Source organism: Balaenoptera ricei, chromosome 6, assembly GCF_028023285.1.
Source record: "Balaenoptera ricei isolate mBalRic1 chromosome 6, mBalRic1.hap2, whole genome shotgun sequence".
NCBI classification, from domain to species: domain Eukaryota; kingdom Metazoa; phylum Chordata; class Mammalia; order Artiodactyla; family Balaenopteridae; genus Balaenoptera; species Balaenoptera ricei.
Window position 1 is genome coordinate 106,997,521 of NC_082644.1, and position 72,089 is coordinate 107,069,609.

A 72,089-nucleotide genomic window follows, 5' to 3' on the forward strand; every position below is an offset into this window, starting at 1 on the left:
TAGAGTGGGAAAAACATACAATAGAATCAATAAGAAAATTGGGTAAGGTGAGAGATAAAATATTCAAGAGTCAATATACTTTCTCTGAGCTAACAATAAGCACCACTTAGAAAGGAGAAAATCTCCATCAACATCAGATACAAAAAAAAACATAATTTAAAAATAATTTTAACCATGAGAATCACAGTATCTACATAAAACTGTAAAATCAAAATATTAATAATTTAATTAAAATTTAATTTTAAGTAGTATTTTAACTAATTATATTTTAATTTATATTTTTTTTAAAGTATGCAATTCCACTTGGAAACCCAACAGGGATTTTAAAATAAAATTACAGAATTTTAAAGGTTATCAAGTAAAAGAGATGGCAAAAGAGAGCCACAAGTTTGTGTATAAGAGTTCCAGAGAAGGGGAAATTGTTTAACAGATCTCAGAACATACTGTAAAACCAATGTAATCAAATAGATCTGGTGTTGTGTATAGAACAAGAAAGATGGAATGTGACCTCTGGAAGAGAGATGGAATGTGAGCTCCAGGAGAGCAGGGGTCATTTTATTATTTTTGATTCACTTGTATAGTCTAAGCACATAGAAAAGTACCAAAGAAATATTGGCTGAATTAATTTATGAAATACATCAGAGAATTTATATAAAGAACCTAGCAATGGATACCAATATATGTGATTTATGAGAATTAAAAGGCATTTTATTCAAATATAAATACAAATCCTAAGTGTACAACTTGAGGAATTTTCATAAATAAAATCACTCTTGTTAGCACTCTATTTCTGTGAGTGCATGTTTAGTATGTATATCTACATCTATATAGAAGTCCCACTTGTGTACTTTACCAAGATCTAACCCCCCCTTCTCCAAAAATAATCTCTCTTGACTCTAAAACTATAGGTTTTCTCATAGGAAGTCTTAAGATGATATTAATTTTTGGTTGAAATTATTATTATTACTGTTGTTGCTGTTGTTTTTTTTTCGCTACTTGGCTCAAAGCATCCTTGGGATATAGGCCAAATAATCACAATCTTCACAAGAATAGCAAGTAGATGTTGGATATTTACTATGAGTTAAGCGCTTTATATTCCTTTTCTTATTTGAGTTACACAAAACCATATTGAATAAATACTATTATTTTGTTTAAAAAATGTATCATTTGAGGCTTAGAGAGATGACGTAGTTGCCCAAAGACATCCAGCCAGAAGGCAGTACAGCCAGGACTCCAACCCATTTTGGTGTGATCATTCCATAGCCTAATATGTCTACACTACAAGTTGCTGCTAGGATTAAATCAGATAATGCTCATAAAGTGTTTAACACATAACCTGTTCTGAAATATGGCTTAATAAATATGTAATAATAATAGTAATGACAAAGTCACTCAGTCTTCACAGTGATGTTACCAGGTAGGTGTATTAACCCCAGGTTTGCAGACAGGAAAAAAAATGAGGCTCAAGGAGGTTAAGTCTCCTGCTCAGTTCACACAACTTCATGGGAAAGGCAGAGTCAATCCCAGCAGACCTGGGTTCACTATAATGACGGTGTGGCCTTGGGCAATCCGTCTAACCTCTCTGTGCCTTGGCTGAATAATCAGTACTTTTGAGAGCTATAGTCTGCTCTCAGTAGACGGGGGGAATGTGAAAGAAAGGTGAAGGAACTTTGAAATAAGAACATCTGTGTCACTGTGTGACACACACAGGTGACTGTGTGTCACACTGTGTGTGACAGTCACTGTGTTACTGTATGTAAATTACACTGTGTGTAATATTGGTTTTCCTGTACTTATATTTCCTTCTTTGTAAAATAGGGGTAATACTGGTATTCCTTAGTTCAACATTTATTGAAACTCCATTGTGTATCTTCCTAGGGATACTGTATGGATTAAATACAGAAGTTCACAGAAAGCACTTCGCTTAGTTCCTGGCCCATGACATGTATCCTACAAGTGATCATCACTGTTGATTACTATTATTATTATTATTATTATTATCATCATCATCATCATCTAATCCATTACCAAAAATAAATTCCTAAAAGTCAGAGAGCTAGAGAGGGTTTCCTTAGAAGGTATTAAGTTCTCTGTCAGTGCCCAAATCCTGACAGAGACCATATGGGAATGGGGGGTGGTAGTCAGTAGCATAGGTTCAAGGATTAGGAGATCAGTTACACTACAGATTTTGAAGACTCCTTCTGATTGAAAGGTGCCATTGTACTGTGATGTTTAGACTCTTCTTAATATTGACCATGGTCGAAGTGAGTCACCTCTTTTTTTCTTATTATTGGTAAGTATGGAGTAGAACCATCAGGTGTCACCAAAGCAAACTGATAGGAAAATCACACATCCCCACATATGCCCTTAATTTCCTTCCTTCCTGGTTTTCTTTATCTTATATCCAACTCTCACAAGAAAAAATATATATATATATTGTGCATGCTTAAGCTTGAATGCCGTCTTTTCTCCACAAAATTCCGTTATGAGATGAAGTCATGTTCCCTCATGAACGTATTCATTTATTTACCCCATTGTCACCAAGCCTCTACTCTCTGCCAGGTGCTGTGTGGGATACTGAGAATACAGAGATGAAGACCGCCTACCCTAATACAACTGTGGAGATTTGGCTCCAATGGGACAGGCAAATAGACAAACAAAATTCATAAACAACCAACTTTGCCTGCATGGAATACCATGCAGCAGTAAAAATGAACTAAAATTATACCAACATTGCTACGTCTCAAAGACTGAGTGAACAAAGGAAGTATGATGTTAGTACACTATATGATCTTACTATGGAGTTTGTAAGTACAGGCACAGAATACTAGAAACCAAGTTTAGACTGTGCTTACCTTAGGGTGAGAATGAGAATGACAGGATTGGAATCTAGCAGAAGGATATGACGGCTCCAACATTTTTCAGGAAATTTTATTTCTTACATTGGAAGGTGAGTAAATGAAATATATGTAATTCTTAAAATATTCCTACAAAAAGTTATTACAGGTTGCAAAGTGCTTTAAAGGGTACTGGGATATTAAATCAAAATCAGAAGTGCTTGATTTGGATGGGTGCATTCAACAGGAATGTCTTCCTGGTGACTCTGTGGAAATACCTTTCACTAGGAATTAACCAGGTAAAGCGTGGGAGTGAGGGGTAGAAAGGAAAAGAGCTCCACGAAATTTATCTATATTTTTTAATGTCTTTATTGTAGTATAATTGCTTTGCATTGCTGTGTTACTTGCTGCTGTATAACAAAGTGAATCAGCTATATGTATACATATATCCCCATATCCCCACCCTCTTGCATCTCTCTCCCACCCTCCATATCCCACCCCTCTAGATGGTCACAGAGCACCGAGCTGATCTCCCTGTGCTATGCGGCTGCTTCCCACTAGCTATCTATTTTATATTTTGTAGTGTATATATGTCAGTGCCACTCTCTCACTTCATCTCAGCTTACTATTCCCACTCCCCGTGTCCTCAAGTCCATTCTCTACATCTCCGTCTTTATTCCTGTCCTGCCCCTAGGTTCATCAGAACCATTTTTTGTTTTAGATTCCATATATATGTGTTAGCATATGGTATTTGTTCTTCTGACTTACTTCACTCTGTATGACAGAGTCTAGGTCCATCCACCTCACTACAAATAACTCAATTTCGTTTCTTTTTATGGCTGAGTAATATTCCATTGTATATGTGTGTCATATCTTCTTCATCCATTCATCTGTCAATGGACACTTAGGTTGCTTCCATGTTCTGGCTATTGTAAATAGAGCTGCAGTGAATATTGTGGTACATGACTGTTTTTGAATTATGGTTTTCTCAGGGTATATGCCCAGTAGTGGGATTGCTGGTTCATATAGTAGTTCTATTTGTAGTTTTTTAAGGAACCTCCATACTGTTCTCCATAGTGGCTGTATCAATTTACATTCCCACCAACAGTGCAGGAGGGTTCCCTTTACTCCACACCCTCTCCAGCATTTATTGTTTGCAGATTTTTTGATGATGGCCATTCTTACAGGTGTGAGGTGATTCTCACTGTAGTTTTGATTTGCATTTCTCTAATGATTAGTGATGTTGAGCATCCTTTAATGTGTTTGTTGGCAGTCTGTATATCTTCGCTGGAGAAATGTCTATTTAGGTCTTCTGCCCAATTTTGGATTGGGTTGTTTGTTGTTTTGATATTGAGCTGCATGAGCTGCTTGTATATTTTGGAGATTAATCCTTTGTCAGCTGCTTCATCTGCAAATATTTTCTCCCATTCTGAGGATTGTCTTTTCATCTTGTTTATGGTTTCCTTTGCTGTGCAAAAGCCTTTATGTTTCATTAGGTCCCATTTGTTTATTTTTGTTTTTATTTCCATTTCTCTAGGAGGTGGGTCAAAAAGTATCTTGCTGTGATTTTTGTCATGGAGTGGAGTGTTCTGCCTATGTTTTCCTCTAAGAGTTTGATGGTGTCTGGCCTTACATTTAGGTCTTTAAACCATTTTGAGTTTATTTTTGTGTATGGTGTTAGGGAGTGTTCTAATTTCATTCTTCTGCATGTAGCAGTCCAGTTTTCCCAGCAACACTTATTGAAGAGGCTGTCTTTTCTCCATTGTATATTCTCCATTGTATATTCTTGGCTCCTTTATCAAAGATAAGGTGACCATATGTGAGTTTATCTCTGGGCTTTCTATCCTGTTCCCTTGATCTATATTTCTATTTTTGTGCCAGTACCATACTGTCTTGATTCCTGTAGCCTTACAGTGTAGTCTGAAGTCCAGAAGCCTGATTCCTCCAGCTCCATTTATCTTTCTCAATATTGCTTTGGCTATTCGGGGTCTTTTGTGTTTCCATACAAATTGTGAAATGTTTTGTTCTTGTTCTGTGAAAAATGCCAGTGGTAGTTTGATAGGGATTGCATTGAATCTGTAGATTGCTTTGGGTAGTATAGTCATTTTCACAATGTTGATTCTTGCAATCGAAGAACATGGTATAGCTCACCATCTGTTTGTATCATCTTTAATTTCTTTCATCAGTGTCTTATAGTTTTCTGCATACAGGTCTTTTGTCTCTTTAGGTAGGTTTATTCCTAGGTATTTTATTCTTTTTGTTGCAGTGGTGAATGGGAGTGTTTCCTTAATTTCTCTTTCAGATTTTTCATCATTAGTTTATAGGAATGCAAGAGTTTTCTGTGCATTAATTTTGGATCCTGCTACTTTACCAAATTCATTGATTAGCTCTACTACTTTTCTGGTAGAATCTTTAGGATTCTCTATGTATAGTATCATGTCATCTGCAAACAGTGACAGTTTTACATCTTCTTTTCCAATTAGAATTCTTTTATTTCTTTTTCTTCTCTGATTGCTGTGGCTAAAACTTCCAAAACTATGTTGAATAATAGTGGTGAGAGTGGACAGCCTTGTCTTGTTCCTGATCTTAGTGGAAATGGTTTCAGTTTTTCACCATTGAGAATGATGTTGGATCTGAGTTTGTCATATATGGCCATTATTATGTAGAATTAGGTTCCCTCTATGCCTACATTCTGGAGAGTTTTTTTTATCATAAATGGGTGTTGAATTTTGTCAAAAGCTTTTTTTGCATCTGTTGAGATTATCATATGGTTTTTATCCTTCAGTGTGTTAATATGTTGTATCACATAGATTGATTTCTGTATATTGAAGAATCCTTGCATTCCTGGGATAAACCCCACTTGATCATGGTGTATGATCCTTTTAATGTGCTGCTGGATTCTGTTTGCTAGTATTTTGTTGAGGATTTTTGCATCTATATTCATCAGTGATATTGGCCTGTAATTTTCTTGTTGTGTGTGTGACATCTTTGTCTGGTTTTGGTATCAGGGTGATAGTGGCCTCACAGAATGAGTTTGGGCATGCTTCTCCCTCTTCTGTATTTTGGAAGAGTTTGAGAAGGGTAGATGTTAGCTCTTCTCTAAATGTTTGATAGAATTCGCCTGTGAAGCCATCTGGTCCTGGGCTTTTGTTTGTTGGAAGATGTTTAATCACAGTTTCAATTTCAGTGCTTGTAATTGGTCTGTTTATATTTTCTATTTCTTCCTGGCTCAGTCTTGGAAGGTTGTAGTTTTCTAAGAATTTGTCCATTTCTTCCAGGTTGTCCATTTTATTGGCATATAGTTGCTTGTAGTAATCTCTCATGATCCTTTGTATTTCTGCATTGTCAGTTGTTCCTTCTCCTTTTTCATTGCAAATTCTGTTGATTTCAGTCTTCTCTCTTTTTTTCTTGATGAGTCTGGCTAATGGTTAATCAATTTTGTTTATCTTCTCAAAGAACCAGCTTTTAGATTTATTGATCTTTAGTATTGTTTCCTTCATTTCTTTCTGATCTCATCTTTATGATTTCTTTTCTTTGGCCAACTTTGGGGTGTTTTTTGTCCTTCTTTCTCTAATTGCTCTAAGTGTAAGGTTAGGTTGTTTATTTGAGATGTTTCTTGTTTCTTGAGGTAGGATTGTATTGCTATAAACTTCCCTCTTAGAACTGCTTTTGCTGCATCCCATAGGTTTTGGGTCCTCATGTTTTCACTGTCATTTGTTTCTAGGTATTTTTTGATTTCCTCTTTGATTTCTTCAGTGATCTCATGGTTATTTACTAGCATATTGTTTAGCCTCCATGTATTTGTACTTTTTACAGTTTTTTTTCCTGTAATTGACATCTAGTCTCATAGCGTTGTGGTCAGAAAAGATAATTGATACGATTACAATTTTCTTAAATTTACCAAGGCTTGGTTTGTGACCCAAGATATGATCTATCCTGGAGAATGTTCCATGAGCACTTGAGAAGAAAGTGTATTCTGTTGTCTTGGGATGGAATGTCCTGTAAATATCAATTAAGTCCATCTTGTTTAATGTATCATTTAAAGCTTGTGTTTCCTTATTTATTTTCATTTTGGTTGATCTTCCATTGGTGAAAATGTGGTGTTAAAGTCTGTTAATATTATTGTGTTACTGTCGATTTCCCCTTTTATGGCTATTAACATTTGCCTTATGTATTGAGGTGCTCCTATGTTGGGTGCATAAATATTTACAATTGTTATATCTTCTTCTTTGATTGATCTCTTGATCATTATGTAGTGTCCTTCTTTGTCTCTTATAATAGTCTTTATTTTAAAGTCTATTTTGTCTGATATGAGAATTGTTACTCCAGCTTTCTTTTGATTTCCATTTGCATGGAATATCTTTATCCATCTCCTCACTTTCAGTCTGTATGTGTACCTAGGTCTGAAGTTGGTCTCTTTTAGACAGCATATATATGGGTCTTGTTTTTGTATCCGTTCAGCCAGTCTGTGTCTTTTGATGGGAGCATTTAATCCATTTACATTTAAGGTAATTATCAATATGTATGTTCCTATTACTATTTTCCTAATTGGGTTTGTTATTGTAGGTGTTTTCCTTCTCCGTGTTTCCTGCCTAGAGAAGTTCCTGTAGCATTTGTTGTAAAGCTGGTTTGGTGGTGCTGAATTCTCTTAGCTTTTGCCTGTCTGTAAATGTTTTAATTTCTCCGTCAAATCTGAATGAGATCCTTTCTGGGTTGAGTCATCTTGGTTGTAGGTTTTTCCCCTTTGTCACTTTAAATATGTCCTGTCACTCCCTTCTGGCTTGCAGAGTTTTTGCTGAAAGATCAGCTGTTAACATTATGGGGATTCCTTTGTATGGTATTTGTTGTTTTTCCCTTGCTGCTTTTAATATTTTTTCTTTGTATTTAATTTTTGATAGTTTGATTAATATGTGTCTTGGTGTGTTTCTGCTTGGATTTATCTTGTATGGGACTCTGTGTGCTTCCTGCACTTGACTGACTATTTCCTTTCCCATATTAGGAAGTTTTCAACTATAATCTCTTCAAATATTTTCTCAGTCCCTTTCTTTTTCTCTTCTTCTTCTGGGACCCCTATAAATTGAATGTTGGTGCATTTAATGTTGTCCCAGAGGTCTCTAAGACTGTCCTCAATTCTTTTCATTCTTTTTTCTTTATTCTGCTCTGAGGTAGTTATTTCCACTATTTTATCTTCCAGGTCACTTTTCCGTTCTTCTGCTTCAGTTATTCTGCTATTGATTCCTTCTAGAGAATTTTTAATTTCACTTTGTGTTGTTCATCATTGTTTGTTTGCTCTTTAGTTCTTCTAGGTCCTTGTTAAATGTTTCTTGTATTTTCTCCATTCTATTTCCAAGATTTTGGAGCATCTTTACTATCATTACTCTGAATTCTTTTTTAGGTTGACTGCCTATTTCCCCTTCATTTGTTTGGTCTGGTGGATTTTTACCTTGCTCCTTCATCTGCTGCATATTTCTGTCTTCTCATTTTGCTTTACTACTGTGTTTGGGGTCTCCTTTTCGCAGGCTGCAGGTTTGTAGTTTCTGTTGTTTTTGTTGTCTGCCCCCAGTGGGTAAGGTTGGTTCAGTGGGTTGTGTAGGCTTCCTGGTGGAGGGTTCTCGTGCCTGTGTTCTGGTGGATGAGGCTGGTTCTTGTCTTTCTGGTGGTCAGGACCGTGTCTGGTGGTGTGTTTTGGGGTGTCTGTGAACTTATTATGATTTTAGGCAGCCTCTCTGCTAATGGGTGGGGTTTGTTCCTGTCTTGCTAGTTGTTTGGCATAGGTTGTCCAGCACTGGAGCTTGCTGGTCGTTGAGTGGAGCTGAGTCTTAGCGTTGAGATGGAGATCTCTGTGAGAATTCTCGCCGATTGATATTACATGGGGCCAGGAGGTCTCTGGTGGTCCAAGAAAGAAGAGTCCTTCGCTCGGCTCTCCCACCTCACAGGCTCAGGCCTGACATCCAGCCGGAGCACCAAGACCCTGTCAGTCACACGGCTGCAGCATCAGTCTGCCATAACTGTTGCTTGCTTTCTCTCTCAACAACTGAGCACAATAACATACACCCTCTTTCTCCTGGCTTCTGAATCCAAAGTCACACTGTTCCTGTTCAGTTTCTACCTATTTTTTATTAACCTCCTTGTTTGCATTTTGATATAAATTTCTAGCCTGAAACCTGATTCATCTCTTTAATTAAACAGGAAGCCCATTAGGTGATTGAGTCTTATTTGCCTTTGTATTCATGAAAACACTGAGTAAAATCTTCCTTGAGTTGAATACCAATAAAAGCAGAGATCTAGGACCTTATGTTATATGAGGGTTACAGTTATGCTAAACATCGAATACATGTTTATTTTTTATTTACATTTCATTGGCAACTATTCCAAGCTTATAAGTTTTTCAAAAGGATTCTTGCTTTGCAATTCTCCACCCTATCTGTGTCACCTCATATTTGATCTGGAGTTCCAGCAAAGTAATGAAATATGTCTTTGGTTCGTGCTCTTTCCTCTGTGTGAAATATACCTTCTTCCTCATCCTTCACCTATCAAATTCACTCTATTCTTTAAGATCCTGCTCATATGCTTCTGCTTCTGTGAAATCTTTACTGATCAGTTCAATACAAAGATGGAGTTCTCTCTTATAAACTCTTTGCAACTCTTGCCCTTGGCTTCCTGGATACAAATTGGTTAGCATAGTTCCTGGACCATTATAGAGAACTGATACATTATAACCATTATCATTATTAAAGGATGTTCCCTGCCCTCAAATATGTATACCCCATCAGGAGAAATAGCAATGACACAGGTGCAGGACAATATAGTTTCATCCAGTTCTCTATGTCCCACAGTCTAACACATCAGTTTTGGGTACTCAGCAGCTGCTCAGATATGAAAGAATGAAATGAATAAAGCAATCTGTGAAATCACCAACATATGAATTGTATTCGTCTAGCCCATTGGGGATCTCAGCCTTGTGAGCATCCACCTTATACTCCAAGGGGTGGAGTTATTTATTGTTTGCATAGGATAGCTCTTTGACAAACGAACAAAAGTCTGAGCTGGCTTCATTAAGAAGGATGGATATAAAGCAGCAACACGTCTGTGCTGAACCATTGAAAGTGAAATGGGATAATTGCTGTGGTTACAATGAGACTGATCAAGCTGAGAGAAACAAGTTTCAAATTGTTCCAATCAGTCCTAATCTACCAGAGTTATTAACAGTGCTCTACCCTGGTGTGACTGCATCTGCTAACTTGAGATAATGATTTATATCACAGTTTATGAAAGTTCCAATTTGTCCTAATTCAATAAGTGAAATCCAGCAAGGGAGGCAGGAGACATACATTGCACTATGACAAGAATCCCCATTTCCTCTCCTCTCCCCACCACCGTCAGACCACGCTGGCTAAAGGTACAGCTGTTTGCCTAACACTTTCCTTTGTGGACCTAAGCCGAGGCAGGCAGAGTGGCAGGTTAGAGTTGAAGTTCTCAATCACACCCTGTGGCTGAAAAGAATGATTTGAACAAAATCCTCAAGGTAGAATTATACAGTTACAAGTGTCTCAGAGACCCCTGAGTCTAGGAGTTCTTAATCTGGAAAACATAGGCCCTTAGGTTAGAAAGGAGTGATCTCATGAATGCTGCAGAAATGTGTATTTTTGTGTGTATATGTGTATTACATGTGTGCAATTTTTTTCTCCTGGGGAGAAAGTCCACAGCTTTCATTAGATCTTAAGTTGTTCTTGTGACCTAACAAAGTTATGAGCCATCGTCTGGTATAGTCTACTAGAAAAATGAGAAAGCCTAAAGTGGGATGTTAAGATAATTTCACTAAATCACTACTAGTGAGAATGAATTAGGAATAGATTACAGGAATCCCCAAGCCACCCGGACAGTAATGTGCACATTTGACCCCAGAACAAAATGGACTTCAATTTCTTGGACACCATTTTTCCCTCACCCAGTTCTCCCTGTCTATGGCTATGCTGTCCCCATTCAGGCAGCCATGTGTCTCTTTCACATTCAAATGTACCCTCTGGGAAAGGTCTATTGATAAGCATAGCAACAACATAATGCCATGGAAAGAACTCTATACTAGCTCTAGTTTCTGGTAGACTCAAGCACAGAGTGACACAAAGTACATATTTGTTGAATGAACAAATGAGCTGAAAGTCATGAAACTTTGTCAGTGTACTTCATTGGCATTCATTTTGAGTATCGGAAAAATGAATATTGCTCTTTATAATGTCTCAGATTCCTTTGCTTCAGTATTAGATGATCATGGCAGCAATGTACTTGAGGTTTCATTTCCTAATGTTAAAGGAAAGATATGCCACTGTTAAAGAGATTCCTTGAGGGTCCTCTAAACAGGCCAGATTCTCAGCTCTGAAGATACAAAGGTAAGTTAAAAATGGATCTGTTCTTAAAGAATCTCACAGACTATGAAAAAGACCAATGTGTAGATAAAAGTCAGGAAGTCATTGATTGAGTGGAATGTTAAGATGGTATAGGGAGAGAAGATGTAATTCTGAGAGCAACAGTGGAGTTGAGAGAAAAGCATTAACTCAGTTATGAGAGTAAATAAGTATGAATTTACCAGACAGAGAAGTAGGAAGGATAATCCATAAAACGAAAATGGCTCAAGCAAAGTCAAGACACTGTGAAAGTGCAAGGTATATTTCTAGAATGGTGAATATTGTAGTATTAGTCAAGGATACTGCCTGGCATTTAATGAGAGCTCAATAAATATTTACTGAATTAATGAGGAAATAAATGATTAAATAATTATAATTATTAACAATGATAGCTAGCGTTTATTGAATTACTCTCAGTGTCAGACTTAATACTAAACGTTTTTCATGTTATTATATCATTCAGTTTCCCACAACAGTCGTATGAGATAAGCACTGTTATGATTCCCATTTATAAGTGAATTTATTGAGCTCAGAGAGGCAGAGGAATTTGTCCAAGGTCACACAGCCAGTATCAAGGCCAGAAGTTGGTTATGGTATGGCTTCATGACTTTAAATTCTATGTACTTCATTATTTCACTATAAAGTATAGGATGTGTTGGAAAAGAGGAGTGGGATAAGGAATATCTGGAAAGATACATTATGGACATATTGTGAAAGAAGTTGAATGCCATACTGTGGAGTTTGGATTTTACTCTGTTAGCAAAGGAATGCCATCTAGAGTTTTCTAAGCATGAGTGAAGCAGGTTCTAAGCTGTGTTTTAGAAAGACAGCTGGAGGGTTGTGAGACATAGATTGAAATGTCAGAAGTCTATTTGGTGCAGAACCATTTGAGAGACACATAAATAAATCATCTTCCACACATTATTCTGTACCCTGCCTTTATTTTAGTAAACAATACAGCCTACACATAGTTCCACATCAACACATCTACATCTGCCTCCGTGATCATTTTGGGGGGATAAAATGATTTTTTATTATAAACAATTTTAAGTATAAAAAGTATAGAAAATAAAATCCTAACCCCATGTGCCCGTCATGTACTTTCCATGGTTATCAAGTCACGGTCAACTTTTTGAAGTTTTACCCACCACTTTCCCACTTTATTTTGAAGCAAATTTTATCCCTGAATTTATATAATTTATAATATTTCTATATATATTTTAAAAAATACATTCTACATTTGGTAAACATAACTTTAAGTCTTTAATGTAATCCAATATCTAGTTCAGTATTCAAATGTCCCTACCTCAATAATTTTTAACACCTAGGGATGGTTCTACCATATTTCATGTATCCAACCCTTCTTAATGGATATTTATGGTGTTTACAATGCCTCAGTGCTCAAAAGAGATAACTCTGTACATACTAAGTGAAGTAAGTCAGAAAGACAAAGACAAATACCATATGATATCACTTATATGTGGAACCTAAAAGATGACACAAATGAACCTATCTATGAAACAGAAACAAAATCAAGGACATAGAGAATAGACTGGTGGTTGCCAAGGGGGAGGGGATTGGGAGAGGGTAGGAGTGGGAGTTTGGGTTTAGCACATGCAAAGTGATATATATAGAATGGATAAACAACAAGGTCCTACTGTATAGCAGAGGGAACTATTTTCAATATCCTGTGATAAACCATAATGGGAAAGAATATGAAAAAGAATGCCCATATATGTATAAATGAGTCACTTTTATGTACAGCAGTCATTAACACATTGTAATTCAACTATACTTCAATAAAAAAGAAATGCTTAAAAAGTGCCTCAAAATCTTAAAAAAAAAAAGTGATAACTCTGAAATTCTATGGCTATGAAATTCACACTTTCTTTAGCAATAGGAGTCTGGCAGTTTATTGATATTTTTGAGACATTTGATATTGACTAATGGCAGTTTCACATTGTCTTTCTCTGTCCTTATCTTCCCTCACCCAATCTAGATTCTCTAAAATACAATTCCTTAAACTATAGCCCAGGCCAAATACTGCCTGCCTATTTTTGTGCTCCATTAGACCTAGCATTGGTTTTGGTGTTTTCAAATTTTGACATACATGAGTCAAAGGAAGAGTAATTGTTTGTGACAAGTGAAAATGATATGAAATTCAAATTTAGTCCATTAGTAAAGTTGTATTGGAACACAGTCACACCCATTCTTTTATGTATTGCTTATGGCTGCTTTTGTGTGACAACAAGCAAGTTGAGTAGTTGTGAGAGAGACCTTACAATACACAAGTACCTACGCAATATCTTTGATTTTTTCTCTTGGCCCATAGAGCTTAAAATCTTTCATGATGATGAGAATTGCCTAGTAAAATTCTAAATCCAGAAATTCTTGGTCCCCACCCCAAAGATTCTGATTGTAAGTCTGGGGTGGGGTCATAAATTTGAATTTCTTACACAATAAAATTGAATTTCTCCCAGACGATGCTGATACCACTGGTCAGGGGCCACACTTTCTCTGACCTAATAAGAAAATGAACAGGGATTCAAGACAAGGGAAGTGATGAAATTGTACTGGTTCACCCCTCATTGAATGACCTTCACAGTCCCTTGTGTGAGGGTCTCCACCTCACCCTATATCTACCCCACAGGTGCAGCCTGACCCTGACTAATACTTAACCTGTTATTTCTTTGTGGAGAAAATGAGGAAGGCAACCTGACAAAAGCAGATCACATTAACCAGGCAGATATTTATTCATTAGATGCACATCGCACCTTTACTCAGAGTCTGGATCCTAAGCTTAAAATATAGATAATTATCCAGTCACAAAAATAACCACTCTGCATTGAGCCTTCAAACAAAATGTGGGAGGAGGGCCTGATGAACACGGAGGGTATGAGAAAAAAAGACTTTAAAAAAGTAAATAATGAAAGCCTCTATTTTAGAAAACCTTGAATGTCAGTTTTCCGAAATAGAACGTTTTACCCCCATCTCCTCTCCCATCTGAATCAAATGTGCTTTTCCTTCTGCATTGCTGTTCTGGGTACTGCTATCATTTTTCTCTCAGAATTACTGTAGCCTGGGGATAAAGTGAGACTCAACTTTGCTCCTTCCAGGCATGTGAATTTGGTCAAGCGATCTAAACACTCTGATCATTGAGCTCAGATGCTCCAGTGAACAACTTATTCCCGTTTGAGCACTGTAAGCACCATGTCTCTGGAATCCCTTAGCCCTGGGCAAACTGGAGTATTTGGTCACTCTGGTTACCATGTCTGTTAAAAAACAAAAACAAACCCAAAAAGCAAAAGGTCATATTACCTAGTTTATAGGGTTGGTATAAAGGTTAAACAACATAGCACCAGGCACCGAACAGGCAATTATTGAAGGCTGGTTTCCTTCTTCCTGTCCCCAGGTACCCTCACTACAAATTCTAAATCCTACTTGAATCCTCCCTCTCAGGTACAACCCACACCCTTCACACCCTAATCTCTGTAGAGTTTTCCATTTAGTTCCTATGACCCTTGGTTTCCACCTCTCTACCTCAGTTCAGTCTCACGTCACTCTGGCCTCGGCCCTTGTTTGAGGTTTTTAGCTGGTCTTCCCACCTACGTTCCCTACCTCTCCAAGACATCTTATACAGCACTCCTAAACTGTCAGTCAAACTGCATTATATCAGAGTTACACCTTCTTCTACAACTGTTTTTTGCCTATCTGAAACTGAAGCCCCAGCTCCTCGTAAGCTACTCAATGCCCTCTGCAAGTTAGAGGTCCCCTCCTATGAAGTCCTAAACTCCTGCTAGAAGCCTGCACTCTACTCTTAGTGATATATTTGCTATTTCCCAAATAGCCTCAGCGTTTAAATAAATGCACCTATGTATGTGTGTGCACCTGCATATCTCTAAATTTGCAAAGCTTGGGGTTACCAGCACTTTCTTAAGACCAAAAGGATTGAGTAAATAAAAGTTGACCAGTCTTCTCCTATCCTCCTTTATATTCTATCTTTTTTTGTTTTCCCTTGACCTTGCTTATTCAAGCCTGGTCCTGTTTTACCTGGATCCTCAACCTCTGCTTAGCTTGCAAGGCTGTATTGCTGTGTTAGGCAGTTACACAGTCACATTTGCTTTTCTTTCTGTCTTGTCTCTTCTCATCAGCTGCCCCACTAGCTGGGAGTTGGCATAAGGAAGTCATGCTAGATGCACATCTATTCACATCTGGCACATAAAGGGCCGTAGGTCACATTTGTACAGCCAGCACAGCTGACTTCACAGCAGTCTGGAGAAAGAAAAAAACAAAACTCTGGCCTAAAAGTTCTCGGTATTTGATCGACCACAGTAATTGGGGCATGTCCAGCTGGCATTCAGCTTGGCATAGGGAACAAAGAATGAGACAGGTTAGGATCAGGGAACTGGCTGTTGCCAACTTTATCTCCTTTTGGTTCCTTCTGGATTTGAGCATAAGCTAGTGAGGGAGGCTCGTCCATCCCATCATCTTACAGTGTGCTTTCTCTCAGTTTGCTGCAACCCGTCAACGAACAGCCATTATTTCTAAGCAGCAACTCTTACTAGCCCCAGCTTGCAGGCATTAACAAAAGCGGGTGATGATTTTACAAATAACAGGCATTTTGATTAGCTTTGCTCACTCTGGTCCCAGGTCTGTGGTAACAGACTGGAGAATGGAATCCAAGGTTCTGTGTCCTGTTGGGAAGGTCACAGCCTCCCTCTGATTTATTGGGGATTGGCTTCTGGCACCAAGAGGCAAGGTGACACCTTGAGAAGTAACCAGGAAAGCACAGGCTGGTGTAGATGGAGTCCAAAATATGAGATTGTTTATTCTCATTGTGTGAGATTTTTTTGCATATAAAAATGAAACTTGTTTGTAAATGCTTTCCTGGGATAAATTGTTGAAGGACCAAATAAGCATCTATTGGGGGCCTCAAACTAGATGTTTTCTAAGGCACCTTTTAATCCTGACAATTTCGTAATTTTTTTTTTTCTATCAATGCATTTCTACTCCCCCAGTTCTATTGTTTTTTCATTTGAATCAAGTAGCACTTTCTACCCGCTCTTCCCTCTGCTGCTTCTTCCAGCTGGACTTTTCAATAGACAGAAGGAGGCTTTACTCCATAGAATGCAATTTGAGAAATAACAGGCAGGACCCCAAATACCTTCCTCAGGCAGCCATGTCTGACATTTAACTATTAAGAATTGTTTTTCTTTTCACTTGGAAAGTTTTGGTCCTTGAGTGTTCCTGTCCCCTAGTAGGATGACATCTGAAGCTATTATCAGTAACTATGTTGCTGGGGAAATAATACTTACTAATATTTTGATTTTTCACTGCTGGCTAGTTTGCCAAAGAGTTTCATGGGTGCTACCTCATGTGACCTTCACATTAATTTTGAGGAATAAGCGAGGAGGCATTTCTTTGTCAACTTTGCAGTTGAGGAGACCACAGTATAAAGAGGATGGGCAGTATACCCAATGTCACACAACAATTAGCAACCAGATGTAATTAGACTGTAAGCTTCACAAACCAAATTTAGTGGACTTTTTCAGCATTTTATCTTCCAACTACACCAAAAGATTGAGTACTCAAGATTATTCAGAACCAATGAATTCAGGCCAGGAGGTTGATGACCTCAATGGACAAGGATGCCCATTCCATTCTCTTGTTTGATTAGATGTGGTAATAAATGCTGTTCGAACCACAGCCGTAGAGGAAATAAATCAATGAAAGACATGACCTCTGTCCTAAAGGTCTATGTGGGGAGATAGCCAATAAAAAAGCTAGCCAATAGTTTAAGTTGAAAGAGTGATATCAGTAAATAATTATATAGAATTATGGAGGAAAATGGGGAGAAGTCAGAAAATACTTCTTGGAGAAGGTAGAGTATGAAGTGAGTCCTGATCACATTTAAATAGTAAGGGAAAAGCTTCAAAAAGGCTATCATACACCCAGGTATTCACCAGAGTACTTAAGAAGATCACCTACTTTATATGATACCAAAAACACAGGCAACAAAAGCAGAAATAGACAAGTAGGACCACATAAAACCAAAAAGCTTCTGCACCACCACAAAAGAAACAGTTAACAGAGTAAAAAGTCAACCTATGGAATGGGAGAAAACATTTTCAAACTATGTATCAGATACAGGATTAATATCCAAAATATATAAGGAACTCCTACAACTCAATAGCAAAAAACCCAAGTAACCTGATTTCAAAAGAAGTAAAGGACTTGAACAGACATTTTTCCAAAGAAGACATACAAGAGGCCAACAGGTATATGAAAAAGTATTCAATATCACTAGCCATCAGGGAAATGCAAATCAAAGCTGCAATGAGATATCACCTTACACTTGTTAGGGTGGTTATCTCTAAAAAGATAACAAGTGCTGAAAAGCTATGGAAAAACTGGAATCCTGACACATTATTGATGACGATGTGAAATGGTGTAGCCACTATGGAAAGGAGTATGGAGATTCCTCAAAAAATTGAAATTAGAAGTATCATATAATCCAGCAATCTCACTTCTGAGTATATATATCCAAAGAATAGAAATCAGGATCTTTGAGATTTTAGCACTCCCATGTTCATTTCAGCATTATTCACAATAACCAAGATATGGAAACAACCTAACATCCAACAACAGATGAACAGATAAAGATTATTCAGCCTTAAAAAAGAAGGAAATCCTGCCACATGCAACAACACAGATGAACCTGGAGGACATTATGCTATGTGAAGTTAGCCAGTTACAGAGGACAAATACCGCATGATTTCACTTACATGAGATATTTAAAATAGTCAAACTTATAGAAACAAAGAGTAGAATGATACTTGCCAGGGGCTGAGAGGAGGAGAGTTGTTCAATGGGGATAAAGTTTAAGTTACACAATATGAAAAAGTTCTAGAGATTTTGTACATTGAGCCTAAAGTTAACAATACTGTTATACACTGAAAAGTTTGTTAAGAAAGCAGATCTCACGTTAAGTGTTCTTACCACAATTTAAAATAAATGTCAATGGAATGGAAATACATAAGTTGGAGGAAATGGTTTCAAGGCTCAATATCACCATTTTACTGTCTCTGAGAACTCACCTCACTAAGTTTTAATTTTTTCATCTCAAAAACAGGAATAATGATGTAACTTATTTGACAGATATTTTGGGGAGACATTAAATAGAACAGAACTAAAATGTAAGTCATAAAAGTAAAGCACTCTACAAATGTGATTTACTAGCTAAATATATAATCCCTGGAATCATATGGTTTTACTTACTAAACTATTTTTAGTTGAAATATAACTTGCATGTAGAAGAATGTACAATCTTACAGGTACAAATAAATAAATAAAGATCTTCTACATATCAAGAAGAAAATTACAGAGAGCTCATTAGATAAATGGGGAAAAAGACTTAAATAAACATTTCAAAAATAACAGATGTGTTCAACCTCATTAGTTATTAGGGAAATACATATTAAAACCACAAAGTGATACCACTACACAGGCACGGGTATAGCTAAAATAAAAAGAATGTAGAATGACAATATTAGCAATGATAAGAAATTGGGACTTGCCTCCATTGCTGATGGAGGTGTACACTGTTACAACTACTTTGAAAAACTGTTTAACAGTGTTTGCTAAAGCTGGTCATTTGTGTACCCTATGACCCAGCAATTTCATTCCTAGGAAATGCATACATTTGTGGACTCCCAAAAGACACATAAAATAATGTTTATGGCAATGGAAATATTTTCATCCTCAATGCATCAAAAATGTCCATCAACAGAACAATGGATAAAGTGTGGTATATTCATACAATGGGAAATTATGTAGCAATGAACAAACTATTGCTAAATGCAACAACAGAGAAGAATCTCAAATAAATAAAATTAACACTGAAAGAGAAGAAGCCAGATATAAATTATTATTTACTGTAATAATGTACTTACTGTAATCATTTATGTAAAGTTAAAAAACAGGCACAACAAATTAATGGTGATATCAGTCAACATTGTGCTTACCTTTGGGTAGGAGAAGAATGTGATCAGGAGAGGGTATGAGAGATTTTCTGGGATGCTGGTTAAGTTCAGTTTCTTGATCTGGGTGTTGGTTATATACTGTATGGATTGGTTTACTTTGTGAAAATTCAAACTGGCTTTTAAATCCCAGCTCCAGCTCCTATCAGCTATGTTACCAACTTGGACATTTACTAACTTAGACATATTGTTAACTAAGCCTCAGTTTTCTAAACTTCATGGGACTGTTCAATTATTTAGATGATATACATAAGACATGATATACTGTATCATTGTTAATGATACGGTAAATGCTCAACAGTCATTAGCTTCATAATCAGTACTATTACCCATAAAGTGGGTTACTAAAAGTACTCAATCTACAGGGTTATTATGAATGGTCTATAGAATGGTCAAAACTTAACACAATTACTGGTACATAATACTTTCTCAAAAATTCTAGATTTTATTATTATTATTAACAAAACTTGAGTTTTCCACAATTCCTGGGGATTTCCAGACACAGAAGTTCAATGTTCCCAAGCAAACCTGGGCATCTGGAGAAACATATACAAAGTGAAGCCTGTCTGAGACATTGGGAGGTACTATGTTTGGAGATACCAGCTCTAGCATGGGCCAGCATCCTCCCCTGGCTCCTCTCCCTTTTACTATGCTTGTGAGCATGTCTACAGTCACTTCCAACTCTACTTGTGGAGTGCTTCCAACTCTACTTGTGGAGTGTGGGCTGGGTGTGAAACATTCAATCTCTAGACATAAGGGAGCTGTGAAAGCAGAAGATATTAAATATCAGGACCATCTATTTTGACCTTTATTTTTCTTACAAATTATTTGCAGGCCAGCAGCGTAATGTCAAGGGTGATACGTTGCCAGTGGCTCCAGAATAGCATGCTAATCTTAAGAGTCAGACAAACCTGCCTTCATTCCCTGCCACATCCACTTCCCAAATTACATTGGTCCAGTCATTTAAACTCTCTGAGTCTCATACTGTTTGTAAAATGAGGATAGTAATAATGGCACCTACTTCTTAGGGCTGTCGTGAGCATTAAATGAGATGATATATTTAAAGCATCGCGCAGTTCTTGGATTGTATATTCAATAAGTTGTAATTCTTATTTCTATTTCCTTTTATTCTCAGTCTCGACTGTATATATATGTATATATTTTTAATTGAGATATAATTCACACCATAAACTTTGCCAATTTAAAGCGGTTTTTAGTATATTCACAAGGTTGTGCAATCATTGTTACTATCTAATTCCGGAACATTTTCATCACCCACCCCTAAAAAATCCCTCATAACTTTTAGTAGACACTCCTCCATTCCTCCTTCCTTCAGCCCCTGGCAACCATGAATCTACATTCTGTCTCTGTGAATTTTCTTTTTCTGGATATTTCATAGAAATAGACTCATGTATCTGGCTTCTTTCACATAGTATAATGTTTCCAAGGTTTGTAAACGTTGTAACATTTATCAGTAATCCGTTCCTTGTTAATGGCTGGATAATATTCCATTGTATGGATATACCACAGTTTTCCATATTCCTGACTATATTCTTAAGGAAAATATGGACTTGGCTTAGAAAAATGCTTAAGTAATCACAGATAACCACTTATATTCAGATTCCCAAAGCAGAGGATTACATTAGACATAACATTGAGCATTGCTACTGTATGTTACTTAACATCACAGACTCTGCAGCCAGATGCCTGAGTTTAAAACCAGCTTCATCACTTCTGATCTGCATGATTTTAGACAATTAATATAATTTCCTTCTGCCTTAATTTCCTCATCTTTAAAATGGGGATTATTATACCACTCACGTCAGTTTATTATGAAAACAATAGTAGACCTTCTTCTCCTAGGCCAGAGATGCATTGGCTTTTCCTCATTCTTCCCTATGTGGGAAATCACCATTTCTGTTCAGATTTTCTGGGAATCATTCCCATCCACATCAATGAAAAAGGACCTCTCCATTAACCTCAATTGTCAGATTTTGCCATTTGACCAGCAAAGATAAATTTTAGTGCCAGATATTCTCTGTTGCCCTGTGAGCATAGCTGTGGGATAAAAAAAAACAAATAAAAAGTTCTTTTTTGAAGATGACTGTATATTTAGGGCCATGCTGACCAGTTCAGATGGACTGGGATTTTAAATATTACTAATATGCCTTCATTGGCCCAATTTTGACCTCAAGCAACTAAAAACAAAAAAAATAAGTAAAGCTATTTTAAAGTAGTCCAAGAGGATAGCCGTTAACGATATAACAATAAGATAGGGTAATGACTGAATATATTTATTTCTGTATCTCTATATCAGTATCTGTTTTTGTATCTGTTTATGTTTATATCTGTATCTGTATTTATATCTATTCATCCACCTATTTTTCTGCCACCACAGCTTAAATTGGAACTGGTCATCAAAATCATTTGAGAAGTTTATTTATGCAGGAGTGCAGGAGTTGTGCAGAAGCCCTTGTGCATGATGGATTCTAAAGTGGGCCTCATTCATCCCCTTTCTTTTCAGCAGCTTGTTCTATTGGTCCGGATCATCGGACTGGGAGTAGGTATCCTGAAGATCCGTTGGTTGCAATCAGCCATGGAGGAAGCAGTCACTTGTTAAATTTAGATTTCTTGAATCTGCCAAGAGACTGACATGATGATATACAGCCACCATTTCTAGTAAAGGTTGGGAAAGCTCACTCATTCACTGTTAATTGCTTGTGGTATTGAGCCATAAAAATGGCAGCAAATCAGACCACAGCAACACCCAATCATGTAGGGATGGCCACACATCTTGACACTAAGGTCATTTCATCCATCTTCAGAGTGTTGGCTAATTGGCTACCACAAGTTTTAGGATACAGCTTTTTGAGTAACTGAGGGTCTGTGGGAGCTTCTTTGGAAATCATTTATAAGGAGAAATTGTTTTCATCTTGACTATTGCTAGAGTCCTATTGCTAGAGGGAAGGAAGGCACTCAGAGTCTTTTTTTTTTTTTTTTCCACCTTCAGATTCTTTATTTTTACCCTATCTATGCTCTTCCCAAGATGAAGAAATACTAATGTAATTAATCAGATGTCATGTCACTGATTGGGCCATATGGCTAGTGGGCTTGAAAACTCACTGTCGTTAAAATATCCAAAACTGCTCATTCTCTCTCTTTTTCTGTCTCTCTCTGTCTATTTCTGTCTCTTTCCTCCTTACCTTGAAATGCCTGGCATCATATTGGTAAGATAAAAGAGCTGACACTGGATTTTGGAGGGCAAAATAGAACAGTAAGCTTTGGCCTGAAAATAGTACTCCATATGTTCAAGTCCTGCTTATTAGAATTTTTGTGGTCAGAGGTCCAGCTAACAAAGTGTTATAAGGCTTACCATTTGAAAATGTTTCATAAATATTTTCTTTAACTGCTTCATTATAAAGGATTTCTGTGGTATTGGAAAATATTGAATTATTTCCAAGTTCTTGGGCATAATACCATGAGATGGCACCACCAGCAACCCCTCACATCCTCACCATTTTATTCTTGCTTTTAAAACTAGCTTCTTGGGAAGTGTCACTAGAACCACTATAGTGAAAGATTTTGTAATTTTCTTTGCGATGGGTTTAAAGGCTTGTGCCAGAAGAAAATGTGAATGTAGTCCAAAATGGTTAAATAATAATAGTCTAATGGAGAAAAAAACACCAAGCAGTTACTTTGTACTAGTCAGGGTTCCAGAAACTGAGATGATAGTGGTGAACAAAACTAAAAATCTGTGCTCTTATGGAGCTTAAATTCTGGTGAGGTAGATAGCTAAGTAATTAAATTAGTAAAATAGTTAACATGTTAAATGATAAAGACTATGGAGAAAAATGAAGTCAAGAAAGGGCTTCGGTATTTGGAGTTGAGGAGGGAATTCGACATTTTAAATAGGGTTTTGGGGGAAAGCCACGAACAGAAGATAACATTTGAATAAAGTTCTAAAGGAAATAAAAAGAGAGTCACATGATATCTGTGGCAGAGGTAATGGCAAGCAAAAAGGCCTGAGGCTGGAGTGCTCCTGGCATGTCTGAGAAATTTAAGTTGGTGTGGCCAGAATAGAATCTGGGGGAGAAAGGCAGATGATGGGGTTAGAGAGAAAACAGGAGATGAGATTGTAAAGGAGAGCATGGGCACAGTCTAGTTCAGATGTTTTCCATTCAGCTTTATTGAAACATATTATTTTATATACCACAAAATGCACGTATTTTTTTTTTTTTTTAAATGTGGGGAGGGAGGAAAATTAAGTAGAAGAAGGAATGCTACCCAGCTCTTAGGGCTCAACTGACCCTTTCAGTCAACTGGTTCTTTATTTATTTATTTATTTATTTATTTTTGGCTGTGTTGGGTCTTCGTTTTTGTGCGAGGGCTTTCTCTAGTTGTGGCAAGCGGGGGCCACTCTTCATCGCGGTGCGCGGACCTCTCACTATCGCGGCCTCTCTTGTTGCAGAGCACAGGCTCCAGACGCACAGGCTCAGTAGTTGTGGCTCACGGGCTTAGTTGCTCCGCGGCATGTGGGATCTTCCCAGACCAGGGCTCGAACCCGTGTCCCCTGCATTGGCAGGCAGACTCTCAACCACTGCGCCACCAGGGAAGCCCTGCACGTATTTTAAATTCACAGTTCTATGAGTTTTGACAAATGTATGCATTCATGGAACCTCCAGCATAATCATGACATCAAACATTTCTATCATCCCCCCAAAATGTCCATCGTGTCCTCTCTCCCAGCAACAGCATATCCAATCTGCTTTCTGTCACAATAGTTTTGTCTTTCCTAGAATGTATCCTACAGTATAAAGTGTTTTGTGTCAGGCTCTTTTCACTTAGCAATAAAAAGCAGTGAACACACAATGACGAGGATGAATCTCAAATGCCTCATGCTGAGTGGCACTTTATTGGAAGAATATGCAAACATTTGTGTATCAATTCACCTGTTGATGAGCCTTTGGGTTTTTTCCACTTTAGGGCTGTTAGAAATAAAGATGATCGGATTATTAGCATGTAAGTTTTGTGGGGACATGCATTTTAATTTTTCTCAGGTAAATACCTAGAAGTGGAATTGCTGCGTTATGTGCTATGTATGTGTTTACCCATAAAGGAAACTGTTCAACTGTTTTTCCAAAATAGATGTACCATTCTGCATTCCCAGTAGCAATGTATGAAACTTCCAGTTTCTCCACCTCCATAAGAACATTTAATATTGTCAATGTTTTGCAATTTAACCATTCTAGTTAGTGTCTGGTGGTGTCTCATTGAATTTTCAATGTTCATGTCTGTGATGACTAATGATGTTAAAAATATTTTTATATGCTTATTGGTATATGTATGTTTACTTTTGTGAAGTGTATGTTCAATTTCTTTTATTTTTTCAGTTTTTAACATGTTACTTGTTTTATTATTATAAAATTATGAGTTCTATATATATTCTAGATATTAGTCTTTGTAAATGTGTGTACAACCTTTTTATTTCCTTAATGGTGTCTTTTGAAGAAGGTTTTTAAATTTTAAATCTGATTTATCAAATTTTTATGGTTTGTGCATTTTTGTTTTATCTATGAAATTTTTTACTACTATAAGTTTGGAAAAACGTTGTCCCAGAAGTTTTATAATTTTAGCTTTTATATGTACATTTATGATGCTTCCCTGGTGGCGCAGTGGTTAAGAATCTGCCTGCCAAAGCAGGGGACACAGGTTCGAGCCCTGGTCTGGGAAGATCCCACGTGCCGTGGAACAACTAAGCCCGTGTGCCTAGAGCCCCTGCTCCGCAACAAGAGAAGCCACGGCAGTGAGAAGACCATGCACCGCAACGAAGAGTAGACTCCGCTCGCCGCAACTAGAGAAAGCCTGCGTGCAGCAGCGAAGACCCAGTGCAGCCAAAAATAAATAAATAAAATAGATAAATTAAAAAAAAAGTATATATGTACATTTATGATCCATTTCAAGTTTTTTTTTTTCCATATATGATGTGAGGTAAGGGTTAAGATTTATTTTTTTCCATGTGAATATACAGTAGTTTGAGCAATATTTGTTGAAAATAATACACTTTATTTAAATGCTATGGAAATTTTCTGAAAACCACATGTACCATATATGTGTGCGTGTCTGTTCTGTTCCAATCTTTGTATCTGTCATTATGGGAATGTCACACCATTTTATTTATTGTAATTTAAAAATAAATCTGGAAGTCAGGTATTGTTAAGTCTTGAAATTTTGTTTTTAATTTTTAGAATTATTTTAACTATCTTTGTCTTTAATTTCTAGTATAAATGTTAAAATCAGGTTGTCAATTTCTACAAAAAGGCTTGCTGACATTTTAATCAAGAGGACATGAAAACTACAGATCAATTTGGGATTATTAACATCTTAGCAGTATTGAGTCTTCCAACCCATTAGCACTGTGTATTTCTCCATATATTTAAATCTTTACATTCTCTCAGAAACATTTTCTGGTTTTTTATTGTATGGGTCTTGGTGCATGCTTAATTAAATAGATCCCAAGTTATTTAAAATTTTATATAATATTGCAATATGGTATTTTTTTTTCTATTTTCATTTGTTCACTAGAATATATAAACACTTGGTGTTAGATACTGACTTTGTATCCTGATGTTTGCTAAGATCTCTTAATAGTTCTAGTAGCTTTTAAAACATTTTGTCTTTTATTGCACTGGTTAAGAGCACTAACACAATGTTTGTTTGGTTTTTTTAATGTATTTATTTTATTTACTTATTTTTGGCTCCATTGGGTCTTCATCACTGTGCACGGGATTTTCTGTAGTTGCAGTGAGCGGGGGCTACTCTTCCTTGCAGTGCATGGGCTTCTCATTGCAGTGGCTTCTCTTGTTGTGGAGCATGGGCTCTAGGCGCACGGGCTTCATTAGTCGTGGCACACGGGCTCAGTAGTTGTGGCTCGCGGGCTCTAGAGCGCAGGCTCAGTAGTTGTGGCGCACACAGCACTGGCGCACTGTGTTGCTCTGCGGCATGTGGGATCTTCCCAGACCAGGGATCGAACCCGTGTTCCCTACATTGGCAGGTGGATTCTTAACCACTGTGCTACCAGAGAAGTCCCTAACACAATGTTGAATAGCAGTGGTGAGAGCAGAGAGTCTATATTATAAGCCTTGTACATAATACATTATTATTTTTGCTTTAAACTTAATTATATTTAAAATTAAGTTAATAACATATTTTTTATTTACCATTTCTGTGCTCTTCACTCCATTTTGTAGTTCCACTTTTCCATCTGCTATCCCTTCTCTTCTGACTGAGGAGCTACCTTCAACAGTTCTTATGGAGTATGTTTGCTAGTGGGAAATTTTCTCAGCTTTAACTAAAAGAAGTTTTTCTTTTCCATAACATATAGAATTCTAAGTTAACTACTGTTTTCTTTCTGGACTGTAAAGATACCATTGTGTTGTCCTATGGCTTTCATAATTTTGCAGTCATTCTTTTTTTTCTTCTGTAAGTAATGTATCTTTTTGCCTTTGCTGTTTTTAAGATTTTTCTCTTCATCACTGGTTTTCAACAATTTGATTATGATGTACCTTGTTGTGGTTCTCTTTATTTTTCCCCTTTTTGGGGTTTGTTGAGATTCGTATATTTCTTATTTTCACCAAGTTTGAAAAAATTAAGTAATTATTTCCTCTATCATTTTTCTCCTCCTCTTCTTTCCTTCTGCTTATTGAATTTTAATTACCATGCTTGTTAATGTTCTGTGGGATACTGTTGCTGTTTATTTTTTTGAACCTTTTGCTCTTTGGATAGCTTCTCTTGCTATGTCTTTAATTCACTGATTTGTCTTCTGGGGTTAAGCCAAATTGATGAATATTTCATTTCGAGTAATGAGTCTCTCTTACGTCTATATATTCTTTTAATTCCTTGAGCACATTTATAGAATTTATGCTAGCTAATTAAGGGTTCTTGTCTTCTAATTCCATTACCTATTGCTATTCTGAGTCTGCTGTTGTTGACCATTTTCTTCTCCTGGCTATATGTCACTTTTTCCTGCTGATTTTCATATCTAGTAAGTTTTGATTGCCTGCCAAACATTACAAATTTTACATTACTGAGGGGTGAATTCTGTTGTTGTCCTTAATGAATGTTGAAAGTAATTTAGTCCAACCATTAATTTATTTGCGGATCAATGTGATAGTTTTAAAGCTCATTTAAATCTTTTTTTTTTTTTTTTTGGCAAGTCTAAAATGGTCTTTACTCTAGAGCTAGGTGTGACTTGGGGTCTTTACTGAATGACCTTTGCATTCATTAAAGTCTCTATTCAAGGTAGTGGAATATTAAATGATCCCTAGCCTTGGATGAACTCAGGGCATTTTTAAGGTAACAGCTCTTAGGTTCTTTCTCTGGCAGTTGCTCTGGTCACACGGCCTTATGGAATGTCATCCTGGGCATGTGCAGATTAATATTCAGCCAAAACTCCAAGAGTCTTCTGTACTGACTTGTGGAGTTTTTGCTTTTTTAGCTCTCTCCTCTTCAAATTATTCCCTGAAAATTCTAGCCATCTCAGACTCCCTGAACTCTGGTCTCCGTCTCCTCACCTCAACGAATCCACTAGACTTAGCTTGCATACTGACCTGAAAATTTCCTCCAGACAGAAAGTCTAGATAATCATAGATTACACCTTGTTGGTTTCTTTTCTCAGATGTCATAATTGGTGCTGCTTTTTTGTCCAATATCTGAAAAAAAATGTTTCATATACATTGTTTAGGTTTTTTGTTTGTTGGTTTTTGTTTTTTAAACATCTTTATTGGAGTATAATTGCTTTACAATGGTGTGTTAGTTTCTGCTTTATAACAAAGTGAATCAGTTATACATATACATATATCCCCATATCTCTTCCCTCTTGCATCTCCCTCCCTCCCATCCTCCCTATACCACCCCTCTAGGTGGTCACAAAGCACCGAGCTGATCTCCCTGTGCTATGCAGGTGCTTCCCACTAAATATCTGTTTTACGTTTGGTAGTGTATATATGTCCATGCCACTCTCTCACTTTGTCCCAGCTTACCCTTCCTCCTCCCTGTATCCTCAAGTCCATTCTGTAGTAGATCTGTGTCTTTATTCCCATCTTGCCCCTAGGCTCTTCATGACCATTTTTTTTTCTTTTTTTTTTTTTTTTAGATTCCATATATATGTGTTAACACACGGTATTTGTTTTTCTCTTTCTGACTTACTTCACTCTGTATGACAGAGTCTAGGTCCATGCACCTCACTACAAATAACTCAGTGTCATTTCTTTTTATGGCTGAGTAATATTCCATTGTATATATGTGCCACATCTTCTTTATCCATTCATCTGTTGATGGACACTTAGGTTGCTTCCATGTCCTGGCTATTGTAAATATAGCTGCAGTGAACATTGTGGTACATGACTCTTTTTGAATTATGGTTTTCTCAGGGTATATGCCCAGTAGTGGGATTGCTGGGTCGTATGGTAATAATTACCTTAAATGTAAATAGATTAAATGCTCCAACCAAAAGACACAAACTGGCTGAATGGATATAAAAACAAGACCCGTATATATGCTGTCTACAAGATACCCATTTCAGACCTAGGTACACATACAGACAGAAAGTGAGGGGATGGAAAAAGATATTCCATGAAAATGGAAAACAAAAGAAAGCTGGAGTAGCAATTCTCATATCAGACGAAATAGACTTTAAAACAAAGACTATTGCAAGAGACAAAGAAGGACACTACATAATGATCAAGGGATCAATCCAAGAAGAAGATATAACAATTGTTAATATTTATGCAGCCAACATAGGAGCACCTCAATACATAAGGCAAATACTAACAGCCATAAAAGGGGAAATACACAGTAACACAATCATAGTAGGGGACTTTAACACTGCACTTTCACCAATGGACAGATCATCCAAAATGAAAATAAATAAGGAAACACAAGCTTTAAATGATACATTAAACAAGATGGACTTAATTGATATTTATAGGACATTCCATCCAAAAACAACAGAATACACATTCTTCTGAAGTGCTCATGGAACATTCTCCAGGATAGATCATATCTTGGGTCACAAATCAAGCCTTGATAAATTTAAGAAAATTGAAATCGTATCAAGTATCTTTTCCAACCACAATGCTATGAGACTAGATATCAATTACCGGAAAACATCTGTAAAAGATACAAACACATGGAGGCTACACAATACACTACTTAATATCCAAGAGATCACTGAAGAAATCAAAGAGGAAATCAAAAAATACCCAGAGACAAATGGCAATGAAAACACGATGAGCCAAAACCTATGGGATGCAGCAAACTCAGCTCTAAGAGGGAAGTTTATAGCAATACAATCCTACCTTGCTTAGTTTTCTGTTAAGTTTAGAGTGGGAGAGAAAATACTGTAGCCCTTACTCCCTCATAGGTGAAAGTAGGAATCCCTCATCCTAGTTTAGATTTTACTGCAGGGAAAGTCATTTGAATCCACGAGGAGATAGCATTGACATTTGTAAGATATGATTGATGGTTATAGTGGTCCCATCCTGTCCTGACATGCTCTAGTCTTTATAACTCCCTCCTATGGCTCAATGCACAAACAGAACACTAATGTGATGAACAGTGTAGTAGAGCTGCTACCAGCTTGGCTGATTTTAGAGTAGAGATATTCCACATTCTGGAGGGAAATGCTGCTAGAGAAAGAAGGAGACCACAAGGCAGGTAGTCCATGGATATGAATAAAGAAGGCAGTGCTGAAGTTTTTGACAGTATGGAGAGGAAGCCATTATGATTTGTAGGTATAAATGCCCAGTTGTGTTTGCCAAACATATTACTGTAAGACTTCCTAAAAGATATTAAGGAAGTCTTATAGACTATGCTTTTGTTAGGTTCCACCCTAAACTGGATAGCCAACATCACTTCACATTATGCATCAATACTACCTTGGCTTATACAGTAGTAATCAGAATATGGACAAAGTATGAGGAAATGTGGAATCTACTCTTAGTTTTGCTCAAACTAGCTATTACCATGGGCAAGCCAGTTCACTTTCTAACCCTCAGTTTCTCCATCTATGTGAGATACTTTCCTTAACTAACTTCAAAATTGTTTTATTTTAAAAAATGACAAGAATATGTAATTCTTATAAAGGGATGTGTAAGATACAATAGTAGAAATATGGTAACTTAAGTACATGGTGCTCTAAAATCTATATGTTTCATCTGTTAATAAATCTATTCTATTATGGAGTGTTTCTCTTGCTATCCAAATGTTTCTACAAACTCAGGGTAGCTAATTGTGGTTCTTTAAGATGTCATATTGAAATGCCATGTCTAAAACTTAACAGCGTAACTGGAATACATATGTGCGTGTGTGTGCATGTTTGTGCATGTGTGCATGTGCATTTCCTGACTCAGAGAAGCTGAACCTTTAATAACAGAAACATCCATGGCAATCATCATATTCTCTAAAAATAGTAAAATTATTAGGTGAAAAATAAGGTCACAATATATTTGCAGCTAGTGTAAAATTAGAGCTACTTGCTTAGAACGAGACCTGTTACAACAGAGAAATATCCTGGGGGAATGAGCTGATGATTTTTAACTATCTTGATTCCCCCTGTGTGTTGTAGAAAAAAAAAAAAAAAAAGTGAAACTTTGAGTATCATTATTCACTTCTTAGGATTTGGGGCAAAAATGTTCTTGCTTTTTCAGTACATGCATATATTAGAATGAGGACGAAGAAAAATTCCTTCCCATTGGGCCTTTTTCTCTATGGCAACAGGATTGTAAAGAGTGATGGTCAGCAGAATGTGACAGGGAAAGGACGATATAGAGGTCAGTAGAACTGAGTCAGATGCCAATTCTGCCACTTCATAATCTTGTGACTGTGGTCATGATAACCCCTGCTCCTGGATTAATTTCCTTGTCTGGAAATTGGAAGGGATGTTCTAGATAATTCCAGCTCTCATCCTATTTAGTATTCTGCTTGTACCCAAGCCAGCTTTAGGAGGGGAGTCCCTGGGAAACATTCACCCAAAAGAGTCTATCCCACAGTACCTAACATTCTGAGATTTTGGAATTATTCCTCTGGATTTAACGCTGATGATGCAGACATCTTTGAAGTTTAGATATACCAGGAGTGCCCAAACAGTACTACCCATACCTTAGTGTATATTAGTTAATCAGACCCCTTACTTTTTAGCAAAGAATACAGAATGGCACAAATGCTATGTGAGCTCCATTTTATTTAAGATTTGCTATATTCTCCCCTTTGCTCTAATATAGCACATATAGGCCGTAAAATCACTTCAGTTGCATTTACAGAGTTAGTTCTCATTCACTCCTATGCAATTCCTGAGTGGATATTCTCATTTGGTAAAATGCAGTTTGGATTTGAGGGGCCCTTGATAGAATAGCTGTTAGGGAACCGGGGGGGGGGGCTATGTGGGATTGTGGTCAAGATGGGAAAAGGTGAAGCTGCTTCTGGGATCAAATCTGCATGGGTTAGGATGGAACTAAATCTGCAGATATGACACTTTACTAAATGTTGAGGAAGGATCAACATAACCTGGGTCCTGAACTGTTATGTTTAGATATCAGTTACACACAACAGTTCATTATAATAACTTATTTCGTAAGTTTCTTACCATTAGATTTTGACTTTTGTTCATATGTCTGAATGTGGTAGTTATTTAAAAATATATCTGTTGAGTGAAAGAAAACATGGCAGGCCTGCTGGAAAGCTAAAAGCTATTATCTGAAGGTATACCTCACCTAAAAGAAGGGTAATTTCCTGTTACTTTTGACATCTTGAGTACTTATAACATTTGGTGTATCTGAGTAACTCTGAAGGAAGTCAAGTTTTGTAGTTAACGTCATGTGAAAATAAAATCTTCAAAATATATTCAAAATATATCATCACCTCCACAGCTACCACCGTGGTCTATGCTGTCATTGTGTCTAGTCTGGGTTACTGTAATATATTACAGTAGCTCCCCCTGCTTTTCAAAGCAGCTGGAATGATCCTATTAAATAAAAATCAGATCATGTGACACTCCTTCCCAAAGACTTCCAATGACTTCCCTTTCCACTCCAAGGGAAAGCTAACAGCCTACAAAGCCATGCATAATCTGACTGCCAGTTTCTCCTCTGACCTTGTCTGCAACTTCTCTCTACTTGCCCACTCTGTTCCAGCAACAAGTCTGCCCTACTTGCTGTCCCTCAAGCGTATCAGATGCACCTCACCTAGAATGTCTTCCCCTGGATTACCTCATGTCTTACCTCCTTGGGGTCTTGAGTCAACCCACTGAGGTTCTCTCTGACCATCCATTTAGAATCACCATGTTCCCAATACTCCTTATTCCCTTTTTCTGCTAATTCCCTCCCTCCAGCTCCTATTGCCTTCTGAAATGCACATCATATTTATTTTCATTGTTGTCTTCTCCAGTAGACTATAACATGCATAAGAGCATAGATTTCTGTTTATTTTTACTCAGTTGAGGCTCTCATGTCTAGAAAAATGGCTAATCCGTGAATGATACATGGTCAATACATTTTAAATAAACTAATCAACGGAAGGAAAAAAAAGGTAGGGGCTGAAGGAGGGAGAAATGAAGGACAACTGGTGCCTGGAAGTAGCCCTCTGAATTATTCTAAGAGGAGTAAGCTTGGTTTGGGAATACAAATTGAAAGTTTTCCTGGGCCAGTGCCCTGAGAGGGCATGGCCAGGTCCCTCCCATCAGATGTTAAGCGACTTGCTGGAGATCCCTCAGTGATTTAGTGGCCGAGCTGGGTACAGAGCCAACACGTATGCTGGTTAACACCATGCCACCCACCCCCCGAACAGGCGCATACACTTAATAGCAAATAATCATCTGCCAGCTTCTGGGTTTTCTTTCCTGATCATGAGTTTGTATTTTAGAGGTAGAAAGTTACAGAAATTCAGGTTGCAGAGGTTTATGTGTATAGCTTAGTAATTAAAACAATAATTCCTGCATGGTTTAACCCATTATTCCTTACGATCAAAGGGACCTTTTTATGCCCCCTCCCTATTGGTAACCACATGCAATAGTGAGTTATGGAACAATTCAGCTACTACAGATCATGTGCCCACAACTCTAAGTCACTATGGAGGATGCAGAGTAACTCTGTGGCATGATTCTTTCTCTTATCATCTCATGGATGAGGTTAAAATAATACAAAATGAAAAACTTGGGAAAATACAACGTAACTTCTCTAGCATATCATATTTTCTCAAAAATACTTTAGGATGCGTATTATTCTGAGGGGTGAGATGGTGGGAGAGAACTCTGTTTTCATGTTCTCTAGAGAGGGAGTGGGAATGGGGGAAGAAACTGAAAATAAAATCTTTATAGAACCATCAACTATTAATTATGAAAGGGACCCTGGAGTTCCCCTCTCCTCCCACCAGCACTCCATTTTAGAAATGCAGAAATAGAAACATGGAATGACTCATCTCTGATCACACACTCTTTGACCAAATTGGGGTAGGAACCCAAATCACGTGACATTACTTTGGAACCACTTCCCTGTTTTGTGCTATTTTTGTACACTAAGCTGCATTTATCGAAAATTCAAAATTCAATGTTACATTCAAATAAAATCCAGCAGTGCCACCGAAAAGAGCTAAATTTGTATTTTCAGTGTTATTATGGTATATACCCAAGCTAAAGAAGTCAAGCTGTAAAAAAGAGTATATTAGTCAAGAGAACATATCAAGGTTGTTTGAATCCAGAAACTGTCATTTGTCATTAACCGTACTGCCTCCAAAGCTAGAATTTACAATAATCATGGACATTGCTATTTCATTAGGGATGATGAGATTGAACAATTTTATTTATTTATTTATTTATGGCTGTGTTGGGTCTTCGTTTCTGTGCGAGGGCTTTCTCTAGTTGTGGCAAGCGGAGGCCACTCTTCATCGCGGTGCGCGGGCCTCTCATTATCGCGGCCTCTCTTGTTGCAGAGCACAGGCTCCAGACGCGCAGGCTCAGCAATTGTGGCTCACGGGCCTAGTCGCTCCGCGACATGTGGGATCTTCCCAGACCAGGGCTCGAACCCGTGTCCCCTGCATTGGCAGGCAGATTCTCAACCACTGCGCCACGAGGGAAGCCCAAGAGATTGAACAATTTTAATGAAAGCAATGTTGAGTGGGTATGAAACCAAGTGCGGCATTTGGTCCTACCAAGAAGTAACACTGCATTGCTGACATTTTGCCTATGAGGAAACTTGAGTCTCACAATATTACAAAACTACAAAGGGGTGGATCTGGATTTGAATCCAGATCTGTCTGACTCCAAAGCCTCAGCCTCTATAGAGAAGATACACTGGGGAATGGGGAGACCACATAAAGAGCATGGAGACTGGAATCACCAAAAGCACACTTCACAGTTTGGCTGAGATCCTGCTTTATGCGACCTAAATCTTAATAGAGACAGTGCCTTCTGCAGGCAGAGAACTGGAGTGCCCAACATATACTACATTCTCAATGTTTGTTAAATCGAACTATAATAATGGTATAATTGGTATAATAATTAGTTATAATAACATTATAACAATACATTATAATATGAAATAACTTTCACATGATCTCAGAATATTGTCTCTAGAACCTAAAATGTGCTTTTAATGTTATTTATTTGCATATTTGTCTCTCTTACTAAACTTGAAGACTTTTGAGGGGAGACAATGTCTTCTTTCTCTCTAAATCTGGTACTAGTATATTCACTCATGTAGCAATTATTTGAGTGACAAATGAGTTCATGTCTCCAAAAGATATCTGGGGCAAATATTATTTTTAGAAAATGGAGGCTCTGAGTGATCAATTTTCTGCCATGCTAGTAAGGGGTGAAGTTGGCATTTGAATTAGAGTTTTCATTAGTTAATTCAATCTTACATTATTTATATTCCATATTCCAGTGTACCTTATCATTATCTCTCTATTAGATGTGAGAGCATTTCTCTCTCTTTTTCTTACGTAGTCGTTCCAACTTCCAGTCACCTGGGTAATTAAAAAAAATATGCCTGGACACTGTATAGCATTTAATTCCTTCTCTGTCCCGTTTCCAAGCCTCCCAGGTCAAAGATTTTGCAAAGCCCCTATAATTGTCAGATAAGTAAAATCACATTGCTCATAATTACCAGGGACAATTCTGTGTAATTAGATGTTAACTGTAGTGTCCCCTCTCCTTTATGACTCCAAATAAATACCTGTTCCTGTCTCAGTCTGGGAAAAAGCTTGGTTGGAAATGTAACTGCTTTGTTGCTCTCTATGTAATTAACTATCATTAAAAGCCACTAATTAGATTGTAAGTTTTAAATAAGTTGCCCTAATTACCTTTGGTACATGGTGCATTGAGTCGGGAGGGCAAGTCCTTCAGAGCCAAGAAAACTTGGCTCTGTCACTAAGAGAATTAACAGGGCTATTGTTTTTTTTTTTCCCCCATTCATAAATGGGAAGATAAGAACATAGGGAATGGGATGGATAGAGGCAGGGGTAAAGATTGTAGGTGAAAAGTGTGTACCTGGGCAACGCCAACCAGGGGAAAGCTTATACTGTCTCACCGAAAACTACTCGCTTGTGTGCAAGGCGGGATGATACCAAACTTTGTCTTAGGTCAGAGCCTGCCACATACTGAGTGCTTATGAGGTGTTGAATGAATGAATAGCTGAATGAATGAGTGAATGAAACAATAGATTAGAGGCAACATGGCATGATAGTTAGGAACCTCAATTTTGATATAAAAGCTAGGTATAGGTTTGAAGTCTAGCTCAGATAATTACTAACTTAGTTAGGAAAACTCCCTGATACTATGGTTTCTTCTCTATAGTAGGGGAATGATGATTCCTAACACCCAAGTTGTGATGAATAAATGATAATATAAGTCGAATATTTCCACACACTGAGCTCTCAATAAATCTTAGCAGTGACAATGCTGATGATGATGATATAAAATGTTCAGTTTAGAAGTTCTCAAATGAGCCCCATCACTAAAGCTATCATCTGCTCCTTCTATTATTTTGGTATTTTGTCCCAACACGCTATTAGACCACTTCTAACGCAATTACCATCTTAGCATCCATTCACAAGCAGAACAAACTGGTTTCAAAGCATTTTCTAGGCCCTTAGTTAGTGCCAGAGTAATTAAAAAAAGAAAATACAGTCCTTAACTCTAAGGAACACACAATCTGATGAGGCTACAGGTGCGTAAAAATAACACCATTTGTGCTATAACAAAGGCCCTTACAAAATACTGTGTGGAAGGAAGTCCAAGAGAACTTCACAGAATAGGTGATATCCATGAGCCATTTATTAAGTCACTCCCATTTTAATCAAAGTATTTAATATATGGCCATGGTCACAAGCAGCTGTAACAACAGTAATGAAAATAATAGTAAGAACAATAGCAAACATTAACTGAGAAAGTATCATGGGACAGAATCTAAATGCTTCATGGACATTCATTAATTGATCATTACAGTAAACCCTCAAGTAGACAACAAAATGGAAGTTCATGGAGATTCATAATGTGCCCATGTTTGCATACACAAGTTTGCCAGTGGCATAGTCAACATTCAAACCTGACATTCTGTTTACAAGAATAGAGTTCTTAGAGTTCCTAAACCATACACAATTCTCCATGGTAGTAAGGGAAAGAAGTGGAGTTCCTTTTGTTTTTAATATGAATATCAGGAGACCCAGATGTCCCTATGGGTATTTTTTCCTCACTTTCTCTCTCTGGGCATCAGTTTCTTCATCCCATGAAAGTTAGTGAAGGACTAGCTGGCCACTCAGGAGCCTTTCACCTGCATATTTTTCTACTTGGTTTTTCCTACTGCACTAAGAATTCTGTGAGTAAGCCAAGCCTTCTCATGCATACTAAAGTTTCCTTGAAGCCAAAGCAAATTTTACACCCTCCAAAACACCTGGCATGGAGCCAAGTGGAAAAGTTTCTCTCTCTCTGTCTCTGTGTGTCAGTCTGTCTGTCTCTCTCTATACAAATACATAGGTATACATACACAGATGTATATGTACATACACACAAACATATACATGTAAGTACATAAGCATGTATATTTAAGACAGTTTTAATATGTAATGTAGGCAGATTATATAAGAAAACTGTAACTCCATCAATATCAAAATCAATCACAGCACATAACAAATATGATTTTCCTCCCTAAACTCTCAAAAACTAAATGTTATCTTCCTTTGAGCATTCAGGCCATCGTCAGTTTACTATGTAGATTTTTTTTTTCATAAATGCCATGTGACTGCTTTAAATTTACTCAGCATAGGCAAGGGAAGATCTGTTGAGCCCCAGTTCTTTCTCAAGATGTGTGTGCATTGCCCTTGATGTTGTTCTCTGTCCACTTGGGTTTTGGATGTACCATATCTCAGACCTGTAGTTGAAGGCCAGGTTTATGTGCACACCCTCTAGACCATTGGCTAGGATCAAATAGGTTCACATCTTTGTACTTTGGCTGTGCAGAGATGAAAGGGTGACTTCTCTTATCTCCAATGACTGGCACTCTAACATTCTAAACAGATGCATTGAAAACTTGCAATCATCAGAATTGGCTGTTAGCAGAGATCCTGCCCACTGGTCTTTCCAAAAAGAAGTATCACTCTGTTCATTTATATATGATATGACAATGGCTGCCTCAGTTTGGGCTTCACATGACTGCTCAATTCAAATGTTCAATGGAGACTAAGTACAGGATGGCCATCATCAAAAAATCTAGAAACAGTAAATGCTGGAGAGGGTGTGGAGAAAAGGGAACCTGCACTCTTGGTGGGAATGTAAATTGATACAGCCACTATGGAGAACAGTATGGAGGTTCCTTAAAAAACTACAAATAGAACTACTATATGAACCAGCAATCCCACTACTGGGCATATACCCTGAGAAAACCATAATTCAAAAACAGTCATGTACCACAATATTCACTGCAGCTCTATTTACAATAGCCAGGACATGGAAGCAACCTAAATGTCCATTGACAGATGAATGGATGAAGAAGATATGACACACATATACAATGGAATATTACTCAGCCATAAAAAGGAATGAAACTGAGTTATTTTTAAGGAGGTGGATGGACCTAGAGTCTGTCATACTGTCATACAGAGTGAAGTAAGTCAGAAAGAGGAAAACAAATGCCGTATGCTAATGCATATATATGGAATCTAAAAAACGGTACTGATGTACCTAGTGGCAGGGCAGGAATAAAGACGCAGATGTAGAGAACAGACTTGAGGACGTTGGGGGGAAGGGGAAGCTGGAATGAAGTGAGAGAGTAGCATTGACATATATACACTACCAAATGTAAAATGGATGGTTAGTGGGAAGCTGCTGCATAGCACAGGGAGATAAGCTCGATGCTTTGTGATGACCTAGAGGGGTGGGATAGGGAGAATGGGAGGGAGACTCAAGAGGTAGGGGATATGGAGATATATGTATACATATAGCTGATTCACTTTTTTAAACAGCAGAAACTAACACAACATTGTAAAGCAGTTATACTCCAATAAAGATGTTAAAAAATAAAAATAGAGACTAAGTAGGACCCCTGAAATTATATTTGCATTTCCCATGGGACATAATGTAATTACACCGGTTAGGATCAGATATCTGTTCCCAGCCCAGTGGTATCCATGCACTTGTGTAATTCCATCCTTTTGAGTGTAAGCTAGACCCAGTTCCTTACTTCTGATAAGTAGTCCAATGGCTAGGTATTATGGTACACCTGTGCATTGACAGTTTGGCAGTTATTGTTTCTTTGCAAAGGAATCCTAGGAAAGACGAGAATTTTCTAGCTTATTAGTTTTAAAAGCTAATTATATATCTAATTTTTGTTCACTCACTTATTCAACAAATATATAATGAGCAGGTATTATGAGTAAGGCAATAGGCTGAGTGCCAATAAGTACAGACAAAAGGCACAGCTTCTAATTTCAATATATAGAGTGTACTGTGATAGGTTCTGATTAGTCTGTGCCCAAGTTTCCAACATAGGAGGTTCAGGAAACTCAGTCTGGTTAAGAATGGGGCATGGGCAAGAAAGGTTTTATGACAGAAATGAATACTAAGAAAATCTTTAAATGAAAAAAAAAAAGAAAAACTATCCAGGCAGAGAAAGCTGTAGGGAAGAAACTTCAGCCAGTGGGAGAAGTGTTTACAAAAGATGTTAGCTGATGGTTGGTTGATTTTGGAAATATTGACATAAACTAATAAGAACATAGAAAACTTTTTTGAAATAGCGTCTAGCATCAGCCTTTAAGATACAGACATCTATGAAATTATTAGTGTTTTACTCAAAACTATGAGTGGGCAGGAAATTAGCTTTGCCCTTGGTATGTAGTCATCTAATGACAGGGGAGGAATTCTGAAAAAAATGGAGATTTTGAATTGCTCTATTTTTTTTTTTTTTTTTTTGGTTTGGGGTAGACATACAAAATTGCTTGAAACTTTAAATATAAGGAGATGCAGATGATTTATAATAATGCACTGTTAGAATAATAGCTAAAAGGTTATTTGTTGAAAAAATAATGACTGTTGTGGAAATACCCATTCCCATCCAAAGATTATTATTTCTGTCCAGCATGAGGCAGTGGGGTGGTTTCTATTTCCCAGTTTTTCCCTTCCCTTAGGGACTTGGAGCAAAACCATGGGTATATTTGCAGTGGTCTATCTGTCTCTCTGTTCTTTGCAAGGTCTGAATGACAAGCCAAGCGGAGAAATTGAATTTTTCACTTCTCTAAACACTTTTGGCCCCTAGGAACACTGGAAAAGGTCAAGAATTTTGAAGCACGTTCTTCCCCAGGCTATGGGATCAAAGTTTCTTTTTTAAAAGGTTGTTCCAGGCCCAGTGAGACAGTCAGTCGTGATGGAGACTATAAACAGCAGTTTATGTCCTCTGTGGTGGTGTGTGCCCCTCTTGGGAGGTTTACTCTGAAGAGAGTTTCTCTAGAGAGATTTGTTTCTCTCATTAGGGCAACTGCAGGAGGGGGGAAAAAAAGCTTGACATAAGTTTGGAAGTGTGTGGGTGAAGTCTCCTGCCTTTCATATCCCCCTCCCCATGTTTTCTATTTTTAGTGTGCTATCCTCTTTTCATTTTTCCTTTCTTTTAGCTGTTTCTCTCTCCCAGCTCCTTTTTCTTTTTTTTCCTTAACTTTTTAAACCTGTCTCATAATGGGCTTTTTCATTTTCCTTTGTTGACCCATCTGATAGGCATCCTCTAAATGAGCTCAGAATGATCCTCCCTTCTGGTATTCATGCCCTTGTGTAATTTTCTCCCCTTTATTGTAAGCCTAATGACTCACTTCTAACAAATAGATTATGGTAAAAGTTATGGAATCTCACTTCTCAAGATGAGGTTATGAAAGAACATGACTTCCACCTTGCTTGTTCTCCTTCTTACTCTCTCCCATGGAGACATCCCTCCACCTATGAAGAGGCCCACGTGGCAAGGAACTGAGGTCTCCAGGCTTGTTCACAGCTGGAGACCTGAGACCTTCCAACAGCCATATGAGTGAGCCTAGAGGAAGAGCCTTCTCCATTTGAATCTTGAGATAACTGAAGCCTTTTTTTTTTTCATTTTGATGACAGCCCTATGAGAAACCTTGTGCCAGAAGACCTGGCTAAACCCACTTAGATTCCTGACTCACAAAAAGTGAGATACTGTTGATCATTTTAAACCACTATGTTTTGGGGTAACTTGTTATGCAGCAGTAGATCATGCAACCCATATCCTTTCATGTTCCTCCTCTTCATTGACCCTTTTTACTGAACTCTTTCTATTCTTATTTTTTCTCTGTTTTAGTTCTTAAGTACAGATTTTAACTTTGTACATAACATTGAAAGCTACAGGAATCAGAATGCTTTGCTCTCAGTAACCATCAAACCAAATCATGTATCTGCAAATACAATCTGCATAATGGAAAGGTCAGCATCCCTGGCCTCCCTTTAATCATACTCTTTGGTAAAAATTCATTCATTTGTCATTTCAGTAAAACTATTGAATGGGCAGTTACTATCTTTAATACATTGTATCACCTGTCATGTGGAACAGAAAAATGAATGAGATATGCCTCATGCCATCAAAGATACTGTCATTCGGAATAAAATAAAAATGTAGAAAGTGAAGCATCCCACAGGAGGGATATTCTTAGGGGTCTTTTTATGTTAAGAGGAGGCAGAGATCACTTCCTACTTGGAGGATCAGAAAAGGCTCTGTAAAGGGATCTCTCTGTGCTAAATGTTGCAGGATAAACTGGATTTGTATATGCCTATTCAGTCTTCTGTGAACTTCCCCTACACTTTGGATCCCATCTCTCATATGCCTCTCATAGGATCAACTCCTACTTAACACGCAGGAACCAATCTGATATCCACTTTCTCTGGGCCACTCTCCACAACCTTTCTAGTTAGTTGATTATTTATCTTTTCAGTGCTTCCCCAACCATCACTAACTTTGTCTACTCCACCATTTCTCAAATGACTACTTATTTGGCTCTTCCATTAATCAAGGGGGAAAGTGTAGTTGGAGAGGAAAGGGACAATTCACTCATTCTAAGCTAAGACAGTGAAGGTCAGAATGGGTAGGAAGACTTAGGACAATACAATGTTAGACTATCAAAAGGTATTTGTTGCAAAGGAAGGAAAGAAGGAAGGAAAAAAGAGGGCCATTATTGAGAACAAGTGATATCTGACCATAATCTACTCCATTATTTATTTCCAATATAAGCAGTAGGGTGGTTTCCATTGCCCTTTTTTTTTTTCCCTTCCATTGGGCCTCTTAGCAAACCTATGGGGATATTTGAAATGTATCATGCATTATTGTACTCAGTCCTGATTCTTCACTGAACTTTGTGTTAATATATATGTTTCTTTGGAAAATTATAGTGGTGGGAACAAGGGCCTGGAGTTATTCCCTTTTTTGTCTGGGAATAAACATATTTCTAGAGGTTAGAAAAAGTAAATGATGTGTTCTCGTTGGCTTTGTTCTTCCAAATTGTATTTGTTTTTTTCACACACACACACTGTATTTTATTTTTACAAGAGATAAATAGACTGACACCAGGCATTGTACATGGATGACCACAACAAAAGCAACAATGATTGCAATTACCAAACACGAAACACACTCATACTATGTCATAATATTGACATTCAGTCCAGTAATCCTCCACTGTAACAGCTCCTTTACTTTGTAGTGAAAATTGATTTGTATATTTTTTGCCTCTGAGTCCTTGTGGGATTTTTTTTTTTTTATTCAAACAGAAAGTCACAAAAATTATAATCATCCTCATCAGTTCACTCAGTCCCATGTAATTAATTTTTTTTATCTTGCTCTTTTGTTAGCACTTTTATGAATTCATCAGTTTTCCATTAGAGTTCTGAAAATGCTTATTCATTCAGTTCAGCAGCACAGTCAGTTACCAGAAACCTGTACTTGTCAGAGTCTTTTCCATGAATTCCTTGAAGATGAAACCCTTTTATAGGAACATTTTTGCAAAAGCATCAGAGTACACCCAGAACTATCTGTAAATGACAAAAGACTTAAAAATGACCACGGTTAAAGATTTGATGAAAGTTCATAATAATGCAATTGACAAGGAAATTTAGTTATTTCTGAGATATACATTTTAAAGTAATAAGGAGAATTATGACTTATAACATTATACCAGAACATATAAGATTTTTAGAAATTTCATGTAATGTCTGAAACATTTATATTAACATATTTCCATACAAATAACCCAAGGAAAGTTTAGTGTTAGTTGTTTTTGTTTGTTTGTTTTTTTATACTGCAGGTTCTTATTAGTCATCAATTTTATACACAACAGTGTATACATGTCAATCCCAATCGCCCAATTCAGCACACCACCATCCCCACCCCACCGCGGTTTTCCCCCCTTGGTGTCCACACGTTTGTTCTCTACATCTGTGTCTCAACTTCTGCCCTGCAAACGGGTTCATCTGTACCATTTTTCTAGGTTCCACATACATGCATTAATATATGGTATTTGTTTTTCTCTTTCTGACTTACTTCACTCTGTATGACAGTCTCTAGGCCCATCCACATCTCAACAAATGACTCAGTTTCGTTCCTTCTTATGGCTGAATAATATTCCATTGTATATATGTACCACAACTTCTTTATCCATTCATCTGTCGATGGGCATTTAGGTTGCTTCCATGACCTGGCTATTGTAAATAGTGCTGCAATGAACAATGGGGTGCATGTGTCTTTTTGAATTATGGTTTTCTCTGGGTATATGCCCAGTAGTGGGATTACTGGATCATATGGTAATTCTATTTTTAGTTTTTTAAGGAACCTCCATACTGTTCTCCATAGTGGCTCTATCAATTTACATTCCCACCAGCAGTGCAAGAGGGTTCCCTTTTCTCCACACCCTCTCCAGCATTTGCTGTTTGTAGATTTTCTGATGATGCCCATTCTAACCAGTGTGAGGTGATATCTCATTGTAGTTTTGATTTGCATTTCTCTAATAATTAGTAATGTTGAGCAGCTTTTCATCTGCTTCCTGCCCATCTGTATGTCTTCTTTGGAGAAATGTCAGTTTAGGCCTTCTGCCCATTTTTGGATTGGGTTGTTTGTTTCTTTAATATTGAGCTGCATGAGCTGTTTATATATTTTGGAGATTAATCCTTTGTCCGTTGATTCGTTTGCAAATATTTTCTCCCATTCTGAGGGTTGTCTTTTTGTCTTGTTTATGGTCTCCTTTGCTGTGCAAAAGCTTTTAAGTTTCATTAGGTCCCATTTGTTTATTTTTGTTTTTATTTCCATTACTCTAGGAGGTGGGTCAAAAAATACCTTGCTGTGATTTATGTCAAAGATTGTTCTTCCTATGTTTTCTGTAAGAGTTTTATAGTTTTATAGTGTCCGGTCTTACATTTAAGTCTCTAATCCATTTGGAGTTTATTTTTGTGTATGGTGTTAGGGAGTGTTCTAATTACATTCTTTTACATGTAGCTGTCCAGTTTTCCCAGCACCACTTATTGAAGAGGCTATCTTTTCTCCATTGTATATCTTTGCCTCCTTTGTCATAGATTAGTTGACCATAGGTGCGTGGGTTTATCTCTGGGCTTTCTATTTTGTTCCATTGGTGTATGTTTCTGTTTTTGTGCCAGTACCATATTGTCTTGATTACTGTACCTTTGTAGTATAGTCTGAAGTCAGGGCGTCTGATTCCTCCAACTCCGTTTTTTTCCGTCAAGACTGCTTTGGCTATTCAGGGTCTTTTGTGTCTCCATACAAATTTTAAGATGATTTGTTCTAGTTCTGTAAAAAATGCCATGGTATATCTCTCCATCTGTTGGTATCATCTTTAATTTCATTCATCAGTGTCTTATAGTTTTCTGCATACATTCTTTTGTCTCCCTAGGTAGGTTTATTCCTAGGTATTTTATTCTTTCTGTGCAATGGTAAATGGGAGTGCTTCCATAATTTCTCTTTCAGATTTTTCATCATTAGTGTATAGGAATGCAAGAGATTTCTGTGCATTAATTTTGTATCCTGCAACTTTACCAAATTCATTGATTAGCTCTAGTAGTTTTCTGTGACATTTTTAAGATTCTCTATGTATAGTATCATGTCATCTGCAAACAGTGACAGTTTTACTTCTTCTTTTCCAATTTGTATTCCTTTTATTTCTTTTTCTTCTCTGATTGCCGTGGCTAGGACTTCCAAAACTATGTTGAGTAATAATGGTGAGAGTGGACATCCTTTTCTCATTCCTGATCTTAGAGGAAATGCTTTCAGTTTTTCACTATTGAGAATGATGTTTGCTGTGGGTTTGTCTTATATGGCCTTTATTATGTTGAGGTAGTTTCCCTCTATGCCCACTTTCTGGAGAGTTTTGATCATAAATGGAGGTTGAAATTTGTCAAAAGCTTTTTCAGCATCTATTGAGATGATCATATGGTTTTTATTCTTCAATTTGTTAATATGGTGTATCACATTGATTGATTTGCATACATTGAAGAATCCTTGCATCCCTGGGATAAATCCCACTTGATCATGGTGTATAATCCTTTTAATGTGTTGTTGGATTCTGTTTGCTAGTATTTTGTTGAGGATTTTTGCATCTATATTCATCAGTGATATTGGTCTGTCATTTTCTTTTTTTGTAATATCTTTGTCTGGTTTTGGTATCAGGGTGATGGTGGCCTCATGGAATGAGTTTGGGCGTGTTTCTTCCTCTGCAATTTTTTGGAAGAGTTTGAGAAGGGTGGGTGTTAGCTCTTCTCTAAATGTTTGATAGAATTCACCTGTGAAACCATCTGGTCCTGGACTTTTGTTTGTTGGAAGATTTTTAATCACAGTCTCAATTTCATTACTTGTGATTGGTCTGTTCATATTTTCTATTTCTTCCTGGTTCAGTCTTGGAAGGTTATACCTTTCTAAGAATTTGTCCATTTCTTCCAGGTTGTCCATTTTTTTGGCATAGAGTTGCTTGTAGTAGTCTCTTATGATGCTTTGTATTTCTGTGGTGTCTGTTGTAACTTCTCCTTTCTCATTTCTAATTTTATTGATTTGAGTCCTCTCCCTCTTTTTCTTGATGAGTCTGGTGAATGGTTTATCCATTTTGTTTATCTTCTCGAAGAACCAGCTTTTAGTTTTATTGATCTTTGCTATTGTTTTCTTTGTCTCTATTTCATTTATTTCGCCTCTGAACTTTATGATTCCTTTCCTTCTACTAACTTTGGGTTTTGTTTGTTCTTCTTTCTCTAGTTCCTTTAGGTGTAAGGTTAGATTGTTTACTTGAGATTTTTCTTGTTTCTTGAGCTAGGCTTTTATAGCTATAAACTTCCCTCTTAGAACAGCTTTTGCTGCATCCCATAGGTTTTGGCTCATTGTGTTTTCATTGTCATTTGTCTCCAGGTGTTTTTTGATTTCCTCTTTGATTTCTTCAGTGATCTCTTGGTTATTTAGTAACGTATTGTTTAGCCTCCATGTGTTTGTCTTTTTTACGTTTTTTTCTCAGTAATTCATTTCTAATCTCTTAGCCTGGTGGTCAGAAAAGATGCTTGATATAATTTCAATTTTCTTAAATTTACTGAGGCTTGATTTGTGACCCAAGATGTGATCTATCCTGGAGAATGTTCCGTGTGCACTTGAGAAGAAAGTGTAATCTGCTGTTTTTGGATGGAATGTCCTATAAATATCAATTAAATCTATCTGGTCTATTGTGTCATGTAAAGCTTGTGTTTCCTTATTTATTTTCATTTTGGATGATCTGTCCATTGGTGTCAGTGAGGTGTTAAAAGTCCCCCACTATTATTGTTTTACTGTCGATTTTCTCTTTTATAGCTGTTAGCAGTTGCCTTATGTATTGAGGTGCTCCTATGTTGGGTGCATATATATTTATAATTGTTATATCTTCTTCTTGGATTGATCCCTTGATCATTATGTAGTGTCCTTCCTTGTCTCTTGTAACATTCTTTATTTTAAAGTCTGTTTTATCTGATATGAGTATAGCTACTCCAGCTTTCTTTTGATTTCCATTTGCATGGAATATCTTTTTCCATCCCCTCACTTTCTGTCTGTATGTGTCCCTAGGTCTGAAGTGGGTCTCTTGTAGACAGCATATATATGGGTCTTGTTTTTGAATCCATTCAGCAAGCCTGTGTCTTTTGGTTGGAGCATTTAATCCATTCACGTTTAAGGTAATTATTGATATGTATGTTCCTATGACCATTTTCTTAATTGTTTTGGGTTTGTTTTTGTAGATCCTTTTCTTCTCTTGTTTTTCCCACTAGAAATGTTCCTTTAGCATTTGTTGTAGAGCTGGTTTGGTGGTGCTGAATTCTCTTAGCTTTTGCTTGTCTGTAAAGCTTTTTTTTTTTTTTTTTTTAATTTTTTTAAATTTTTATTTATTTATTTATGGCTGTGTTGGATCTTCATTTCTGTGCGAGGGCTTTCTCTAGTTGTGGCAAGTGGGGTCCACTCTTCATCGCGGTGCATGGGCCTCTCATTATCGTGGCCTCTCTTGTTGCGGAGCACAGGCTCCAGACACTCAGGCTCAGTAATTGTGGCTCACGGGCCTAGTTGCTCCGTGGCATGTGGGATCTTCCCAGACCAGGGCTCGAACCCGTGTCCCCTGCATTGACAGGCAGATTCTCAACCACTGCGCCACCAGGGAAGCCCTGTAAAGCTTTTGATTTCTCCATCTGAATTGAATCTGAATCTGAGATCCTTGCCAGGTAGTGTAATCTTGATTGTAGTTTCTTCTCTTTCATCACTTTAAGTATCTCATGCCACTCCCTTCTGGCCTGTAGAGCTTCTGCTGAGAAATCAGCTGTTAACCTTATGGGAGTTCCCATGTATGTTATTTGTCTTTTTTCCCTTGCTGCTTTCAATAATTTTTCTTTGTCTTTAATTTTTGCCAATTTGGTTACTATGTGTTTCGGTGTGTTTCTCCTTGGGTCTATCCTGTATGGGACTCGCTGTGCTTCCTGGACTTGGGTGTCTGTTTCCTTTCCCATGTTAGGGAAGTTTTCGACTATAATCTCTTAAAATATTTTCTCTGGTCCTTTCTCTCTCTTCTCCTTCTGGGACCCCTATAATGCGAATGTTGTTGTGTTTAATGTTGTCCCAGAGGTCTCTTAAGCTGTCTTCATTTCTTTTCATTCTTTTTTCTTTAGTCTGTTCTGCAGCAGTGAATTCCACCATTCTGTCTTCCAGGTCACTTATCCATTCTTCTGCCTCAGTTATTCTGCTATTGATTCCTTCTAGTGTAGTTTTCATTTCACTTATTGTATTCTTCATCTATGTTTGTTTGTTCTTTCATTCTTGTAGGTCTTTGTTAAACATTTCTTGCATCGTCTCAATCTTTGCCTCCATTCTTTTTCCGAGGTCCTGGATCATCTTCACTATCATTATTCTGAATTCTTTTTCTGGAAGGTTGCCTATCTCCACTTCATTTAGTTGTTTTTCTGGGATTTTATCTTGTTCCTTCATCTGGTACATAGCCCTCTGCCTTTTCATCTTGTCTATCTTTCTGTGAATGTGGTTTTTGTTCCACAGGCTGCAGGATTGTAGGTCTTCTTGCTTCTGCTGTCTGCCCTCTGGTGGATGAGGCTATCTAAGAGGCTTGATGGGAGGGACTGGTGGTGGGTAGAGCTGACTGTTGCTCTGGTGCACAGAGCTCAGTAAAACTTTAATCTCCTTGATTGTTGTTGGGTGGGGCTGGGTTCCCTCCCTGTTGGTTGTTTGGCCTGAGGCAACCCAACACTGGAGCCTCACTGGGCTCTTTGTTGGGGCTAATGACAGACTCTGGGAGGTCTCACGCCAAGGGGTACTTCCCAGAACTTCTTCTGCCAGTGTCCTTGTCCCCACGGTGAGCCACAGCCCCCACCCCCACCCCCACCTCTGCAGATGACCCTCCAACACTAGCAGGTAGGTCTGGTTCAGTCTCCCCTGGGGTCACTGCTCCTTCCCCTTTGTGTGTGCCCTCCAAGAGTGGAGTCTCTGTTTCCCCCAGTCCTGTCGAAGTCCTGCAATCAATTCCACTAGGCTTCAAAGTCTGATTCTCTAGGAATTCCTCCTCCCGTTGCCAGACCCCCAGGTTGGGAAGCCTGACGTGGGTCTCAGAACCTTCACTCCAGTGGGTGGACTTTTGTGGTATAAGTGTTCTCCAGTCTGTGAATCACCCACCCACCAGTTATGGGATTTTATTTTACTGTGATTGCGGCCCTCCTACCATCTCATTGTGGCTTCTCCTTTGTCTTTGGATGTGGGTTGTCTTTTTTAGTGAGTTCCAGTGTCTTCCTGTCACTGATTGTCCAGCAGCTAGTTGTGATTCTGGTGTTCTCACAAGAGGGAGTGAGACCACGTCCTTCTACTCCGCCATCTTGGTTCCTCCGATCCAAATTGTATTTTTAATGAGAAACACAAGTGTTTAATAACAAATTTGAGTCATGTCACTGCCATGTACTTTTTTTTTTTACACAAGATGCGTAATGATTTTAATTTTTAAATTTATTTTTATTGAGATATACTTAACATATAACACTATGTAAGCTTAAGGTATACATGTTAATTTGATACACTTATATGTTGTAAAATATTTTTAGGAGACCTTGGTAAAATCACTTAAAAGATATCCCAGCTTTTAATATTAACTGTGAAAAATCTTTGGAAGACCAAAGCCTTAAAACGCTCATATTGTTGATGGTAGTGTGGTCATGTACATACCTGAAAATTTATCAGAAGTCATTTATAATAAGAAAATATCTTGGAAACAGCTTATATGATCAATAATAGGAGAATGGTATTGTGTATTGTAGAACATCAACCCAATGGATTCTTATGTAGCCATTAAAATGGCAATTAGGAAAACATAAACATAACTGAAAAAATGTTTATAATGTGATATTAATAAAAAGAAGAGAATGCTAAATTATATGTAAACTATGATTATAACTATATAATTGATACAGATGGTCCCTGACTAACAATGCTTTAACTTACAATTTTTTGACTTTGTGATGGTGTGAAAGAGATATGCATTCGGTAGAAACTGTACTTTGAATTTTGAATTTTGATTTATTCCCAGGCTATCAATATATGGTATGATACTCTCTCCTGATGCTGGGCAGCCAGAGCTCCCAATCAGCCATGTGATCATGAGGGGAAACAACCGATACACTTAACACTATTCTGTACCCATACAACCAATCTGTTTTTCACTATAAGTACGGTATTTGATAAATTACATGAGATAGTCAACAATAAATAATAATAAATTAGGCTTTGTGTTAGGTGATTTTGTAGGCTAATGTAAGTGTTCTACACACGTTTAAAGTAGATTAAACTATGGTAGTTTAGGTGTATTAAATGCATTTTTGATTTAGGGTATTTTCAACTTACAGTGGGTTTTTTTGGACATAGCCCCATCATAAGTGGAGGAAGGATCTATATTTGCTTAGGAGGGGAAACAAGAAAAGAATCATAGAAAATAAATAAATATATATATATATATATAATTTATATATATATATATATATATATATATATATTGTAATGCAAGGTAGATTTGGGGCCTGATAATTCCTTGGGAGGGGGTGTCTTGTGCACTGTAGAATGTTTAGCAGCATCCCTGACTTCCTACCTCTGAGATGCAAGTAGAATTTCTCCAGTTGTGACGACCAAAAACTGTCTCTAGACTTTGCCAAATGTCCCCTGACAGGGGAGGGGGGGAAAGCAAAATCATTCCTGGTTGACAACAACTGTTTTAATAAAACATTTCATTATTTTTCTATTTTTAAAAGGAATAATATTCATAAATAAAAAATGAGAAAAATCTTTACCCTTGACCTAGTGTTCTCTTCAGAAACTTATCCAGAGAATAGTTGAAATCAGCAATGTTCTGGTTCTATCAAACAAGGGAGTAAGGCATTATTGTGTGGTGACCTGCTTGGGGATGTCAGCAAACCCCACCATTCCTCTGAGTTCTTGCAAAATGGGGGAAAGAAATCAGTGTGTGTTATATAAGTATACCTTCTACTGACAGCGCAGAGTATTTTTATCCTGGTGGAAGTTGCCTCTGGGCTCTGAAACCTTCTGTCAGGGAGTAAAGAAAACTAATTGCAGTGAAATATCTTTTCAGGCAACCTGCCCATCACCAAATTCTGTATGTAGGGGAAATGCACACTTCTTTTAGAAGATGTTTCAGTGGAACTCAAACCCCATAGGAATTCTTTTTAGGGCCAGGGAAACTTTTACACAGTGTAAGAACTTTAGTTCAATTCAGAATATGTTAAAATTTCAAGGCGCTATTAAGGAGTCCTCTATCACCTGGAGTGACCCGTTATTTTATTTGCAGGATAACTAGAAACCAGAGAAGTTAAGTACTTGTCAGTTCAACACACCTAATTAGTGGCACAGCATAAAATTAAGCCCACGTCAGCCTGAAGTTTCTTATCCTTCAGGCAAACTTTGCCTTTAAAAGAACATTTTCCATCCCTGCAATTGTATATCATTTGAAAAGAATTTATTTCTAGATGATGGTGTCTTCCACAGTGTTTGAAATAGGGTTTGGTCTTCAAATAGAATGTAAAATTCAGACATTTAGTGAATAAACATTTATTGGGTTCTCTGTGCCCAGTTCTGTGCCACACAATGGATTTGAAAGATTAAATGTCTTATACTTTTTCTGCCACTGTCATAGCCCTACACATTCTGCTGTATACCTAAGACATTCAGTCAATTCTGACTACGGATCTAGAATAGAATTAGTGTATATCTAGATTATGAGGCTCTCCATCTGTACTCCTGGGAACATCTCCTCCACTCCTCTCATTCTGCTGACCTTTCACATCTTCATGGGTAAATTTGTGTGTCAATGTATATGTAATAACCCTGTTACAGAAGAACAATACCAGGAGCATTTTAATTGAGTACAATGGAAACTGCAGCAGCCTGAGAAATGTAACAAACGACAACAACCCCAACTCTGTACACAGAGAAATGTGTGGACCTAACAGTGACCAAATACCACTGAGTCTTATTGGAGTTTCTATCAAATAAAGGTTTGATCACAGGATTTTCATTGGAATTTTTTCCTACTTCCAGGGACCATTTGCAGTGTGATAACTACCCATAGAAAGCAATCTTTTGAAGGTGTCCTGCCACTTGCGTCTTTCCATAATGCTGGGGTGGACAGACCCAACATATCTGATTTATTGTCATAGCCAAGTAGGGATCAAAATTCCTTCTCATTGGATATTCATGATAGCATAAAATGAAAACAAACAAACAGGTGCCATGCATGGATACTTGGCATCTTTCTCTAGACTGAAGGAATGGAAACTGTATGGGGCTAAGAATCAGGAAACGCTGAGTTCAATTCTGATTCAATGACTCTTATGTCACAAGACTTCTAATCTCTAAGTAATCCGAGTTTTTTCAAATGTGTGTTAGGGATGGAAACTGTGTGCCCAGTAATGCACAGGCGGAGAGAGAGTTGCTGATGGTAAATTAATATGATACTCTACTTGTTGGAATGTGTAGCCATAAGAGCCTTGGAAATCATTAAGGTCAGAAAAAAAATTAAAGATATACACATATGTATCCTTTAAAATTTACATATATAAATTTATATATATATTTTATATTTATATAATAAAATCAGCATTCACTTTTTTAAGATGAATGCAAACAGATCAAATAATTGTGTCTGTATGATGAGGAAGCTACGATGTAAGCATTTAAATAACTGTGTCCCAGGTAAATAGTCTGTTACTCTAATCAGAACACACAAACTAATTTTTAGGCTGGGGGAAAGAACTGGATTTGAGAAAGGAAACAGTAAAAAATAGTTATGTCTGATTTTGAGTTTTGTAGAAGCAGAGCCTGAGTTGGGTATGGATGAAAAAGTGACTTATTGAAGGAGATCTCATAGGAAAAACCTGTAAGGGAGTGGGGTAAACAGGTGAGGGCTTGAGATACAGCTAAGCAGTGGTTTTAGCTGAAGTCTAACTTCAGCCTGATCCCAGAGCATCTCCAGAGTATAAACTGCATCACAGAGATAGTTTCACCTTGTGGCAAGAGTCCTGGCCTTTTAATCCCATATCTGTCAATCAGTCCTTGTCTTCAGGCCATTCCTGGGAGAGGTATAACTTCCTAGGTTTCTTCAGACAAACTGACTCCTACTGACTGAGGGAAGTAAATCAGTGATTTGTTGGCAGCCAATACTTACAGCATCTAGGGAATATCTGTCAGGTAACAGGGATCCAGGTTTGACACCAATAGCATCTATTACATAATAAAGCAGGCTTCCTAAGGCTATTAATTGAGTTAAAACTAACTCTGGCTCCCCAAAATAATGTAATGAAGGCCAGGGGACCTCTCTGTCTTTTATTTTTTTATTTTTTTGGCTGTGCCGTTCATTCCCCAACCAGGGACTGAACGCAGGCCAAGGTAGTGAAAGTGCCGAGTCCTAACCACTGGACTGCCAGAGAATTCCCTCTGTTTTGTTCTTTGTTTTATCCCCAATACTTAGGAAAATGCCTGGCTCAGAGAATATACTCAGTAAATGTGTGTTGAATGAATGAAGGGATTCCTGACATATATGTCAGCCTCTGTATTTTGGTGCACACTTCCCCTGATTTTTCTACTGCCTTCAACACCCTCCTTTCTCCTCTCAGTCTTTATTATGTTCTTCAAAGTATATCTGATCATCAAAGTTGATCTATGAAGCATTCTTTGAATATTCTAGCCCATGGGAACCTATGTGTGTGTGTGTGTGTGTGTGTGTGTGTGTGTGTGTGTGAGAGAGAGAGAGAGAGAGAGGTTGCATATGTGTGGGTGTATGCCTCCTTGTATCTGGCTAGTTATCAACTCTGTAACTAAACATGTCTTTTCCTGGCTCTACAACATCTAACTAATCCCCATCTTCTGAAGTATCTCCATAATTATGTACATATTTCTCAGTTTAGCAATCAATACCCAGTTCACCATCATCCACAATTAATAATAATAGTAATAGTAAATCATATTTATTGAGTACTTACTAAGTTCCAAGCACTATACTCAACACATAACATGCCTGTCTCATTGGATTTGATAATAATCTCATAATGCAGGTACTTTTATTATCTTTATTTTCTGGATGAAGTAGCTTGTCCAAAACCACACATCTAGTATGAGAAAAACTGGGATTTAAAAGCAATCAACAGATGCTACAACCTTGTCTTAGCCTCAAAGCTACAGTATCTTACCTCCAAAAACATTTCAACAGCTTGCTAACAATTCTTTCTTCTTCAATCCACTCCCACACAGCAGCCAGAATGATCTTTACAAAGCATCAATCTGGTGATGTCCCTCCTCTGCTGAAAACTCATCAGTAGCTCCCCCTTAATCTCAAGATGAAGCCCAAACCCTTTAATATGCTTTTATAAAAGCACCCTGATTCACCCCGAGTACCTCTCCACCCTTATCCCTTGTCTTCCCTCACTTCCCCAGATACTGAATGTCCTTCAGATTCTTAAAGGCACTAGACACCCTCTCCCTCCCTTTTGGACCGAAATGTGGGTTGAATGTGAGAAGGTTCTCTTCTACTCCTACTCTCCTTAACTGAATATATATCCTCCAAGAAATAGTTCTTGATCTCCCAAACCTGTTGTAGCTGTCCCTCCTCTTTGAGACCAGTGCCTGAGTTTACTCACTGTTTTATCTCCACAGACTAGAAGAGAGCTTGGAATATAGTTGCAGTAAATGACATTTGCCTTCAGATGGAAAAAAAAGAATGAATATTCTAATGATGTAAAAATACTCTCCCCTCTCTGCCCTTACTGTGAGCTTGGAGGACAATGGCTATGCTTAACACAACTCTCTATCCTCCGCAATAGCTAGGACATTGTCTACTACACAGTAGACTCTTAGAAACTGTTTATTTATTAATTATTATTGCTATTTTTACCTTGGCTTCAGTCACAATCATTACCTTTTTCAACCAGGAAAGCTCATGTTTGATTCATGGCTCTTGATTCAACCCACAATGTAAAATTATGGAATGGTTGGGTTGAAGGTCATCCAAATAGGGATCTCCTTAATGAACAAATTCCCACCACAGTTCATCTTGTGTGTACTTGAACCCGTCTAACTTTGGAGAACTCAGGACTTCCTAGGAGAGGATTCTTTGTCATAAGTTTTAGCATATTGTTTCTCATGTTGAATCAATTTTTTTTTTCCTATCATATGAGCCTCGTTGGATAGGAAACTAAGAATGCCATTAGTAATTCAGTGGAGGATAAGCTGGCATTTTCCTTATTTTTTTTTTTTTTTTAACCAGTCTGTGCTCTCCTCCCTGGAATACTAACTGAGAGACCCTTTGAAAAACCCTGAACTGGGGAGTGGGTTGGGGGCATGGAAAGAGTCTTATTGCCTGGCTTAGTATTGTCCCTCAGAGCAATCATTGTCCCGCGTTCTTGGCTTTAGCCCAATTTGCCTACATGACAGTCCATTCTCCCTGACTCAGCCTTCTGTGTCCAGACAAATGATTCACTCTCAGTGCATTTTTCTGCTCTTACTAAATAGGCCCTCTAACCATCACTGTATCTTTCAATTCCAGCTAACAGCTTGGACAGCAGTTTTTTTTTTTAAAATGTTACTAAGCAAGCAAGCTCAGCCGGAGAAATCATGCAGAATTCTCTGAGAATGCTTCCCACATCGTTTGGGCTCACAAGGACTGCTGCCTTCTCTAAACTCAGGGCAAAATCCATTTCACATATTGTATTCATTTATCCATTGGCAGATTGTTTACTAGTCTCTGCCATTTCTTAAACCTTAGCTAATACTGATTAAGCACTAACAGTAAACCAAACACTGTGTTAAATGCTTTGCATAAATGATCTCATCTAATTTTCACCAAAAACCCTTGGAGATTGGCACTATTAGTATCCTTATGTTACACAGGAGAAAACTGAGGTACAAAGAACTTAAGCGGATTGCCCAAAAGCACTTAGCAAGTAAGTGGAAGAGAAGGATTTGATCCCAGAAATATGACTTCAGGGTCAAAGCACTGTCTTAACTCTACACCCCTATGCTTGAGTGGAATGGATGGTGGAGGATGATACCTGCCTTTAAATTATTTTGTGACCTTTGGCGTATCACTTCAACTCTCTGGGCCTCATTTTCTTCATATTAAAAAGAACACGGCTGAGTAGAATATTTCTACAATTAGTTACATACAACAACTGTATTCTTCACCATAATCATATTAGGTAGGTACAGCAAGAGATAGGATGGGAACAAACAACTGCCTGCAATGGAGGATAAGAAGGAATCAAAAGGCCCATTAATGGTACTAACTGTACCTTTTTTTTTTTTTTAACATCTTTATTAGAATATAATTGCTTTACAATGGTGTGTTAGTTTCTGCTGTTTAACAAAGTGAATCAGCTATATGTATACATATATCCCCATATCCCCTCCCTCTTGCGTCTCCCTCCCACCCTCCCTATCCCACCCCTCTAGGTGGTCACAAAGCACCGAGCTGATCTCCCTGTGCTATGCGGCTGCTTCCCACTAGCTATCTATTTTACATTTGGTAGTGTATATATGTCCATGCCACTCTCTCACTTTGTCCCAGCTTACCCTTCCCCCTCCCCCTCCCCGTATCCTCAAGTCCATTCTCTAGTAGGTCTGCGTCTTTATTCCAGTCTTGCCCCTAGGTTCTTCATGACCTTTTTTTTTTTTTTTAGATTCCATATATATGTGTTAGCATACGCCATTTGTTTTTCTCTTTCTGACTTACTTCACTCTTTGTGAAAGCCTCTAGGTCCATCCACCTCACTACAAATAACTCAATTTCGTTTCTCTTTATGGCTGAGTAATATTCCATGTATATATGTGCCACATCTTCTTTATCCATTCATCTGTTGATGGACACTTAGTTTGCTTCCATGTTCTGGCTATTGTAAATAGAGCTGCAATGAACATTTTGGTACATGACTGTTTTTGAATTATGGTTTTCTCAGGGTATATGCCCACTAGTGGAATTGCTGGGTTGTATGGTAGTTCTATTTTTAGTTTTTTAAGGAAGCTCCATACCGTTCTCCATAGTGGCTGTATCAATTTACATTCCCACCAACAGTGCAAGGGGTTCCCTTTTCTCCACACCCTCTCCAGCATTTACTGTTTGAAGATATTTTGATGATGGCCATTCTGACCGGTGTGAGATGATATCTCATTGTAGTTTTGATTTGCATTTTTCTAATGATTAATGATGTTGAGCATTCTTTCATGTGTTTGTTGGCAATCTGTATATCTTCTTAGGAGAAATGTCTATTTAGGTCTTCTGCCCATTTTTGGATTGGGTTGTTTGTTTTTTTGATATTCAGCTGCATGAGTTGCTTGTATGTTTTGGAGATTAACCCTTTGTCAGTTGCTTCATTTGCAAATATTTTCTCCCATTCTGAGGGTTGTCTTTTCGTATTCTTTATGGTTTCCTGTGCCTTGCAAAAACTTTTAAGTTTCATTAGGTCCCATTTGTCTATTTTTGTTTTTATTTCCATTTCTCTAGGAGGTGGGTCAAAAAGGATCTTGCTGTGATTTATGTCATAGAGTGTTCTGCCTATGTTTTCCTCTAAGAGTTTGATGGTGTCTGGCCTTACATTTAGGTCTTTAATCCATTTTGAGTTTATTTTTGTGTATAGTGTTAGGGACTGTTCTAATTTCATTCTTTTACATGTAGCTGTCCACTTTTCCCAGCACCACTTATTGAAGAGGCTATCTTTTCTCCACTGTATATGCTTGCCTCCTTTATCAAAGATAAGGTGACCATATGTGCATGGGTTTATCTCTGGGCTTTCTATCCTTCTCCATTGATCTGTATTTCTGTTTTTGTGCCAGTACCATACTGTCTTGATGACTGTAGCTTTGTAGTATAGTCTGAAGTCAGGGAGCCTGATTCCTCCAGCTCTGTTTTTCTTTCTCAAGATTGCTTTGGCTATTCGGGGTCTTTTGTGTTTCCATACAAATTGTGAATTTTTTTTCTAGTTCTGTGAAAAATGCCAGTGGTAGTTTGATAGGGATTGCGTTGAATCTGTAGATTGCTTTGGGTAGTAGAGTCATTTTCACAATGTTGATTCTTCCAATCCAGGAACATGGTATATCTCTCCATCTATTTGTATCATCTTTAATTTCTTTCATCAGTGTCTTATAGTTTTCTGCATACATGTCTTTTGTCTCCTAAGGTAGGTTTATTCCTAGATATTTTATTCTTTTTGTTGTTATGGTAAATAGGAGTGTTTCCATAAGTTCTCTTTCAGATTTTTCATCATTAGTGTATAGGACTGCAAGAGATTTCTGTGCATTAATTTTGTATCCTGCTACTTTACTAAATTCATTGCTTAGCTCTAGTAGTTTTCTGGTGGCATCTTTAGGATTCTCTATGAATAGTATCATGTCATCTGCAAACAGTGACAGTTTTACTTCTTCTTTTCTGGTTTGGATTCCTTTTCTTTCTTTTTCTTCTCTGATTGCCGTGGCTAAAACTTCCAAAACTATGTTGAATAATAGTGATGAGAGTGGGCAACCTTGTCTTGTTCCTGATCTTAGTGGAAATGGTTTCAGTTTTTCATCATTGACAATGATGTTGACTGTGGGTTTGTCATATATGGCCTTTATTATGTTGAGGATAGTTCCCTCTATGCCTACTTTCTGGAGGGTTTTTATCATAAATGGGTGTTGAATTTTGTCGAAAGCTTTCTCTGCATCTATTGAGATGATCATATGGTTTTTCTCCTTCAATTTGTTAACATGGTTTATCACATTGATTTATTTGCATATATTGAAGAATCCTTGCATTCCTGAGATAAACTCACTTGATCACGGCGTATGATCATTTTAATGTGCTCTTGGATTCTGTTTGCTAATATTTTGTTGAGGATTTTTGCATCTATGTTCATCAGTGATATTGACCTGTAGTTTTCTTTTTTTGTGGCATTTTTGTCTGGTTTTGGTAGCAGGATGATGGTGGCCTCGTAGAATGAGTTTGGGAGTGTTCCTCCCTCTGCTATATTTTGGAAGAGATTGAGAAGGATAGGTGTAAGCTATTCTCTAAATGTTTGATAGACTTCGCCTGTGAAGCCATCTGGTTCTGGGCTTTTGTTTGTTGGAAGATTTATAATCACAGTTTCAATTTCAGTGCTTGTGACTGGTCTGTTCATATTTTCTGTTTCTTCCTGGTTCAGTCTCAGAAGGTTGTGCTTTTCTAAGAATTTGTCCATTTCTTCCAGGTTGTCCATTTTATTGGCATATAGTTGCTTGTAGTAATCTCTCATGATCCTTTGTATTTCTGCAGTGTCAGTTGTTACTTCTCCTTTTTCATTTCTAATTCTACTGATTTGAGTCTTCTCCCTTTTTTTCTTGATGAGTCTGGCTAATGGTTTATCAATTTTGTTTATCTTCTCAAAGAACCAGCTTTTAGTTTTATTGATCTTTGCTATCGTTTCCTTCATTTCTTTTTCATTTATTTCTCATCTGATCTTTATGATTTCTTTCCTTCTGCTAACTTTGGGGGTTTTTTGTTCTTCTTTCTCTAATTGTTTAAGTGTAAGTTTAGGTTGTTTATTTTAGATTTTCCTTGTTTCTTAAGGTAGGCTTGTATAGCTATAAACTTCCCTCTTAGAGCTGCTTTTGCTGCATCCCATAGGTTTTGGGTTGTTGTGTATTCATTGTCATTTGTTTCTTGGTATTTTCTCACTTCCTCTTTGATTTCTTCAGTGATGTCTTGGTTATTAAGTAGTGTGTTGTTTAGCCTCCATGTGTTTGTATTTCTTACAGATTTTTTCCTGTAATTGATATCTAGTCTCATAGCGTTGTGGTCGGAAAGATACTTGATTCGTTTCCAATTTTCTTAAATTTACCAAGGCTTGATTTGTGACCCAAGATATGATCTGTCCTGGAGAATGTTCCATGAGCACTTGAGAAAAATGTGTATTCTGTTGTTTTTGGGTGGAATGTCCTATAAATATCAATTAAGTCCATCTTGTTCAATGTATCATTTAAAGCTTGTGTTTCCTTATTTATTTTCATTTTGGATGATCTGTCCATTGGTGAAAGTGGGGTGTTAAAGTCCCCTACTATTACTGTGTTACTGTCGATTTCCCCTTTTATGGCTGTTAGTATTTTCCTTATGTATTGAGGTGCTCCTATGTTGGGTGCATAAATATTTACAATTGTTATATCTTCTTCTTGATTGATCCCTTGATCATTATGTAGTGTCCTTCTTTGTCTCTTGTAATAGTCTTTGTTTTAAAGTCTATTTCGTCTGATATGAGAATTGCTACTCCAGCTTTCTTTTGTTTTCCATTTTCATGGAATATCTTTTTCTATCCCCTCACTTTCTGTCTGTACGTGTACCTAGGTCTGAAATGGGTATCTTGTAGACAGCATATGTACGGGTCTTGTTTTTGTATCCATTCAGCCTGTCTGTGTCATTTGGTTGGAGCATTTAATCCATTTACATTTAAGATAATTATCAATATGTATGTTCCTATTACAATTTTCTTAATTGTTTTGGGTTTATTATTGTAGGTCTTTTCCTTCTCTTGTGTTTCCTGCCTAGAGAAGTTCCTTTAGCATTTGTTGTAAAGCTGGTTTGGTGTTGCTGAATTCTCTTAGCTTTTGCTTGTCTGTAAAGCTTTTAATTTCTCCATCAAATCTGTATGAGATCCTTGCTGGGTAGATTAATCTTGGTTGTAGGTTTTTCTCTTTCATCACTTTAAATATGTCCTGCCACTCCCTTCTGGCTTGCAGAGTTTCTGCTGAAAGATCAGCTGTTAACCTTATGCAGATTCCCTTATGTGTTACTTGTTGTTTTTCCCTTGCTGCTTTTAATATTTTTTCTTTGTATTTAATTTGTGATAATTTGATTAATATGTGTCTTGACATGTTTCTTCTTGGATTTATCCTATATGGGACTCTCTGTGCTTTCTGGACTTGATTAACTATTTCCTTTCCCATATTAGGGAAGTTTTCAACTATAATCTCTTCAAATATTTTCTCAGTCCCTTTCTTTTTCTCTTCTTCTGGGACCCCTATAATTTGAATGTTGGTGTGTTTAATGTTGTTCCAGAGGTCTCTGAGACTGTCCTCAATTCTTTTCATTCTTTTTTCTTTATTCTGGTCTGCTGTAGTCATTTCCACTATTTTATCTTCCAGGTCACTTATCCATTCTTCTGCCTCAGTTATTCTGCTATTGATCCCTTCTAGAGAATTTTAAATTTCATTTATTGTGTTGTTCATCTCTGTTTTTTTGCTCTTTAGTTCTTCTAGGTCCTGGTTAAACGTTTCTTGTATTTTCTCCATTCTATTTCCAAGATTTTGGATCATCTTTACTGTCATTATTCTGAATTCTTTCTCAGGTTGAGTGCCTATTTCCTCTTCATTTGTTAGGTCTGGTGGGTTTTTGCCTTGCTCCTTCATCTGCTGTGTGTTTCTCTGTCTTCTCATTTTGCTTCACTTACTGTGTTTGGGGTCTCCTTTTTGCAGGCTGCAGGTTCGTAGTTTCCGTTGTTTTGGTGTCTGTCCCCAGTGGCTATGGTTGGTTCAGTGGGTTGTGTAGGCTTCCTGGTGGAGGGGACTCATGCCTGTGTTCTGGTGGATGAGGCTGGACCTTGTCTCTCTGGTGGGCATGTCCATGTCTGGTGGTGTGTTTTGGGGTGTCTGTGGCCTTATCATTTTAGGCAGCCTCTGCGCTAATGGATGGGGCTGTGTTCCTGTCTTGCTAGTTGTTTGGCATAGGGTGTCCTGCACTGTTGCTTGCTGGTTGTTGAGTGGAGCTGGGTCTTGGCATTGAGATGGAGATCTCTGGGAGATTTTCACCATTTGATATTGCGTGGAGCTGGGAGGTCTCTTGTGGACCAGTGTCCTGAACTTGGCTCTCCTACCTCGTGGCACAACCCTGATGCCTGGCTGGAGCACAAAGAGCCTGTCCTCCACACGGTTTTGAAGATCATCAAGTCCAAATCCCACTGCAAGTCCAAGATCGAGAGGCAGGCAGATTTGGTGTTTGGTGAGAGCCCACTTCCTGGTTCACAGCCGGCGATGATCTGCTGTGTTCTCACATGGTGGAAGGGGCAAGGGAGTTTTCTAGGGCAGTCTTTTTTTTAAATTGAAGTATAGTTGATTTATAGTGCTGTGTCAATCTCAAAGTTTCTGGAAGATAGTAGAAGCAGTTTATAGAGGGTAATCTTGCCTCTTTATTGGCTTCTGAGCAGCGAGCAGTCGGATCCCCACTTTCAGTAATCCTAGCTATACCTTTTTATACTTCTGCAATTAGAAAGCCAAGGAATATCTCCCAAAACTGATTCCCACCTTTCTGTTCGTATCTCATATCTCAGTGGTGACATTTATTTCAGTTCTTAGGCCCTCCCATCCTCTGGATTTAGAAATAAAGTGAGCACACTTCAAATTCTTAAATGTGTTTGGGAAGCACGAGAAAAAGGAAAGAAAGCAAGTCGTGCCTTGCCAGTGTGTATGTGTGTCATGACTTAAATGACAGCTCCAAAGACTGGCCACGGCAGCCTTGTGGTTGTCTACCCCACATCCACTTCACACTTCTACATATGTGATGTTAGTACTCCGGCAGTCTTCTTGGTCCATGAGAATGTGGGCTCACTCTGCCACAAACCAGGCATGGCAGAGCGTGAGCTGCAGGAAGCAGATTCCTGATGACTTCATGACCCTCGTACACCAGTCCTGGACAGCCTACCTTCAGACTTTTGTGCCACAGCATGGCACATGAAATGTTAGTTCCCCAACCAGGGATAGAACCCATGCCCCCTGCACTGGAAGTGCAGAGTCTTAACCACCGGACCACCAGGAAAGTCCCCCTTCTGACATTTTATATAGGAGAGAATAAACTTTTAATCTGTTTAAACCACTAAGCCACTGCTTAGTGGATTTTAAAATTTCATTTAAGCTGCTAAAGTCACTAAGGAAGTGCATACAAAGGAAAGTTAAACTCAGTTTTGAGTTTCCTAGTAGCCAAAGTAAAGAAGGAACTATAGGAATATCAGAGGATGAATGCTGGATTAGATGAACCTGATTCAAATGAATACATTTTCTTTTTTAAATGAAATATATTAACTGGGGATTACATGAGAGACACAGAAGAAGACTCCAGTAATCAGTGATGCCCAACCATGTCATCCTCTGTCTCCATCACTTGAGACTTTCATACTTAAGTACAAGGATTACTTGCTGGTTCACACAGGAAAATAAGTTGTTAGAAAAGGGAGCTTGCTTACCCCTAAAATCTCTTATAATCTTACCTTTATTTGATCTATGATCTGTCTCAGGGGTATAACATATGCCTCTTTATGACTGAAGGGCCACCAACTATCTGTCCTCTTTGCTGCTCTCCGTTAGTTATTCTTTCAACTAGAAATCATGTCCTTAGATGAAAAGTACATATACCTTTAGAAGGAAAATCAGAAGGACAGAACCTCCAACAGGGTTGAAGAGTCAGAGACTGTGGCTGCAGCCACACAGTGTCCAAAGTATGAGCTGTCCTAAAGGATTAGAAATGTCCTTATAACTGAAAAGAAACTGAATATGTTTCTGATAATCACCAAATGATTTATTTTTATTTATCCAAGAGGCTTCTCTCTTTTCTCAGCAGGAAGAAAGTGTTAGCTACTCCTAGAAGCGTGTGATTACAGATTTCTAGAACTGTAGAGCTTTAAGGACATTACAGATTATTTGAATCATATCCTACACTTAAAAGTGCAGAAATTAAGGCCTGTAAAAGAGAAGAACCAGGTTCTAGGAAATGCATAAGTTCCACAGAGAGTCACCATTAATAGTCAGTCCTCCTGAATCCTAACTTTGAAAGGGCTGGCATAAAAAGGTTCCACATTAATCAATTCCTTTGAGCCTCACTCCCCCAATATTTAGAAAAAAATTTTTGTTTTTAAATTTAAAGGATAAAAGATTTTTTAAAATCCTTACATGAGATTTCTTAAAAGACCTGTTGATTGTTCCCAACAAAAGCTTATTTTTTTTAAAACAGCATTTTTAACATTCCCAGGTAACTGATGCATGAGTTAGATTAAGCTTGGCATTGATTAATCTTTTTGACCTGAGCCAAGGCCACTTTCTATAGACCTTTTGCCCTCCATTAGTATACCCATTGTAAAATGTTTATCCAATTGACTATTTCTCCACCAGCCCCCTCTACATTAACCCTCTGGATTAGCCTTTGATGTGCATTGTATCAAAAGCTTGCTTAGAAGTCCAAGTGAATTATATCTATGGTAACTGTCACCTTCTTTAAAAAATTAATCAACTTCGTTAAGCATGAGCTCCCTTTGGACATCTGTTGTCTGAGGTCTCTGCAAACTGAGAGAGAGCATGCAAGCCAACAGCTATTGTGAAAAGACCTCTGGCCTGAGAATCCAAATTCCTGTGTTTTAGTTTCAGTTCAGTCCTAGGCAGGGCTATGACCTTGAGCTACCTGCTCATAATCTCTGTGAGGCTAAACAATATAATGTAGCAATTAAAGGTGCATGTTTTGAAATTACAGAGAACATGAACCATCTACCAAATATGAGACTTTGAACTGGCTATTTAATTTGCCAAAACATCAGAATTTTCAGTAGTAAAATGGGGATGATAGTAGTAGCTGTATTACTTTAAAGATACTAAATTTCTGTGTGAAGAAACTCCTAAAATACTGTGATTTAAAATTTGTATATCTGAGACTTCCCTGATGGCACAGTGGTTAAGAATCCGCCTGCCAATGCAGGGGATACGGGTTCAAGCCCTGGTCTGGGAAGATCCCACGTGCCGCGGAGCAACTAAGCCTGTGTGCCACAACTACTGAGCCTGCTCTCGAGAGCACATGAGCCACAACTACTGAAGCCCGCGCACCTAGAGCCCGTGCTCCACAACAAGAGAAGCCACCACGATGAGAAGCCAGCACGCTGCAACGAAGAGTAGCTCCCGCTTGCAGCAACCAGAGAAAAGCCTGTGCGCAGCAACGAAGACCCAATGCAGCCAAAAATAAATAAATGAATAAATTTTTAAAAATAATAAAATAAAATTTGTATATCTATATATGTATCTTTGCATTCTTTTTTTTTTTTGTAGTTACTTATTATGTATCGAATTGTGTCCTTCAAAAAGAAGTTGAATCCCTAACCCCAAGTGCCTGACCCCAAGTGACCTTATTTTGTGATAGGGTCTTGGCAGATGATCAAGTTTAAATGAGGTCATTAGGGTGGACCCTAAACTGATATGACTGTTGTCTTATAAAAAGGGGAAATTGGGGTACAGAGGGAGACATTTGCAGGGGGAAGATTTTGTGAACTCACAGGAAGAATGACATCTATAAGGCAAGAAATGCCTGAGGCTACCAGAATCTAGAAGGCATGAAGAAGGACCCCTCCCTTACCTTGATTTCTTGACTTCTCCCCTCCAGAACTGTGAGATGATACATTACTGTTGTTATAAGTTCAGTTTGTGGAACTTCGTTTCAGCAGCCACAGGAAACTGATAACATTGTGCTAGAGATTAAAATACACATACTTAAATTTTCACTTAAAGTTTTCACTTTTAAAGTCATCATGGTACTACTACAAGTAGTACTACATTTTGCTATAAGTAAAATATAGAAAACTTGAAACTATGCATGCATTTAACCCACTCCCATCCTTTATGAAATAATTCTTATGTATATTATATTTACACACATTTAAACCACTCATTACAATGTTATAATTTTTTGCTTTAAATAGTCATATGTATTTTAAACAAAAGAAAAAATAGTATCTTGTAACTGCCCGTAGATAGTATTTGAACACTACTTCCACTGCTATTCCTTCTTCCCGAAGATTCGGATTTCTATCTGCTATGATTTCCTTTCAGCCTGCAGACCTTCCTTTAAGGTTCCTTGAAGTGCAGACTTGCTGGCATCAAATTCTCTTAGCTTTCCTCTATCTTAAATATTATTTGTTTCACTTTTATTTTTTTTATTTTTTATTTTATTATTTTTTTTTAATTTATTTATTTATTTATTTTTGGCTGTGTTGGGTCTTCGTTTCTGCGCGAGGGCTTTCTCTAGTTGCGGCAAGCGGGGGCCACTCTTCATCGCGGTGCGCGGGCCTCTCACTGTCGCGGCCTCTCCCGTTGCGGAGCACAGGCTCCAGACGCGCAGGCTCAGTCGTTGTGGCTCACGGGCCTAGCCGCTCCGCGGCATGTGGGATCCTCCCGGACCGGGGCACGAACCCGTGTTCCCTGCATTGGCAGGCGGATTCCTAACCACTGCGCCACCAGGGAAGCCCCACTTTTATTTTTGACAGACAGTTTTATTGGATGTAGAATTCTAGGCTTCAGGATTTTTTTCTTTCAGTACTTTAAAAATACCATTTGATTGTTTCTGATGTGAAGTCAGCGATCACTCAAATTATTATTCCTCCATTATACCTTTTTTTTTTTTGCTGCTTTAATGACTTCTATTCATTTTTTGCTTTTATTCACAGTAACTATGCTGTGCTTAGGCATGGTGTCTTTTCTGTTTATCCTGCTTGACATTCACTGGACTTCGTAACTCTATGAATACATGTCTTTGATTAATTTGGGGGAAAATGAAACTGCTATCTTTTCAGATACTTTTGCTTCCCCAATTTCTATCCTCCTCTTATAGAACTTCAGTTATATATATGTTGGACCATTAGAGATTCCCCAAGAGGACCCAAAGATTCTATTTTCTTAATTCTTTTTCACATCAGATGATTTCTATTAATCTTCTATTTCATTGACTCCTTCTGCTATCTCAAACCTGTTCTTTTGCCTATCCTTTTATTTCAAAATTTATTTCAGATTTTGCCAGTTTTAGTTATACAATTTCCATTTGGAACTTTCTATAGTTTCTATTTCTCTGTTGAAATGTCATATTTTGTTCATTGTAAGAGTATTTTCCCTTATGCCCTTGAGCAGAGATTATAGTAGTTGCTCAAGGTTAGCCTCCATTAATTGTGTTTTCTTTAATATGAGTCAAAATTTCCCGTTTCTTCATATGACTGGTAATTTTATATTGGATCCTGAACATGCTCCATAATATCCTGTAAGGACTCTAGATTATCTTACCTTTGTTTAAACCATATTGGGTTTTGTTACTGGCATTCTTGTGTTTAGCTAGCAGTTGATTTGTCTGAACTCAAACTCCAGACTGTAAACTTCCTGTTTATATTTCGTATCTTTAATTGGGCTGCTAGAATTCTGCTTAATACATTTAAAGATCAGGGGTTGGGTAGCTATTTTGTAAGATTTCCTACACAGAGCCTGTAGCTCTCCCTCCCTAGTTCTTTTCTCCCTAGAGCTTCTCTCTACACTTCCAGCCATATGGCTGCTCCAAATGCTGCTTCTTGAAGAAGGTAGCAAACCTGTGGGTTTCTGTGCAAGTCTCAGCCTCTACAGGGGTGACATCTAGAAAGAGTCTCCAAGCTAAAAGCCTTAACAACAGGAAACTCACGTGCTCACTGTCATTACTTTCTCTCAAGGCTGACACCCCTCTAATATCATCTGCTTTGTTTCACCCAGCAGTGTCTTCATCTGTTTGAACTTTGTAAATTTTCTAGAGTTTATAGTTGTCATCTGTGGGAGGGTTGATCTGATAGTATTTACCAGAATCTAACTCCTATCTTCTCCCAGTGGTTTAAATCAAAGTTCATTTCTCTCTGACTTAGTAGTCCAGAGATTGCCAGGTGGTTCTTCCGTATGAGGTTATTCAGGATCTAGACTAGTTTATTGAGTTTGCTTTTCTCAAAATACAAATTTAATCTCTGGATCCAAGAATCAAATCATTTTCAGTTCTCAACCAGAATAAAGATAGGAGGAATCAAGACAAACAGCTTCATTTTTAAGGAAGTAAATTGGAGATTGTATCAGTCACTTCCAGTGGCATCCTGTTAGTCTAAACTAATTAGTCACATGGTGATATTTACCTATAAATGAGTTTAGGGAATAAAATTTCTTGAAGGACAGTCATACACCCAGCTAAACCATGGCAAGGAGAGGAAGTCTACTATTAACAGTAAGAAAATTGAATGTATTCTCAGAGAACATTTATATTCTAAGCCACAACCCACTCCTCTAGCCACTGAGGTGTCTGTGTATACTCTACACAACCACTGTCTGCCTATGGGAGAGATTATGTAAGTTATACCATCCCAAAGTCCATGATCCCTTTACATCCTATTTTGGTGACTTCTGAAAGTTTCTAAACCTATTAATAAGTACACAATATCTACCATACCATGTTCCTATTCCCTGTCATATCCAATATACAGTAAAGGAGTAGGAACAGGGTACTAGTACTAGATTTAAGCCAAAAAATAAAAGCTAAATTATGAAAATGTAAAAATGTAAAACATACAGCAGTCATTATTCTGTAGCACTAATGAAATAATAATTGTCAGGAATTGCAAATATGCTCTCCGCTGGCAGTGAAGTAAATTTCTTTTTTGGACCCTTGTTTTGCACTGTGAGAAGCACTAAATTGTCCAGTGTCTTCCATGGCCTGTGGCTTTACCTTCTGGATAATTCTTCCTTTCTGATATTCCTTGTTGTCCTGCATGAAAATAAAATTGGAGAGTATGTCCTTGGATAATTGACATTATCAATTGTTGTTGTTGATAACAACTGATAAAGGTTTGTTGCCCCTTTCTTCACCCAGGTACAAGTTTAAAACCTCAGAATTTGATTTAGGTGTAGGACCATTACAGTTGATCCTTGAACAACAAAGAGTTAGGTGGAAAATCCACATATAACTTTACCATAAACCCTTTGTAGCCATGGTTCTGTATCTGTGGATTCAACTGCAGATCATGAAGTACTGTAGTATGCATTTATTTAAAAAAGAATCCTTTTGTAAGTGGACCCACATAGTTCAAAATCCTGTTGTTCAAGGTCCACTATATTATCTTTTGCGTTCCATCCTTTGGTTTCTTTGGCAATAAAATACAGAAAGTGGCAGGGGAACCCAGTAACTATAACATAGACATCCAATCTATGTTTTCCAGTGAGTTGCATGTTTATGTTTCCACAACCAAGTTGTCCTTATGTTCATATATCTTAATCCTCTGTGTGATCTTCCATTATTTACTAGATTCTGTGATTATGTTTTACATTATCTCCCTCAATTTGATGAACTCCTGTCTTGAAGTCACTGAAAGATGTGAGTGTACAGCAATATACAGACATCACCTTTAATCTGATTTTTGCTGATAGAAATGTTATTAGTAACAATCTTTAATTTTTTAATTAATTGATTTATTTTATTTTTTTATTTTTGGCTGTGTTGGGTCTTCATTGCTGAGCGCAGGCTTTCTCTAGTTGTGGTCAGTGGGAGCTACTCTTCATTGTGACGCGCGGGCTTCTCATTGCGGTGGCTTCTCTTTGTTGCAGAGAATGGGCTCTAGGCACACGGGCTTCAGTAGTTGTGGCACGTGGGCTCAGTAGTTGTGGTTCGTGGGCTCTAGAGCGCAGGCTCAGTAGTTGTGGTGTACGGGCTTAGTTACTCCATGGCATGTGGGATCTTCCCAGACCAGGGCTCGAACCTGTGTCTCCTGCACTGGCCGGCAGATTCTTAACCACTGTGCCACCAGGGAAGTCCCCTTAGTGACAATCTTCTCTTAGGTTATTTAGGTTACAGATACAGTTCACTTTTCTGACACCGAGGTCTCCAAGTTTCTAGACTGTCAATTTAGATTGCAGATTGTAGATAATGTAGGTGGATTTTATTCAGTCACTCGAAAAGCCTTAAGAACAGAACTGATGCTTCTCTGAAGAAGGAAAAATCCACCTATGGACAGCAGCTTCAGCTCATTCACAAGGTTCCAGCCTACCCTTCCTCATAGCTTGGACCTTCCAAATGGCCTGCCCTACAGATTTTAGACTTTCCTAATGAGCCCCACAATTATGTAAGCTAACTGCTTGCAGTGAATCTCTAAATACTATATTATCTCCAACTAGCTTTCTTTCTCTGGTTGAGCCCTGGCTAACACACCCCCAAGACTGTAAACAAGGCAAGACAATAATATATTAATGAACAAAATTTTTAAAAGTCTAAGCTAATGGAGAAACATGCTGTGTTCATGAATTAGACTGATAAATATTGTTAAGATCTTCTTGAAATTGGTATTTCAATTAGATTCAATCCAAACTTAATGTAAATTGCAGACATATTTTCAGTAGAAATTGACAAATTGAATCTACTTTAGATAAGCAATGGATGTAGAATAGTTATTTTTTAAAATAATTGGTAGACTATAGTATCTGATTTTTAGATTTATATTATTTTAATAATTAAGCTTTCGCTATATTAATTGAGAAAGTGTGATATTGGTAAAGGGATAGATACATGGGCCAAAGGGACACAATTAGAAAGTCAAGGCAAAGAGTCAGAGTGGCCACTAGAAGAGCCAGATAAAGACCTAAAGGAACCCGGACTTCCCTGGTGGCGCAGTGGTTAAGAATCTGCCTGCCAGTGCAGGGGACACGGGTTTGAGCCCTGGTCCGGGAAGATCCCACATGCCACGGAGCAACTAAGCCCGTGTGCCACAACTACTGAGCCCACGTGCCACACTACTGAAGCCCACACGCCTAGAGCCCATGCTCCACAACAAGAGAAGCCACCGCAATGAGAAGCCTGCGCACCGCAACAAAGAGTAGCCCCCACTCGCCACAACTAGAGAAAGCCAGCGCGCAGCAACAAAGACCCAATGCAGCCAAAAATAAATAAATAAATAAATTTATAAAAAATAAATAAATAACTCAACTGTTAAAAAAAAAAAAAAAAGACCTAAAGGAACCCATTGCTTCACTCAGCAGAAAGTGTCTTGTTAGAGTAATCTTTCCTTTGATTCTATCCAGTGGTCCTTATTGTGCTTCTTGGGTCCAGCAGAAATACCCCCATCTCTTAGCCAGAGACAGCATCACAGATATTGAAAGAGAGCCTTTGAGACCCCTTGAGATTTCTACTTTTCCAAGTTAAAGTTCCCTAATCTTCTCAGGGAGACGTCTTTGAACTAGTATAATGTACCCTTTATATCTCACCAGAGACCTTCGATCTAATCCAATCCTGCTCTGCAGTAGATCCTCTAAACTCCTCCATGTGTAAGAACATGGGTAGTCTTCATAGCAAGTATGGTCCCATCCCTCTTTCTCCAGCCCTTCCCCAGGCTCTTATTGCCCCTTGAATGAGGTAGAGTCGACTTACTTTGGCCTCCTCTGAATCCTGCTTACGTCTTTAGCCTCATTTTTGGACTTGAACCTGCCTGACCCATACTAAGCATGCCATGCTCAGGCTTACTACACATTTTAAAACTTACCTTGGAACTTTTCTCTCCTACTTCCTCTTTCATTTTGAAGCCTTTTCACATGTTGTTTTTTCTATCTGGAGAATATATCCATACAGTCCCACATCCCACTCACACCCAGATATATACACATAGTGTATTTCCTTTATCTGGCTATCTCCTATGTACCCTTCAGGTTCAACTTACTTTCAAATAATATTTAAGTGCTTTTTCATGAGCAACATGTAATATCACATGTGTTGTAACTTCTTGTTTAACTGCCTGTCTCCCCTAGTATAGTAGAGACTACAAGTTCAATGAAGGCAACGTTCATGTCTTTCTTGTGGATCATTATATGGTTCAAAGACATAATACAGTTTTTGGTACAGGTTGAGTGCTTAAGAAATAACTGGAGGAGGAAGGGAGGGGTGAAGGAGTGATGGAAGGAAGGAAATATATTATTTAAAATTTTATACTTTGTGCCGGACTAGTGGAAAAAAATAACTCTGTGACCTGTGAATCACCTCATATGGGTTGGGTCTGAATGGGTGATTTAAAATAGTGCCTACATTTAGGGCTGAAATTGCTTGGTTTCCTTTGGTATTGTTGTCTATACCCTTCTAAGTTCGCAGAGTGGTTCCAGCAGCATCCTTTTTTACCTTGTATGCTTCTTTTCATTCTTTCTCCTTTCTTGGCTTAAGCATCTGTACTACTGGGCCAGTGCAATCTCATTAAGCCAATATTCCCTGGCAGGAGAAAAAATGTGGCTGCTGTTGTTTAGATGGTTTAAAATTAATGATTTGCATATTTTCATTATGCTAATGGAGTCTTATGGTGACAAGCATGTTTAATAATATTTTTAATCCATTAAACTCATGATCATTTAAAATGATATAGTCAAAAACATAGAGAGGGAGGCCATGAGATATGATGGTGAGCTGGGTTCACAACT